This window comes from Amborella trichopoda, chromosome 4 (genome assembly GCF_054954075.1).
Source record: "Amborella trichopoda isolate Santa Cruz 75 chromosome 4, AtrichopodaSantaCruz75HAP2 v2.0, whole genome shotgun sequence".
Classification (NCBI taxonomy): domain Eukaryota; kingdom Viridiplantae; phylum Streptophyta; class Magnoliopsida; order Amborellales; family Amborellaceae; genus Amborella; species Amborella trichopoda.
Genome location: NC_142339.1, coordinates 28,102,290 through 28,174,378, shown reverse-complemented (window position 1 = coordinate 28,174,378; position 72,089 = coordinate 28,102,290). Strand labels below are relative to the sequence as shown.

Below are 72,089 nucleotides of genomic sequence, written 5' to 3'. Positions count from 1 at the left end.
CATTGAGAGAGAGTGAGAGACCAATGTGGAAAGAGAGAGAGGTCATAAAATAAGGAGTTTGCATGCAAATCCAATGGGGGAGAGAGAGATAATGTTAAGGGAGAGACAGAGAGAGGCTACAGTTACCAAAAAAGAGAGAAAGACTACAATTTTAAATGTGGAGAAAGACAAAGAGAGGTTATAAAAAGAAGAGCTTGCATGCTTATCTAATGAATGATCAATTTCAAATATGAGACTGTGTTAAGAGAGTGAGAGGATATGGCGACCAAAAAAGAGAGAAATGCTACAACTTTAAATGTGAAGAGAGAGAAAGAGAAGCCATAAAAAGAGGAATTTGCATGCATATCTAATGAATGATCAATTACAAAATATCTGCATGCGTAATATGTTTAAAATATGGAGAGAGTGGGAGAGGCCATGAAAAGAGAAGTTTGCATGCACATCTAATAAACAATAAAAAAAAAAGATAATAGAAACTAGAGAGAGAGATGTGGGAGAGAGAAAAATAAGTAAATAAAGATAATTAAAATAGAGAGAGAAAGAGAGAGCAATAAAGGATAAAATAGAAGTTAATTAAATTGGAGAGAAAAGTGAAAAGGGGAAGAAGAAAGAGAAGGATAGTAAATTAAGAGAAGGGTGCAGTTGGCATACAGATGCATCCGTAGTTGTAGAGGTAAAGTGCACCTTCAAATTTTATCATGGTATATAATTTTGATGTAAAATGTTCTTAGGATTATCTCAAAATCTATTTTTATATCTAATTATAAAATTTAAAATTTTAAAAATGGTTAAAATCAAGTAGATCTATAAACATATGAAAATCTGGAGCGTAGGAATGAAATAAGTACTACTCCGATTACGCGTATTGCATGTAAGAATGAAATTAGCAATCACATAAATAATCATATATATAATCATCAGTTTAAGGAGAGAGATCTTATTGGAAATTGGGATTCAAGAAGCTCCAAGATTTTACATCTTAAAATCATAGATGTGTAAAATCAACATTTATTCTTTACAAATAGTTTAACAAAAATTTCAATTAAATTGCTAGTTTTCAAATATCCTAAATGATATCGATTTTTCACTTTTCATTTTTTTTAATTCCAACTTTTCAATTATTTTTTAGACTAAATTATGATTGATTCAAGAGATTTGAAAATGTTATGAAAGCTTAGTATTGTACACTTGCCCATTTATGCTTTATTTTGATGGGTGATATAAAATTCTCTCTTTATGAATTATTGTTTCTTGGTGATTTATCCCAATATGAAATAAAGCAACAATAATATGAATCATTGTGAACTCTCTCTATATCTAGATAAATAATATTTTTAAATAAAATTAAAAAATATTTTTTCTTTTTATTTACAATTTGTCGAATGCTATTTTTATGGCCTTTTAATATGTATATAATTTTTAATTTTTTTTTTATGTTTCTTCATATCAATTTCTTACTATTGTAGATATTCTTATTTTCATAGTTAGCATGTAAAAGACCTTTTTAAATATTTTATTGAATTTTATTATTTTGTTTGCTCCTATTTCTTTCAAGATTTTTTAAAATCAATATTTGGATAAAAATTTAAAAGAGAATTAATAAGAGATGGACGGGACTTTTTGGCAACTTTATGCAAAGAGATTGCATGAATGGGTTTTTAGATAAAAAAACAGTGTTAGAAATTTTCATAAACATTCAAAAGAAAATGAACAAGTTTAAAAATTTTAAGAGCCACATTCTTACTTATTTTCATTTATATTGGAATTTATACTTGCAAGTATAGTGCATGGCAACTCATAACGCATATTCTCTTTAAGAAAAGAAAGTAAAAACAACATATAGGCTCTAAGAAATGAATAGGAGATAGCATAAAGGGGCTAGCTCTTTTAAGAAGCTCCTCACATACACTCCACAACAAAAGGATTGATAGAGAGATCACTGAGTGCAGGCAGAAAGCCACACTGTAGACAAAGAGAGGGGGGTGGATGCCTTAGAGGATCCAATCCCACCAAGACCTTCCCTATCAGCTTAGCATATGTTGATCATATTTTACTGATCAAGACCTGCAGTTGGCACTAAAGCACATAACTAGACATCTTATATGACTAAAAACCTCAAAGGCCATTGAATCACTAAAGTCATGGTGGACTGCAGCTTGGACATTAATTTATTACCGGTCCATGTGCTCAAAAAACTTGAACTCATGGTCCACGACCTTAAACCAACTAGTTTGGTTATACGAGGCTTCAATTAGGATGGTGAAAATGCCTTGTGTACCATCCACCTATCATTTGTTGTGGATGACCTGAGGATGCAGCCAGTGTTTTACATCATAGATGTGGATGCCTCCTACAACTTGTTACTAGGAGACCCTGGTTGCATGACAACGAGGTTGTTCCCTCAACTCTACACGAATATAACACTAGGAATATGCAATAGAAGAATGTTTGTGGAAACAAAATGTCCTTGCTCGCATGAAAGCATATGCTGCAGATGCAAAGTACTATCTGCATGAGAGACTGGTTACTTAAAATGTGAGCCTCTAGTTGTCATCCATGAAGAAATTCCACCTTGCCTTTATGTTCAAAGTGAACTCCACAGTGATGAATTTGTCTTCCCATTGGATACAACTTCACAGTGCTGAATTTGTCGTCCCCTAGGATACAACGTAATCTCTCTAACCCAGAACCTTCACATCCCACAGAAATAGGATGTAGTTTTTTATATAATAGGACAACATAAAAGATCACATAACTTCCCTAATAATTAGGAACTCCTATAAACTATGGAATATGGTTTCATTGTCAATATTCTCCCACTTGAAGACATGTTTGCATTATGACTAGTCTGCTAGAAGAAATTGCTGCCCACTAGTTACTATTCATCAAGTAACCCCAAGCCCCAAGGAAGTTATGCACCAAGTGAACTTCCCCTTTCCAATGGACTTAATCAACATAGCTGTTGGATTGTCATCATTATGAATTTTCTGTAATAAAAATTTTCCATCTTCTACCACATCACGGATAAAGTGATACTAAACATCAATATGTTTAGTCCTTTCATGGAAGGCTGGATTCCTTGATAGAAACAAGGCACTATAATTATCACAATGAAGTGGAATACCTTCTTGCAGTCAGAATTCACCAAGTAACCTGTTTAGCCAAATTGCTTCTTTAGATGTATGAGTAAGTGACATATACTCAGCCTATGTAGAAGACAACGCTATCACAGACTGCAACCTTGTAAATCAACTAATTGCACTACCTACCAAAGAAAAAACATATCCAATAGTAGACGTTTTTTTATCCAAGTCACCTGAAAAGTCGGCATCGACATAACAAGTGACTTTCAAATTCATTCCACTATTAACAAATACCGGCATCTCAAGTTCCCTTCAAATACTGAAGGATATATTTCATAGCGGTCCAATAATCATGGATAGGATTTGCCATATATCTGCTCAAAAGTCCCACTGCTTATGGTATGTCAGGTATGGTGTTAACCATAGCAAACATGAGGCTCCCTATTGCAGATGAATATAGTACTTGAGACATCTATGTCTTCCCGGCTTCAGTGCTAAGACATTATTTCGAAGATAACTTCATATGCATAGGAAATGGGGTACTAACTGGCTTGGCATTTTGCATATTGAAACGCCGCAAAACCCTCTCTACATAACTCTTCTGAGTTAACCAAAATTTCCTATTCTTCCTGTCTCTAAGTACACTCATCCTAAGAATTCGGTTAACAACTCCCAATTCTTTCATCTCAAATTCCCTATTCAACTGAGCTTTAAGTGTTGCAATATTATCCTTGTTTGGTCTTGGAACGATCATGTCATCGACATATAATAACAAGATAATAAAACTTCCATCACCATAGCTACGAAAATAAGCACAATGGTCAGGTTCGCATCTATGAAAATCCAAGCTTCCTCAATAAAAGCCTCAGGTCGAGTCGGATAAATTTCTTCTTTTAAGTCACTATGCAAAAATATAGTTTTCACATCTAATTGTTTCAACTCTAAATCAAGAACAATAGTCATAGCCAAAACAACTTTAATAGTGGGCATGCACACAACAGGAGAAAAAATCTCATCAAAATCAATGCTTGATTTCTAAGCATACCCTTTCACAACCAATCGAGCTTTGTACCTTTCAATAGTTTCATCAAGACTTTTATTCTTTTTGAAGACCCACCTGCAACCAATTGCCTTTCGCTTCTCTAATAGTTCGACAATGTCCCATATTTTATTTTTTCGTAGGGCCTCCATCTCTTCTTCCATAGATGCTCTCCATTGACTGGCTTCATCGACCTCATATGCATCACAAAAAGAAACTGGTTCACCCTTTTCTGTTAGGCAAGCATATGATAAGACATAGTCATTAAGCCTCACAAAAGCCTTTTTAGGTCTATCTGATCTTCTTAATTCAAGATCACTTAAATATTCTTCAAGCTCTTGGACAATTTTAGATTATTGGTCCTGACCGCCATCTCGTTGGTTCTCATGTGTGCATTCCACCTCAACAGGTTTGGCATCTGACTCATCTTTTTTTTTCTGCATAGAATTTTCATTGAAAATAACATCCCAGCTTACTATAACCTTGTGGTCAATAGGACCCCATAATCTATTCCCCTTTGTACTATTGGCATAGCCAAGAAAAACATACTTCTTGGATTTTTTATGCAACTTAGTTATTTTTTCCTTTAGAATAAAAGAATATGCATCACAACTAAAAACAACAAAGAAAGAATAATCAACAAGTTTATCTATCAAAACATCTTTAGGTGTCTTGTAGTCAATACCATAAGTGGGAGACCTATTGATAAGGACACAAGTTGTACGAATAACTTCTGCCCAGAAACACTACTCTAACCTGACATGTTTCATAATGGTACAATTCATCCTCTCAGCAACACCATTTTGCTAAGGGATTATAGAAACTGTCAACTGCCTAGCAATTCCATGCTCACTACAAAAATTATTCAATTCATATCACGACCACGCCCCCTTAGCCCTACTGTACTTGTCGGAGGGCAACAGAGTGTGGGACCACGACTAGAGGTAGCGAATGCCACTCAGGTGTGAGTGCGTTCAACGCTTTTAGAAAGACGAAATCACAGCAAACCACGAAAGAAAATAAAAAAACCATATTCAAAGGTACAAAGAACTGGGGAAAAAAAAAAAACAATTTGTATATATATTCAAGCTCCAAAATTTTATACAATCATGTCTAAGGCACTACAGGCCAAACGACAAAAATACAGGGCTTCAAGCAAATCAACTACATGGGCACCACCATCAGACACTTACTATTTGGGTAAGGCCTTTCTCAACAAGCTCAGATTCTTCAACCGCCAGCCACGATTTACCCAGTCGCCCACTCTAAAAGACTGCAGGCTATCGCTCTACATAGAGATAAATTAGAGAAATAAGCTATAAAGCCCACTAAGCAGATCAAACATCATGTATTCTTGCCTATACAATGTTATTCATAAACATCCCCAAGATTGATGTAGGTGTCATAACATGGAGTCATGTATCACAATTCTTTAATAGTGGTGGAAGAAGTGTAAAGCAAATATCAGAAAATCATACCCTACATGAACTAACATTTACCCCATTTTTTCATTGAAATAACTGACTAGAAATTTAGGTGAAACACGTAGTGCATACAGGCAGACATGTAGTCCTGCAGGAAGACATGTAGTGCATACAAGCAAACATGTAGTGCATACAGGCAATTCTAGTGCACCTACTCTTGAAATAGAAGTCTCATCGATCGGACCAAACCAAACATGTTATTTGGGACTTTCTACGCTGACTCAGGAGAGAAGACAATGACAAATGGATAACTCATTTCGTAATGTTTTAATGCACACACACACAATCCCCAGCGCACATTGGGGCCTTCGATAGGTTGTGGCCTTACAAGACTCACCCCTCTCCTTATGTCATTCTAGCGAGAGAGCGTTACACTACCATTGGATAACCCAATATGTAGTGCCCTTATAGATTTGGGGGGCACGATCCTCTAAAATATTCCATTCACATCCCAACTCCCTTCCTATCATCGGGAGACTGGGAAAGATCACAGTATCTCATATCACACTACCAATGGATGTCTCATTACATAGTGCTCCATATTACATTCCTATTATAACATATCCCACCACCAATGGATGTCTCATTGCGCAGTGTTTCATATCACAATCTTATTATAACAGATTCAACCACCAATAGATGTCCCATTACGTAGTGTTCATATCACAGTCTTATCATAGGCATATCTTATTATAATCATACATATGCATGTCTCATAAACATCCATTCATGCCCAAGCATCACTTATCACAAATATTCAAGAGTTCAAAAGCATTCACTATATCATAAGCATGCCTCATTTCAACTATGCATATGCCATAATTCATTCAGAGCAGAGTTTTCAATATAATAACCTCTTAGAGAATTTGGCCTAACTTCCAATCCATAAAGAGTTTTGTCATGATCCCAAAACGTATTTGAAAATAGATTCACCCACCTTTTACTTAGAAGTGTTTTAGCCTTAATCAGAGATATAGTATTCAGTGAACAATCTCTCTTGAAACATATAACAATTATGTAAATTCACTAAAACTCACAACAGTGATATAGTCATTTAAAACCATCTTTTAGACACACCCATGGTTTTTTTAGAAACATATATCATTTAAAAACATCTTTTAAAAACATATGTCATCATTTAAAACCATCTGTAATTTTCAAACCATCAAGAATTTCAACATAGTTTTGAACCAAATTTGAAGTAGACACACCCATCTTTCATTTAAAAATGGTTTGAGTTCATTTAGACACCGTTTGGTCAGTAAACAGTTCAGTACAATACATACAAAGTTCTTGGAATCTCAGTTTCACAGCTGAGCATACCCCAGAAAATGATAAGTAATTTCTAAACTAAAATAGACATTAACACAAGGTCATTTCTATCTTAAAATAGATTCATATAGATGGTTTCCCACTAATTTTCATATCCAACAGAAATGTTTTCTATGCTCAATCTAACATGCAATTAAGAGTCACAGTCCTGAAAATACATGGCAGATTCTAGCATAAATTCAATAGCATGCAGCAACATCTCATTCCAAATCATACGCATAACCATGCTTAATTTCATGTTTCAACAAAACTATGGAGACATGGATGTTAGATCTATTTACATGCACCTAAAAGTGTCCCAAACTCCCCACACATGCCAAGTTTTTCAAGCTCCCAAAATAGCTTCAAGAGGTAGAGATTTTTAAATTGATTGAAAAGGGGCCTCGTGAGTGAGAGAGAGCAAAGTCCTATGAGGGGTGAGAGGGTGGTATTTATAAATCAACAGGGAGAGGAAGCTGGCAGGTGGCAACCAAGTGGCTACAGGTGGCAAGCAGTGACATCCAAGAGGCATACAGGGCACCCAAGTGGCTTACTGTGGCGTCCAAGGGGCTGACAAGGGCATACAAGTGGCTTTCATGCACCACATGGTACTCATGACAGAACACTCACGGTGGCTGATCCATTACATGGGCGGAGACTATCTTCTTCACGGACAGCGGTAAAACTTACACGCACGACGGCCTTTCTCTCTCTTCATCGTGCATGTCGGCTATCTTCTCTCCTCATCGCACACGATGGCCTCTCTCCCTTCATCGCGCATGGCGGCTATCTTCTCTCCTCATGGCACACGGAGGCTATCTTCTCTCCTCGTCGCACATGGTGGCTATCTTCTCTCCTCGTCACGCACAGCTTCTCTCTCTCTTCGTCACTCTCTTGCTGCCACCCGTGTTCACTGCCATACACACTCACTTTTTCTGCCTGAAAAATCTCGGTCCTTACAATTCACCAAAACAAAATTCTCCCCCATTATCAGTTATTAGACACTTGATGCTCTTGCCTTTCTGATTTCTACTAAGGCCTTAAACTCTTGGAAACAACTGAAGGCATCTAATTTCTTTTTCAGTATATAAACCCACACTTTTCTCAAAAAATCATCAATAAAAAGTCATGAAATATGCAACACCCTCCATAGAAACAACAGGTGATTCCCATGTATCCGAATGAATTAATTCCAAAAAATCTGTACATCTAGAGGTGGATAAAGCAAATCGCAATTTGTTCTGCTTTCCAAATAAGCATGACTCACAAAAATCTAAATTACAAGTTTTTAAACCAAGGAGAAAGTTTTTATCAAGAAGTACATTGAGTCCGCGCTCACTCATATGACACAAACGTGCGTGCCATATCATGATAGAGTCCACCTCTACAATATCGGCTTCTCTCAAAGCTGTTTCATCAACAAGTCTGTACAAATTGCCTACTAACTCTTCTTTCACAACCACTAGTGCTCCTTTTGAAATTTTCAGAAATCTTTTTTCATATGTAAACTTGAAACCTTGTTCATCAAGTTTTTCCAAGGATAAGAGACTTCTTCTAAGACACGAAACATGTATGACACCCGTGATGATGCATATACCTCCGTTTAACATCTTGATTCTTACATCTCCAACTCCCTATTTTACATGAGTCATTATTTCCCATATAGACAATACATCCATCACATGGTTGGTATCTATAGAACCAATCCCTATGTGGAGTTATGTGAAAAGATGCACCTAAATCAAGCAGCCAATACTACAAAACTTCCTCTCTATCCACAGACAACTTCTCCATCTTCAGAAAAGTCAACATCTTGTACTAGATTTCCTTGAAAACTACTTGAACTAGGCTTTTCATTAGAACTAGATTTGGGGGCTTCTTGGTTTCCTTTCTATACCTAATTTTCCATAGCTCCAATACTTTACTTTTTTATGCCTTCTTGAGTTGGATCTTGACTGACCTCTACCCATAATTCTCTTCATTGATCTTCCTCATACTATAAACACATTCCCAGAGGAATCATGACCAGACTTTCGTCTAGACTCCTTTGTCATAAGTGCTGAAATAATGGAATCAAATTAAAGAGATTTTGCATTATTGAGATTCATAATTAATCCATCCTAAGATTTTGGCATGGAACAAAGTAAAATAGCTATTTTATCTTCTTCATCAATCTTTACATCCAGTGATATCAACTTGCTAATCAAGGCATTAAACTCATTTGAATGCCTTGTAAATATGCACCATCACTCATCTTGAGGTTGTAAAGTTTCCGACGAAAAAAAAATTTATGTAATAAGGGAAAGAAAAATCAAGGCATTAAACTCATTTAAATGCTTCGGATACCATAAACACCAAGATTTGACAAAAATAAGGGAAAGAAAAATAGTGCAGAAAAAAAAAAGAACAGAAACACAAAGATTTACGTGGTTCGAAAAGTTATCTACAGCCATCGGGCAACAAAGTTCTCCTCTACTAATCAGAAAAACACCATACAATAATGGAGAATACAAGGGATTACACGCTCTCTCTGAAGCCCTAAAACATGGTCTTTATCTCTCAAAAATACCTACCCAAAATTACTTCAAAAAACTAATCATTCTCTCTTGCATAATTCTTCCATCTATTATTTTCTCTCTACAAAGCTCTATTTAATAACCCACGAGAGTCATGTGAGTCTCTCTCTTCAATTCTTAATTGGACTAGATTTCTTGCGAGATTGACTTTCCTACACAATGGGATTGGTTTTCCTACACAATAGGATTTTATTTGGGGAATCTACAAGATAGAATTTATCTTCCATGCAAGGTAATCTCTCCAAACCAAAAGCTTCACACCCCCATAGAAATAGGACGCAGTTTCCTAATAATTAGAAACTCTTATAAACTATGGAATATGTCTTTATCATCAACATTAGTATCATCGATCAGGTAAGATATCTAACCCCTCACTTTTACTACCCAAGTTGTTGACGTAGATCCATGACCATCTCCTAAGCCTCCTAAAGATGAAGATTCTTCACCTGAGTGGTATCGATACAGTGATGCTGCTCGAAATATAATAAAAAAGGATGGCCCATGACCTCTCGCCCAACTAGGGCTTAGCAGATGGTCCGAGCCTTATTGCTTTGTTTCAAGCCATAAAACAAAATACTATGAGATCAGGTCCAAGGTTGTGCTCGGTTTGTCCCAGACGACCTAGGGTAGTGGCAAAATATGTTATCCCTGCATTAGAATAATAAATAAAACCAGTGGTTTAAAAAACAGATCAAGGCCCTGAATTGGGCACCTCAAAAACCCATCTAGATTGGTGAATCGGCGATCCGGATAGAGAATCGACTGAATCGGTTGAATTAAGCCTTAAAAAAAAAATCCAAAAAAACTATTAAAATTTATTATAAATGTTGTTTTTTAGGAATCCTATAAAAAATGAGGGTACTACATTATTAACTTTCATTTTTTTCATCAATTTACGAATATTGAGATATTTTTTCCCTGTATGAACTTATGTTAACCATTAAATTTACATCATACAAAAGAAAAATCACATAATTATCAAGGATGAAGTATATAATCATACATGGACAATAAAAATATGATACTTGTTGTATTACCTTATTTTATTTTTTTGATAAGAAATACTTATTGTATTACTTTTTATTTTTTTGACGAGAAAAATAAGAAAATAACAAGAAATACTTGTTGTATTAAGAAATACCTTTTACTTTATTTTTTGACAAGAAATACTTGTCGTAGTGCTTTAATTTTTTTTGACGAGAAAAATAAGAAAATAACCAGAAATACTTGTTGTATTAAGAAACACCTTTTAATTTTTTTGACAAGAAATACTTGTTGTATTACTTTCTATTTATTTTTTGACAAGAAAAATAAGAAGATATTGTATTATATTTTTTTTTGCTTGTTGTATTACCTTCTTTTTTTTTTGACAAGAAAAATAAGAAAATGATGGATTTTTGAGGTGACCGATCCGGGACACCGATCCATTTTTTAACTGCATTATAATATAGTATTATAACTATTAATTATTATATAATATTATAATATTACATCAAAATAATTTAAAAATATTAAAAAAAGCTTCCATATAATTTAAAAATAATTTTGATGCATATAAAAATAATTATCTTGACATAAATTTAACATAATTATATTTAAGTTATTAACATAAACAAACAACAATTTCATATAATTATGTTAATTTTTGTAAATTATTATTCTTGTAAACATCGACTACACGTAAAAGTAAACAGAATTGAAGAATGATCACTTTAGTTGAGTAAAGATCACCCTCACGGACCACGAATTTTATTAGATTGAAGTCACAATCACGTAAAACAACCCTATTAACTATGGCGACCCAATGTATGTGTAAGATAACAACATATTTGTAAAGGCGTGTGGTTTGTACTTTAATGATTTCGCATGCACGCCAATGGGAATTATCCCACATCAAAGCCTTAAGGAAGAACTCCATGGTATAAAGCAGCGTTTAAAAAATCGCCGAGTCGAACCGGACTCGCCCGGTTCGACTCGGAATTCACGAAAAAGGTACCGGATCGGTTCAAAACCGGGAATCGTCCGGTTCTAGAGAGAACCGGACGATTCCGCACAGTGACTCGCCGATTCACTGTGCGGAATCGGCGAGTCCGTGAAGAACACGGGTTGCACAGTGTTCTTCACGGATTTTTTCAAATTTGTCATTTTTTTATCATTTTTTTTGTTTTTTTCGGCATGTGATCTGTTTTGCAGGCTGTAAACAGCTTTATTCAGATTTTTCAAGGATTAAATGGTGGAAAAATTGGTTGTTTTTGGATCAAGAAAAATTCGGGGTTTAGGGTTTCCGCCATTTCTGAAATTTCATGCCAAATAGGGCATGAATCTTTCAAAATTTGTAGGCATATTGATCTTAAAGCTGTGAATCAAAAGCTTTTGTTACTAATTTGTGATAATCGTTGAGAAAAACAGAGTTTTTTGGAGATTGAAGGCTTCGGTTCACAAAAACAGGTAAGAACTTTGGGTTTTTTTTTTTTTCCACCATTTGATTTATTTCACGGCATATTTTGAACAAAATGAGTTCAATAATTAGGGTTTTTAATCTTTATTGTGTCTAGTATGATTTAAAATTTTCAATTTTACGTAATCTGATCAATTACAGCAAGAAATTTGATATGAACAGTGAGATGCCTGCGGAACCAAATTCCGCTGTTTTTTTTTTTTTTTTCCGCTTTTTGATTTTGTTTTCATGATATATTTGAAATAATGTGTTAAAAATTTAGGTTTTTGATTCCTTATATTGTTGTTTATCAGAAAATATAGTCAATTGGATGTAATTTATTCACTTGGAGGTGAATTTTTGAGTTAAAATCGCTTATGTAAAACGACTCTGTGAAGAACATTTTTTTTTTTTTTTTTTTTTTTTTTTTTTTTTTTTTTTGTGTAGCCCATGATAGAATTTTTTGTAATCTATGATCGAATTTTTTGTAATCCATGATCAAAATGTTTGTTTTTTTTTCTTGTAATCCATGATCGAATTTTATTTTTTATTTTTTATTTTTGTAACCCATGATAGAATTTTTTGTAATCCATGATCGAATGTTTTGTAATCCATGATCGAAATGTTTGTTTTTTTTTGTAATCCATGATCGAATTTTTTGTTTTTTGTTTTTTATGTAACCCATGATAGAGTTTTTTGTAATCAATGATTGAATTTTTTGTTATCCATGATGTAATTGTTTTTTTCTTTTTTTGTAATCCACGATTGAATTTTTTGTTTTTTTTTTTTGTAATGCATGATCGAATTTTATGTAATCCATGAACGAATTTTTTGTAATCCATGATAGAATTTTCTGTAATCCATGATCGACTTTTTTGTAATCCATGATCGAATTTTATGTAATCCATGATCGAATTTTTTGTAATCCATGATAGAATTTTCTGTAATCCATGATCGACTTTTTTGTAATCCATGATCGAAATGTTTGTTTTTTTTACTTGTAATCCATGATCGAATTTTTTGTGTTTTTTTTTTTTTTGTAACCCATGATTGAATTTTTTGTAATCCATGATCGAATTGTTTTTTTCTGTTCTTGTAATCCACGATCGAATTTTTTGTTTTTTTATGTTTTTTTTTTTTTTTGTAATCCATGATCGAATTTTATGTAATCCATGATCGAATTTTATGTAATCCATGAGCGAATTTTTTGTAATCCATGATCGAATTTTTTGTAATCCATGATCAAATTTTTAGAAAATTTATGATTTTTTTTTTTTAATCCATGATCGAACTTTTTGAAAATTTGTTAATTTTTTTTTTTAATCTATGATCGAATTTTTTGAAAATTTGCTGTACTTTTTTTTTTAATTTCTTTTTATCCATGATCGATTTTTTTGAAAAATGATGATTTTTCGAAAAGATGTGAAAATCGTGATAAAGTTTTGATTATCATGATGTATTAAACATTTAAACCCAATTTTAAATTTTTATTGTTTGAGTTTGCTGTAAATTTTTTTTTTTTTTTTTCCATGATCGAATTTTTTGAAAAATGATGATTTTCCGAAAAGATGTGAAAATCGTGACAAGGTTTTAATTATCATGAGGTATTAAACCATATTTTAAATTTTTATTGTTAAAGTTTTTGTTGAAAAAATTGTATGTTGATGGATTATTTATGCAAAAAAATGCGTGTTATTATATTTTCAATACAAAACTGTATTTTTTTTATCTGTTGTTCATGGATTTTTTAGTTGGAATGACTGATGTTAGCCGGCTCTTTGAAGAATTGTTTTTATTATTAATTTTTTAATGCAAAAAATGTATGTTCTTGATAATTGAGCTGTAGCCATGTTTGGAGCTTGCATTTTGTATTATTCTAAATGTTTGTAATTGATATGTACGAAAATATTATTGTCCTTTTGCAATAACAAATAACAACGAATATGACTACATGAACTAATAACAACGAATATGACTACATGAACTACCGCAACATATTATCATTACATATGGTGATTATTTTTCTTTTTGAACTGTCAGGTTAATTTAAACTTTTTACATCTTAATTTAGATCGTATGTTACTAATTTTATGCTTTATTGTAGTCCATGTATGTTGATATACTTATTCCATGATAATTCTATGTTTATCCTTTTGTGTGATGTAAATTAAATATTGAATGGCGGTTCATGCAGGGGAAGAACATATCAATATTCGCATATTCATTCAAAAACATGAAAATTCTTAATGGAGTACCCTCATTTTTTATTGAATTCCTAAAAAACAATATTTATAATGAATTTTAATAATTTTTTCGAATTTTTTTGAAGCTTTATTCTGACCGATTCACTCGATTCCGATTCGGATCGCCGATTCTCCGATCCGGATCGCCGATTCGCCGATCTGGATCGGTTTTTGAAAAGCCCGATCCGGATCACTGATCCGGTTTTTAAACCATTGGTATAAAGTGTTTGTGGTAGGTGCAGGTCAATGTGAGTGCAGGTACAGTCTTTTGACGTGTACCTTATGTTATCGCGTTGTGAGTGTTGTTGTTATGTTTTCGCCTTATGACGTGTCCTTATGAGCGTTGTTCTTATGTTATCGCCCAACGAGTGACGTGTCCTTGTTGTTATGTTTTCGTCATCCTTATGAGTGTTGTTGTTATGTTATCGCCGAAGTGTTGTTGTTATGTTATCGCCCTACGAGTATGTGTCCTTGTTGTTATGTTATCGCCGTATGAGTGACGTGTCCTTGTTGTTATGTTATCGCCCCACGAGTGACGTGTCCTTGTTGTTATGTTTATCGCCCTACGAGTGACGTCTCCTATTTATGACGATGGATGCACACAACAAATAAGCCCCCCAACTTTTAAAAAAATTTCAAAGCTTACCAACGCACACAAATATGCCCCCCAACTCACCGAATCACTTTAGCGAATCGGAGTTATCGCTACGAATGGCACATGATGACCAATTTCCGGCGATTTTTAAACCACTGAATAAAACCCAAAGACAGGATCCATGTAGATAGGCCATTAGTAGACGTCCTTGCCATAGACAGGATCCATAGGCCATTAGTAAACGTCCTCGCCCATAGACAGGATCAATAGGCCATTAGTAAACGTCCTCGCCCATAGACGGGATCCATGTAGATAGGCCATTAGTAAACGTCCTCGCCATTTTGAACAAGACATGGTCCATGAAGCTAGCGGGTCGGGTAAACTCCGTTGGTGAGCAAGAGCCACCTTCCCCAAAATCTCGTTAAAGGGTCTTGTATGTGTGGGAGGGGACGATGCTACCAGCCCATGAGGGGTCATCAGGTGTAGGGGACCTTAATCTTTTATTGGAATGTCCAAACTTTATATCAATACGACATTATCCAAACTAATTTTGTATTTTAAAATGTGTTACTTAACATACTAACTATTATAAAAAAAGAAAAATTCAGATAACTATTTAAGTTTTAAAATTTACGGAGATGTACCCTTAGGTCCATCTATTTCTTCTTTTCCAAAATGCCATTAGTTTGGTACTCTCAGGCCAAATTGTGCTAAAGTTGGTTATTAAAAAAAAATAATATTAAGTACTAAGAGTAGAGAACATATTCATGCTTTTAACAAAGTTCAATACTCACAATACCAAATAAATATAAAAATATAGGGAAAATGATCAAAATACCTATATGAGAAAAAACTATTTAACGTTGTACCCATATTGTTTGATTTAATTTCAAAATACCCATAAAAGGCAGAGTTGAAACAGAATCAAAAGTATAAAATGCTAAATACTACATCTTTCATGGGTATTTGAATAAATTTTCCAAAATTATAAAATGATAGCTTTTAGTACTCAATACACGAAAATAAGAGAAAGACACTAGTTCAATACTGAGAGTACTGAACATAACACAACAAAATAAATTTGTTTGGTACTCTTAGTGCCGAACTTAATTACAGGCACACATATATGTTCATTATTCTCAGTACCAAACAATACTTTCACAAAAACCAACTCTAGTATAACTTGAAACTGAGAGTACAGACCAATGGGCAGTTTGGAAAAAAGATGGGAAGAAAGGGACAAAGAAACTTAGGATTTTTTAAAATATCCTTAAAAAGTCTACTTGTTTCAAGCAGCTTCAAATCTTCGATTATGTTCATGGTTGAATGACATGGCATTCATTTTTGCAAATTGCTTGGCTGGTCCCAAGCCTTTCATACATGCATTACCCTTTGCAACTTACAAACAAATATCCGAGCACGCATCAGCCGAAAGCTTGGTAGGGAGGGATTAATAAATTAATGAACATAAAATAAGCCTTTACCAAACTCAAGAGTTATTAACAAATAATGGTATACTATTATTTTGCAATTTGTCTTTTTGGGAAATTGAGATAAATGTATCTTATTTTTAGGGACATAAAAAAAGCCTCGAAACTTTTGAACTTTGCAAAGATTTTACAACTTAATTTTTTCCAATATGCCCCTAAGTTCTGTACTCATGAGTATTCAACAAAGGTTGTAGCTTTTTTTTTTGTAGCCTTATAATTACAAAAATTAAAAATAATTTTAGGTATTGCGAGTACTAAACTTATATATGCTTAGCTATAATACTAAATATTGTCTTGGCATAATCTCTCAATACGAAATACAATCCGTTTCCTTTTAAACACAAACTAGTTTGGTATGATCACTATGGAATATATTCTTGTTTTCTTGATGAGAAAAATACAAGAATATATTTGGTATTGACAATACTAAACTCTTTTCTGTTTAAAGAAAAAAACTGATTTCATATTAACAATTCCAACATTACATTAATTTAAGATAATGTTTGGTACTCCAGGAATGCCGAACATTTTTTTTTTGTAAGGGTGCGGTTTGTATAGAGCCTAGGCTCTAAATAATCAAATTAGAGCCTACCTTCAAATGGTGTCGAGAAATGTGGTTTCGATATTAGAAATCTTTGTGATACCCTTAAAATATATTTTTATAATTATTTATAAAGTTTAAAACTTTAAAAATAGTGCAGATCGACAGATCTATGAAAACTTGAAAATCTTAAAAATTGACGGTCAAAAAATATGTTATAAAATATACTATTTCTTAAACTTGAAATCCATTTTTTTCTCATTTCTATGCATCATGGTGTCGAGATGATCAATTTGAAGATATTTGGGCATCAAAACAACCTGTTCTAGTAAAATTTTTGATGTAGGCACAAATTTGATCGTTTAGAGCCTCCTATAAATTAAGTTTTTTCTTTTTGTAATTACAAGGCTACATCCATTATCCGGTACTCCAAGTACGAAAAGACGTCCCCAAAAAAAATAATGAGCTGGAGAAAAAGACATTTGTAAAATTCAAAATTTTGAAAAGCGTATTAAACATCCCTTAAAATAAGAGATATATCGGTGTTTGTTTTTTCCCGTTGGCGCTGAATGCGGGGACAAAACCTTTTATTTATGTGGTGTTCAGTGAATGAAACAAATTCCATGTGCTCGACGGAAAGGTTTGGGTCCCAATGCCTCCATCTGCCCTTGGTGGCACCTTCACATATTCTCTCTCCTACTGGTTCCAAGGAAAATTGTTTCATGAGTTGGGGGATGCATTTCTACGTTGCGTCTCAATAGCATAAAACATTCACTTTACAGATTCACTTTAAAGATGGATGCAAATGGGTAGTCCATTTAAAACCAGATGAAACTAACAGTTCAATTTTTTTTAATAAAATTATTATTTTTTATTTTAAAAATTATTTATTTTTTCATATTCATAATCTCCGTGTTAGAGATTGTATGTCTTTAACAATTGGTTCGAAAGCCTAATTTTCCAACTAAATGAGGGCCAAGGCATATCCATCTCTCTCCTAATAGTTCTTTCTCTCTCTAGAAATGTATTAAACTAATTTTCCATCCATCTCTTATAAGAATAACAAAGTATAAATTACTTTCTCGACCCCTTCATGGTAAGGATAAACTATTTTTCCTTCTCAGTTTGCCCCATAACCTCCCAATCCCAAGTCCCATTGATGGATGGCAAGCAAGCAAATGTGACTTTGTATTCTCAGATACATATTATGTTATTTTATTTTCTCAAGTAGGCGCCGTGCCCATATTTGTTTTAGCGTCTATGCTATGCTCCCATGGGAGCGTACACTGTACATTTCCTCCCTTGAGCGGAAAACTAGCTCCCAATTTCTTTTTTTGACTTATATTTTGGGAACCACTTAGAAGTCACTAGATAACGATATTTATAAGAAGTTGAATTTTAAGTTTTATAATACTTTTCATCCTTAAAAAATTTAGACAATTTTTATTAGATTTTGAGGTAATTAATTTTTAAGTGATAATGCAATTTAAGAAGGGTTTATCTTATGGTACACTTAATTACAAAAATATACTTAACATTTTCATATACTAATTACTCTTGTTTTATAGAACAAAATTTTTTCTCTTGTTTTATAGTACAAATTTTTTTGAGCAAGGGTATTTTTTTTTATTAGGAGGGGTAGGAAAGATATGTTCATAAAAATTTAGTGACTTTTATATGGAAGATGTCATTCTCCACTATAATTAATGAATACTTATCTTTCATCTTTCTATTATGGATTTCTACCTTGTAATTGAATAATTACTTAAAATACCCCAACATAAAAAATTATTACAGTAAGAGTATTATCAAAACATATTGAATATATTTAGTAAATTCTCATATATGTGTGCGGTAACATGACCTTTTTAAAAAGATGTTAAATCCCAAAAGGGTTGTTGAAAATACCACTAGATCAGATTTTTCCTGAGGAAATAAATCGACAGCATGCTCCCTCAAAGTATGAAATCTTATATTCTACCCGTAATAAGGCAGACGATGGTTGATAAAGCGCTTCTCTCTCCTTCAACTTTCAGAAACATATTGAGATCCATTTGAGAGTGAGGGAGAGAGAGGTGCACGTCGGGCGAAAGGGCCAATCAAACGGATTTGCAGTTGAGTCGGCCCACCTGCCAGAGTGCGACCACACAAACCATTTCATTATATTATATTGTTTTCTTTGAGGCATTGACAGGTAGAAATTTGAGAGGAGGGGAATCACTATTGGTAGCTACAAGAGCACGCCATCACCTTTCCTGGCCTGCCTTCCGCTGTGAGTCTCTCTCTTCTACTTCATTGTATATGGTTCTCCATTTTTTCAATTGAATGAGGCAGATAATTTCACATATATTAACTTTATTACAACCTCATCAGATAGATCGATTGGAGGATTCTTGTTTGTTACTTCTTTCTTGTAGGAATTGGGGTTCCCTTTTCATAAACAGAGATTTCTCTTCTGATTTGGTTCCACTGATTTTCGTGGAACTTTGTAGTCTAGTGGATGTGGATGAGTTAGACATGGTAATCTAGTTGGTGGAGGTGGACTTTTGTGAAACTTTTTTTATTTCTGAATTTGATTTTGCAAATTGTTCCTTGAGAGGGTATTGCATCTCTAAGAAAGCTTGAGATTTTACTGGTATTCTCTCTCTCTCTCTCTTTGTTTTTTATGTAAAGGTGCTCCCTTGCCACTCCTTGCGAAATAATGTATTTTTTGACTGTCATTATGGTACTGCATGCTGCTCATGATTATCGCAACAATAGATCACACTACGTCACAATGCTTATTCCATGAATTGCTTTCTGTGATATGTGGGCACCTACTTTGGCATAGGCTTGTCACTCTTGAAGCTCTTCGTGGTTGCTCCTCCATATGGACGAAAATGATGTCGCTTTTAGCATGGTTCTAATCGCAAATGAGATTCTAATTTAGCTCTACTTGAACATCTTGATGCTGTAGACTAGTTTCAAGTACTCAAATGTCATGGAGGTAGATGTCTTGAAGCTGTCAATTTGGTTCATTGTTTTTGTGACCTGCATGTTTTTTTTCATGAAAAGTTCCTAATATCCATTAACCATGGAATTTGGATCCTATGGACAGTTGGGTGTTTCAGTTTGGATCAATATAGACTCTCTACAACATCAACCCTAATTACATAGATCCAAAGATACATAATTGGAAGAAAGAACTAAAAGGGAGTAATATCTGTTGAAACAAAGTGGAGTTCTCTGCATGTCAATAGGATTGCCTAGAGTTGTCTACCACGACTCTGGTAGAGATATTGGGGAGCTTCTATGGCATCCCTGTCTTGGACTCTGGTAGAGATATTGTGAAGCTTCTAGGGCATCCCTGTCTTGGAGGATTGAGGATACCAGAGCATTGGATGTATGCCATATGATGAAATCTGCACTTTTCATGTAAAAGGTCAAGAACCTTTACATGGAGAATCTCCTTTAATTGCACACCTTTGGTAACTTCTGCAAATTCCCTGCACTTACATGACACTATTTGCTTCATTATAATACTTCAGTACATTTTGCTGGTGCATAATTCTGTTGGTGAGAATATTCCATTGATCCAATTGTTGTAAGACCTAAGTATGACGTTACAATATCAAGCCTCTAGGACTTTCTGTGGTAGTCTAACATGGAGTTTTTCTTGGCCAAAATTTTGAGGATAACCAGTCTGCTGTAGATTTGGCATGGGAGCCAGTCCAAGAACCCTTCCATTGATTTTGGATATGCTATTTGGTGTGGTATGTGGTAAAGTAGTGTCTGAGCCTCTGAGGGAAATAATATGCCCCAGTAGATTTTGCAAGGCAATTATACCAGTGATAGTTAAGTCTAGCTGATGGGAAAAGGAAGGGTTTATGGAGGGTTTATCTAATAATGAGCACCATGGACTCATTGATGGCCCAAACAGGGCATGGATTGTTGGGATGACTGTAGTGGATTATAAGGTGTCCAAAGGGGACACTACTATTTATTGTTGCCTGAAAAGTTCTTCGTAGGAACTAGATTTGTAAAAGAGCAGTCATGATGAATTATAATTTACACTTTGTTCTCGCTCTCTCTGACATGATGTTATAAACTTCTAGAAGGAATAAATAAATGGTAGGAGGTGTTTTTGGCATCTTTTCATGAAAACACTCGATGAGCTTTGAGGATCTAATAGATAGATTTAGCTTTCTCGAAGAGGATTGAATGCACCAATGTACCATTGGCTATATATGTTACCTTACATTCTCTCAAGTTGGAGAGCTTTTTATCTTCCTGGCTTGCATTTGAAGACCTGAAGTTTCTCGCAACACAAAGCTTCAACCGAAACATTACTAGGTTGATATTTAGACTCGATTTTAAGTCTTAATGGTTTTTTATGGCATTCTCGAACATAGTGGTAGTTGTTCCCCCTTTGATACTTGGTGCACTCATGAAATAATGAATACAGTGCCATCAAATACAGTACCACCAAAATAACATTTTTTCTGTCACAAGTCATTCTCTATCATGTTTCGCTAAATGCTAATTCAATCATGTGTTACCCATTTGAATTAACTTTGTTTCCTCTTCGATGGTTGATCCGCTATTTAATTTATCAAGTTTGAAGTCCGAGTTCTTGCTTTTCGAGTTGACGAATTTTTTTGCTCATATAAATACAATAGCAAGATTCTGAACTCTGGTCAATTTGACATCCTGCCAAGTCAACATTGGCGTGGGCTGAGATGTCCATCCTTGCTCAATTAGCTAATCATCAAAGAGTTCTTGTACTTCCGTTGATATGCCTCAATATTCTAGACCTAACATGGATATGGTTTCTTTCAGTTATGTTTGAACTGGCTAATGCAGCCATATTTTCCCACTCTCCACCTCCTATCTTGTGGACACCTGGTTTAATTTATGACTAGAAACTGACCTCTGTCCACATTGCATTGTGTTGGAGATCCACCTCTTGAGAAAAATGGCTTCAATCTGAATTGGGAAGAAGGGTATGCGAAGTAAATTTACTGGTTTACTCTGAAAATGTTACTTAAAAAGAAATTAACATCTTTCAAGCTCATAAGTTGAAGCTTGCACATATACGTTTGGAAGGATGACCTGCAAACATATAAGACGATGTTGTCATGCACAATATAAGGAATGTCATAAAGTACAAAGATCCAAATACCTGCTGACAAACACAGAAATGTATGGACTTTAAACAAACCTTTGAATTAGAAATTTATAACCAGGAATTGGAGTGACTGAACAATTGATCCAGTACACTGCTGTTAACAGAAGCCTCACCCCAAGAACTTGTCAAAACACTCAAATGGAAAAAGGAGGGCGTACGTAGCTTAAGAAAATGCTTTATTATGAGAACAGGAGCTTAAGAAAACTTGAAAGTTCACTGCATCAACTTGATCGTTGCATGAGACTGGGGATCCTATGATCTACATATTGTTGCAGGCTTGCAGCTGGTCAAGATAACAAAAAGGCTGAAGGCCCTTTAATTTCTGCATGCTATGACTACTCATCTGAAACTTAGTATAAATAAACATCTAAATAGACATTTTAGTGCTTATTACGCATGCAGTATCATTTACAAAAACATCACAACTTGCTAAAGCCCCAGGACCCCACAGAGTACGAGAAAACAATCATATCACAATAATTCTCTCTTAAAAGGCTTTTGCCCACTCTTGTACAGTGCCCTTTTCCTTACGAAAATTTTGTAAAACTTCTTTTCAGCTTTTCTTGACCTTCTATGCCTTCTGGACTATGGCATGCATTTAATTGATATCTGTCCAACCTTTGTAATTCAGTCAACTATTTCTTGTCTTCTTAGTAACTCATACACCTGTTAATTTCTTTATTTTTTCCATGCCCTTGCAGAGTAGTTTGAAAGCCAATATATCTTTCACGCAATTTGCTTTTGTTATGGTTTAGTTATTGTGGGATATATGCTAATTTTCTGCTAAATGTGGGATATGTGCTAACTGTGGGTTTACATTCTTTTGAAATAAGCTTTCATGGTGAGGGTTGGGGTCATGCATAATCATGCTATGGAATTGTGTTTTCTTTTATTGAACTTCGATTAATGTGCTGTTTCGGGTTGGTAGATGATGTCCAAGGCAGGGATTCAAATTTTGTGCTGTTACAAGTTACTGATGACAGAGCTATTATGCAAGTTGATCTCATTTTAACATATCGTGCTCCCTGCTTGAATATTTCTTGTGTAAATGCAGGTGCTCTCTTAGAATATTGGGAACCTAGTGCAAGGAAGTGTTCCATTTCATTGCATTTAATTTCATGAATAAAGGTATCAAACATGGATCTGATGTGATGGCATAAGACATGACGGATAGCCAAAGGTGACGTTCTCATCTGCATTTACATAGGACTCATGCAACAGTTGATATAAATCAACAGCCACATTACAGACCACTTAGAGCTTATATTTTTCTTTTTGGATTTCTTGTTTCACAGTGATCTGATTGGTCTGTGATTTGTAATGTCGTGTCTCCTGTTTTGCAGGTTCAGTGAAACTGTATTCTCGAATGGAGACATTTATGAAGGGAGTTATAAAGGACAACTTCCTCATGGCACAGGAAAATATATATGGTTCGATGGATGCATATATGAAGGTGAATGGGAAGAAAGCAAAATGAGTGGAAGAGGAAAGATTTCATGGCCATCTGGAGCTTCATATAATGGAGATTTTAGTGGTGGTTATATACATGGTTCTGGCACATACATCGCAGCAGATGGTGCTTCTTACATGGGTGACTGGAGGATGAACATACAGCATGGATTAGGAAAGAAAACATACAATAATTCTGATGTTTATGAAGGATCTTGGAAGGAAGGAGTACCAGAAGGTATTGGTAGGTATCTATGGAGTAGTGGAAATACATATGTTGGGAGTTGGAAATCTGGGAAAATGTGTGGTAGAGGCATTCTAAAATGGGTGAATGGTGATCTTTTTGATGGGTTTTGGGTGGATGGTTTGGAGCAAGGATTTGGCATCTACAGGTTTGCTGATGGGGGGTATTATTTTGGAACTTGGAGCAGGGGATTAAAGGACGGAAAAGGGTCCTTCTTTCCTTCTGGTAGTAAAATTCCAAATGTAGCAAGTTGGTTAACATCTTTTAATCATGCTGATTGCAAATCTTATTTTCATGACTGTTCTGCCTCAATGGATTTGGAGGACTTCAGTGCTCAAAAGTTGAGGAAAGTCAAAAGTAGTCTCTCTGAAAAATGGTCTGTAATAGACCTATTTAAAAGTACAGGTCGTATATCACATAGGTCGACATCTCTAGATGGGGATCTGAGGCTTGGCGCCAATGTTGGAGAAATATCTAGAAAGGATGTTCTAGGTAAAGGATTGTGTGCTTTAGAGGGAGGTACAATTGGGACAGATGATGATGATGTCACTGTGTATGATAGAGAGTACATCCAAGGGATGCTAAAAAGTGAGTCTATTAGAAGTAACCAAACATCACTGAAAAATAACAGAAAACGTCATAAGCGGCAAACAAAAGAAGGGAATCGACCAGGTGAAACTGTTATCAAAGGCCACAGAAGTTATTATCTGATGCTCAGTCTGCAGCTTGGTATCAGGTATACTTGTCAATTCATTGCCAAACATTTTTATACAGTGCTTAGCCTTCTCTGCTGTCCTATTGAAACCAGGGCATTTGTTTGTTAGTTCATATATTCATCCCTTGAATTTGTTATTTCTTAATGGAGCATTTTTATTCGTTTTGGGAAATGAAATAATAAAATTTATTTATAGCAAAATCCACTAGAAGTCTATTCCATGTTAATGATCCTCCTGGTTTTTAATTCCTTTTGAGTTTTCAAGGCTTTAAGTGTGACCGCCTCCAATTCTAGTTGCTTAGTAAAAGAATAAAGACCCATGATTATTTCTTCAATCAAGATAAATTTTTCCTCCTTAATTTGGATATCTACTCCCCCCAAAAGACACAACTCTTTAAAATATAAAGGACTTGTCCAAAGTGAATTTGTTCTTCCAAATGGGAGTGGTCTTAATCCATTCTAGAATTTCTCTCTCTAAATATATCAAACCCTACTCTAGTCAAATTAGTGTTATAACCCTTATGTTCCTTTCCCTACAAATTAATTCATCATTATTATATTTTCCATATTTCTCAAAAACAATATATTCTATTTTCCAGACCTAATTCACAAATTTCTCTCTTCAAGTGCCACTGCCCATGCATGGCATGGGCTGTTCTTTTTCCTAGTGACTAGCATTCTTCTAATTTTCTAAATATTATTGTTAGCCTTTGTAGGTCATGGATTGAGACAATATAAAATGTTACTGTGTCTTCCTAATCAAATTACAATTTCGGCATAACCTATATGGCTATTACCAAGTTTTCTTTCCTTATTGAAAGAACCCTAGTCTAACATCCACATGCAAGACACCCCTTGCTTCAAAGACTGAAAATAAAAAATATTAACCTATGAGCAAATTGTAGCCTGATTTGATGGTGTTGGAAAAGAAATGAGTCTTCATATGTTATATCGACTTGGTGAGATATATACAAGGCAGCACTAACTAGTGTGCAAACAACTAGTCGGGAGACGAGTGAGTTTTCAGTGTCAGGAGGTCTACATTAGAAGCTAGCTTTGAGCCCATACGTCTTTGTCTTAGTTATGGACGACTTAACTAGGCACCTACAAGATGAGGTGCCGCGGATGACATAGTTTTGATTTATGAGACTCAAAGTGGCGTCCACATAAAGTTAGAACTTTGGAGGGATGCTCTAGAATCTGAAGGTTTTAAAATTAGCCGGACTAAGACAAAAGTCTATGGATTGCAAGTTTAGTAATAATAGGAGTAGGGACGAGGAAGTAGTTAAGATTGACGGCTAACATATACCAAAAAGAGTGAACTTTCAATAACTTTTGTCGATAACACAAGAAAATGGAGAGATTGAGGAAGATGTCGTAAATAGAATTAGAGCTGGGTGGGTAAAGTAGAGGTGTGCAACCGGAGTTTTATGTGATTTCTTCATACCAATGAAATTGAAAGGGAAGTTTTATGGGATAGTTGTGAGAGCAGCTTTGCTTTATGGGGCAGAATCTTGGGCGGTCAAGGAATAACATACCCATGGGATGAGTATAGTTGAGATGATGATGTTGAGATGGATGAGTGGAAAGACAAGAAGGGATATAATTCGAAATGAAGACATTCGAGAGGACTTAGGTGTGCTGCAATAGGCAATAAGATGAGAGAAAGTAGACTTAGGTGCGTTGGCCCTCTGTAACGCATGCATAGTACACCTGTTAGGAGGTGCAAGTTGGCTCAAGTGGAATGCTAAAAAAAAGACAAGAGATAGGCTCAGAAGGACATGACTGGAAGTGGTGAGAAAAGATATGGGGACTTATAGCTTCACTGAGGGTATGACCTTTATAGAGTAGAATGACGGACCAGGATTCGTGTAGCCAACCTCAAATAGTTGAGAAAAGGCTCTAATGATGATGATGATGATGATTAACTGTAGCGAATCACAAAATCAAGGAAGATATGACATGGTATGCTAAATGAACAAAACAGAGCTTATATTTCAGATCTATCTCTTTCCTCAATCATTATTTGATAATATGATACACTTTGCAAACTTGCAAACCTGACCTTGTAGCCATTAATTATGCTATATTCCCAAGTGTAGTGAGGCACAAACTCAAGGAAGAGATGACATGGTATGCTAAATGAACATCGCAGAGCTTATGTCAGATCTATCTTTTTCCTGCATCAGTATTTTATAACATGATCATATTTACAAATCTCAGCACCAAGGTCGGGCGGTCTTTTCTCTTTTGAACATGTAAATTAACATCAGGCAAGCGAATTATTTATAGAAGATACAAATTAGACATATCAGGTTAACAAAAGAAAAGGAGCTGCTCTTTGAACATCAAGATGCATTGAGTAAAATATTCATTTCTGTTTCTTGGTAAAAGAAGGAAGAGGTAGCACATAACTTTTGGCAAGATGACTACTTGTTCATTCTATCAAAGGGATGAAGCCACAAACTCCGTGAATGAGTTGGACCACACCCGAGTTTGGTCATGGGATATCAAGTTTAGTTTGACCTAGTCTAGCCTAGTTTAGTCTAAGCAACCACCACACAAAAACGGTTTGAAAATTTTGACCTAGTTTTATAGGTAAGCTTGGTCGAGGATATGTTTCTAACCAGAAAACTTTTTAAAAATTTTTTGAACTTCAGAAATCATGGCTAGGCTTTCATAGGAACCCAAGTAAGACCTTAGATACTCCTTAAGAGTAGAGCATCGACTTACTATTGTGGGCTGCTCTTAAGGGCGACGACTCTGGAGGGCACCCACTTGAAGGCTAACGTGCATCCTAACCGTTCCACCTATCTTACGAGCCGGGTAACCCTTTGTTGGGGTGATCTTAAGTTGAAATATGAAACAAACACAAAACAAACTCAAGAGAACTTCAACGTCAAGGTATATCCATGAACAAAGCTTAATTTTTATTCTGGTGATTGAACCGTTCTAAGGCATCCATGTATTTCTTGTTAATTACATTCACTATCTCATACAATGGAGATGTGAAATACCTCTGTTTAATCAATCACAGATAAACTCATGAGGAAGAGAAGCACATAAAAGACTTGCAAGTAAGCCTTACCACTATGCCTGCTTGCATGAATTTGTTCATAGAAATATGTAACAGTGTAACACATATATCCTTGGATATAAATACCCTGTGTATTATCTCCCTGCATATGTTTTTTGGCTTCTTCCTCACACGATTAAAGAAACACATTTAGTATGTGTTAATAGGTATGCTTTCTCTATTTATCACAGGAATGTGGGTATGCTTTCAATATTTATCACAGTAATGTGCATACTTTTTCTTTTTTTGCATGATCCAAATATGAATGTCAAGATGAACAATCTTTATTTGAAGGAAAACAACGATGACTGTTTAAAGAAAAATTATTGAGATTACTCTAAAATGTTGTACCCAATCTGGGTAAAGAACTTATTGTTTATATAAAAAATTATTGTTTATTTATATTAAAAGAATTATTGTTTAGATATAAACAATAAAAAATTATTATATAAACACTGGAATACTCTCAAATGTACCAAATCTGGTTAAATCTTCCATCTTAATGTTTCGTTTGTCAAAATTGTAGATTGTTGAACTGCACTTCTCCTTTTATGTTCATTTTGGTGGTCTATTTTCTCTACTTTATGGTTATCCATATTTGTGTTTATGAAATCTATTATTTCTACAATCACTGGCACTCCTTCACACGTGAATGGGTTTCCATGTTTAATAGTCCTTATTTCTAAAATTTGATCAGTTTGCAAAAAATGTTTTGCAAATTTTTTGGCCTTTGAATTTGATTACGTGATGTCTAGGTTTGAATGTTGTCTTATTATGGTCTCTAATCAAGAGATCATTCTTTTCAGGTACACAGTTGGAAAGATCACACCTGTTCCCATGCGTGAAGTACGTTCTTCAGATTTTGGACCTAGGGCCAGGATAAGGATGTACTTCCCAAGAGAGGGATCTCAGTTTACTCCTCCACACTATTCAATTGATTTTTATTGGAAAGATTACTGCCCAATGGTCTTCAGGTAAGTATCCTTGATTTGTGTTTTGTCATTTGCAATGGCCGACATCCCATTGAACTTAATTTCTCAAATGTTTGGATTATTTAACTTATTATGTCATGTATAGGAATGTTTGCTATAATTAGGTGACTCCATACTCAGGTGTGCTCATTCTCTGTCTTTTTGCAGAGTCTAGCAAATCTTGAAATTGGATTGATTTATGATTTGTTTCGAATATATTGGAAGCAGTGGTTTAAAAACCGGCAAAAACCCATATGGATCGGTGAATCGGCGGTTCGGATCGGGAATCGGTCGAATCGGTCCGATTCAACAATAAGAAAAATGAAATAATTAAAAAACATTATTAATGTTGTTTTTAGGAATCCGATAAAAAATGGGGATACTGCATTATTAACTTTCATTTTTTTCATCAATATGCGAATATTGAGATGTTCTTTCCCTGTATGAACTTATGTTAACCATTAAATTTACATCACACAAAGATGAATCATAGAAGTATCATGGATGAAGTATCTTATAATATCATTTAATTTCAAATATATTATTGACAACTGTAAGAAAAAATAGTACACTACATCAAGGTTTTAAAAAACAGAAGGTGATTTTTTAAACACTGATCGAATTCAAAAAATAAGACATTATTTAAAACTAAGAACAAATCTACAATGTCTTATAATATCATCGAATTCAAAAAATCTTATTTACAACAATAAGAAAACATAATACATTACAAAATTTATGATACAAATAAATTAATAAATAATATATGAGATTTGATTATCAAAAATCTTATTTATAAGAATAAGAAAAAATAATACATTACAAAATTTATAATACAAATAAATTAATAAACAAAATACAAGATTTGATTATCAATATATAATTATTAATTATAACATTATAATAAAACTAAAAAAAAAACCCCCTATAAATTTTAATATTATGAAATGAAAATATTTCAAAAAATTTTTATCCTAAAAATTGGAAATTAAAGATACCAAAATTCAAAGAAAAAAAAACTACAAAAAGCCTCTTGGCAATATGCACAGCAGCTACAAAAAAACGAAAAGAAATGGTAACAAAACTTTGAGTATGCTTTAAACCTCTTTCAAACGTTCAATCTAAATATAAATGATATATTTACAAGTGTATTTTTTTAGGCAATGATGATTAAGTTTCAAAATTTTAAATTCTTCCTTGTATATATGGTTTTTCAAAATTTAGCATTAAAAATAAGTAAATGATGGAAGGTTATCACATTCTATGTAACAATAATAATTTATTAAATAACATAGCAATTAAATATATTAAATTATGTGATATTTTAATGTATTTATAACAATAAAAATTTCAATATAACAATAACAATTTTAACATAATTATAATAAATAATTATAGTTAGTTAACAATTTTGACATAATTATATTCATTCAACATAATAATATTAATGTCATTTTAATATGTTCATATTCACATAATTATATTGAGTAATTAACATAAATAAAAAAAAATTCATATAATTATATTAATTCTTGTAAATTTATTATGTGTAATTTGTTTTTTTGTATTTATGTGTAATTCAAACTTAGTTATATGTACTTTACTTTTGTAAATTATAAAAATAAAATTGAATATAATTAATTAAAAAAGAAAAATAAATTTTTTATTTTGTAGACCATTTATTTTATAAATGATAGTTTCCTTATATAAGATAGAGCTATTAATTAAAACGTCAAGGCAAAAGAAATATCCCACATCGATAGATGGTGGGAAGAAATATGCTTATATAACTTAGAAATGTACATCATTTGGTTGTCAACGTGACACGTGGGAGGTTGACCTTGCTTGTGCATTGTACGTGGCCACGTGGTTGATCTTTTGTACCATCAGTTTTCAAAACTGATGGCGTCATCGCCCTATTTCAAAAAAAGTAAAAAACTACGTGGGTTTCAAAAAAATTTGTTAGGCAGTTTTCAAAACTGATGACATCATCAGGTCAAACTGGTAATTTGTCCGCTTTATGGCGTCATCAGGGCGAACCTATGTGGTGACGTGTCCGCTTTATGACGTCATCAGGGCGATTTCTTGATAAAAACGGTCGGATCCTGTTTTATTAGCGGATCCAGAACGATGTCACCGATACCCGATCTGGATCGCCGGATTCTGGATCGGATCGATGGTTTTTTAAACACTGGTTGGAAGTAATCGAGTGTCGAGCTCCCTCTTTATATGTCAAGTTATGCATGGAAGTAGCCTTGATATCGTAAGAAAACATTTTCTTCAATGTTTGTTGAAATGAGATCCAAGGTAGGGCACGTATTGCAACAAAGTTGAATAGAAAACTGCAGAAACAGTTACCCATATAATGTTGTATGTGACCATCACATTTCCCATGTGTAAACTTCACATGTAGTTTACTCTATGTCCCAATGGCTTCATGGGCCTCAAACACTCTACCGTTGGTACCAATCTGTATGCATCCTCCTTCTCACCACAAACCAACATTCCACATCCTTAGCTTTGCAATAAATACTCTAAACTTATTGGACCTCTAAACAAAAACCTTGCATCCCAACCCATCCTCTGAAACTTTCAACAAACTCCTTCCAAGTCCCTTGAGCCTTGAACCCCCATTCATCAACCCAGCTCTACCTCTACTCTATCAGTAGTACTCCACTCTACTCAAGCCTCACAACACCCGGAACCTACCCCTTGTTAGAGATCTCACACCTAATAACTCTAAACCGAACCATATCGCAAATAATAACCCCCACACTCCCAACCTCTCTATCAACACATTAGAATCTCCTAGACCATGCCTCATCCATAGTCCAAGAACCCATCTGCAACATAGGCTAAAGATATTTTTGTAGAACTCATTAATTGCTGAACTTCAAGCCTCTATGCACGACTCTAGAAGCAATGGGAGATGGGTCACATCTATTCAGAAATCCAAGTTAATCACTTGTCACCCTCTCCAGAGAATGTTCTCACTTCTTAACCTTTCCTTCCAAAGAGCTCAAGGAAGCAATGGCACTCTTCAAAGATCTTTTTTCAGAAACTATGAATTATGCCTCAATCCATGGAGCCGGTGCATTTTAAGCAATCATCCCTGTTGTTTTTGAATCCATGTTCAAGGTATCCCATCCTATGCTTCTCATTTTTCAGTTTTTAGAGCCATAGGCGACCTCTGTGGAGGTTTCTTAGAACTCAGCTCCTAGAGATTGCAAAATCTTCTTCTTGGTTCAATCTCCTCACTGGTTTAGTTCCCTTCTTTAGAGGCTCTTCCCAAATCCATCATCCTAAACTTTGGGGAACATTCCTACTAGGCTTTCCCTAGTAGTGAAATTGGTGTACTGAGTGGCGTAAATCATGGTTCCCCACATGTAGTGGAATCAGTGTTCAAAAAAATAAATTGCTCTCAGAAACCAGCCAAGGGTTGGTTTCGAGTAACTGGTAAACCGACAGGTTCAATCGGCCTAACCGGGCAAGTCCTTGCAAATCAAAAAAGTTTTAAAAAGTTAAAAAAATACAAAAAAATCTAAAAATACGAAATGTATATTTAAAGCATGATTAAACTAAGTACATCCAAATGAAGTTGAAAATCAGTGAAAAAAATGGATTTTAAAAAATCATCTTGTGCCCAGGGGTATTTTTGAAATTTTTTAAGAAAGATGGGAAAATGTAAAAATAAGTAATAATGGCCAAAAAACTTTCCAATATTTTCCAAAATGATAAAAAACATTAAAAAATGCTTTACAAACAAATCCCTTATTTTTTGGGATTTTTATATATTTTTTTTGAATGTTTTTAAAAATACCCTGCCGGATCACCAAAATTGGTCAAAATCGGACCGGCCAATGCTCGGTTCCGATCTAATAGTCCAGTTTGGAATTGCGAACACTTATTGGAATTAAGGTTTAATGCCCTTAAAATTATATTGAAGGTTTATTCAGGTTCCAAATTGGAGAGAGTAAAAAATACTTGATTTATTAATAATGCATTTCTAAAACATAAGATATCTATTTTGGGTTCTCGGAATTTATGAATGGTGTTAAGTAGAGTTCATAGACACTCATAGAGTTTTTAATCACCAATCTTATGCTAGCTAATAATAATTTTTAATTGACAAAATGTTTCACTAGTCCACTGGGGAATTTGTGTTTATGTTTACAAAATTACAAGTACAATCTTATATATACTTGACATGAGATTTTGTTTTTGATGTATATACTTGATAATGCGTTTATATATATATATATATATATATAAAACGTCCTGTCAGCCCATGGGCTGATGGAATAGTGTCGGCCCAACAACCCAAATTGAATTTGAGCTAATCTGACGGTCACAACCTCATTTCATAATATAATTTTAATATGTTTTCTATAAATCCAAATCACATGAATTTGGGGTGTTCATTCCTTTCATCAAAGGCGCACTCCATAAAACTATCAAAAAAATAATTTGTAAAAAGCATATGGATCGAAAGACCCCTGAAACTTTTAGGGGTATTTTTTATAAATTATTTTTTTGATATTTTTATTAGATTTTCCTATTTTTAAATAATAGACACTCCAAATTTCAAGAGATTTAGATTTGCAGACAAAAAATTAAAATTCAAATACGAAATACAATTGTGATCATTGGATCTGCCCAGATTCAATTTGGGACATTGGGGATTTACTATACCCATCAACTAGTGGGCTGACCTCATATTCTTCTATATATATATATATGTACCGCCATTCGGATCTATCAAGGGCCATTCCCTCAGTGGGGCCATAAATTCCCATATCTTTTCTCACTACTTCTAGCTATATCCTTTTGGGTCTACCCATTGCTCTTTTTGAGCCTTTATACACACACACACACTTTTGAAAATGAGATTTTGTTTTTGATATATATACTTAAAAAATGAGAGTTTGTCGAATATGGATTTTGAAAATCATATCAATATTCTTACTAAGTGAAAGCGAGATTCCATGTTGGTCGAATCACGATTTTGTGCGCCTATGAACCAAAGGATTTGATGCTGTGGAATTTGAATTCCAAAATAATCAAAATTGAGATTCTATAAAGGTGGAAGCGAACTTAAGGAATTGGGTTCCATGACGATACGTCGATCGAAATGCTGAATCAAGATCTCGAAGTAGAATCGCTACCTAGGATAGAAGATTCCGGCAACTATAGTTAAAGTGTCAAATGTCGGCCACAACTATGATCTTGATTGAGAATGGAATCCTTGACAACACACCTTATCTGTATCCTAGGTTCCTACAGACCCCTCTATTATCGAAGTGGAGATGTCACCTTATCGCTATGTGGCTCCCCATGATGAGGTGCCTTTTCTCGAGGAGTCACCTTTGATACGCATCGACACCAACACCATTTCGCAAGGACGTATGTCATCCCCAGCCCACCTAGATCCTACCATAGTTGTAGGATCTTCCAACCTAGGTGGTCATCCTGCTCCAAAATCTACTCTGCCTCTATGGGAAAGGGAACTTGAAGGGATCCCGATTTTTAGATCTTCGAATCTCGATCCCCAGTGTTAGAGATCTCAATCTCCATCAAGAAAACCAAGATAACCATACATATAATTTATTTATTTATAGCCCACTAGTAATGCAACTAATATTTTGATATAGTTGCATTGGTTGTTGGCTCTAAATAAAGAGATCCATACTTTCAAGAGTATATAGGTTGGGAGCAAATCCCAAACAGTTGAAATCGATATCCCAAAAGGTCGAGGTCAAGATCCCCAAATGGATCTTGATCTCTGAGATATGCAATATATTGACGACGCTCCTAACCATGGGGATCTTCTAGCCTTTAACGATCCTCTGCTCCCCATCCTGATCATGTTCCCAAGTCCAACAATTATGGATCATACTCCATTTAAGAAAACATTTATTACTTTAGCCCCTGTGCTGACAGCTGCCACCTAGTCCCAAACCCTCTCATTTGCACTTAATGACCCTAACCGAAATATCTCTATCATATTGACAGTAAGACTATGTGACTCGAGCAAATATATATGGATAAAATGTTTTCTTTCTTTTTCTCTATTTTACTACTCGGATCACCTATAGGTGTCCAAATACAACATATGAACCAATAAAACCACAAAATATGGAGGACTCTCACTTGCTTGCCATCAAAACAAATTCTCATTTTATGCATAAATCTGAAAATTGAAAAACACTTTGAATGAATTCAAGAAAGCTTGAAATAAATCAATACCATATACCTTGCCTCAGGTTATCCCAAAGACTTCGTACACCCCACATCGGATCACTTCCACCAATGGCACACGGGATCTCTATCTAACCTCGTCTCATAACTTGAGAAGTCTTTTTTGCTAATTTGAAGATATCTTTTTCACCTTTTTTTGTTCCCAGTTTATTGTATAGATTATTATATGCCTTAAGTTCAGCCTTATTTACTATTTCTTTAGCGTTTTCTTCTAAGTTTTGATTATTTCTAGAGCACTGCCAAGTTTTATAACATGATGGTTTTTCGATAATGGCTTTCTGAACATCATTACTCCACTACCAAGTGTCTTTATCGAAATTTCCTTTCCCTCGAGATTCTCCTAAAACTTCTTTTGCTACTTTCTTAATACAGTCTGTCATCTCTTTTCACATAACATTGACCTCATGTTCAAAGTTGCATTTTCTTTCTTTAACTAATTTATCCCAAAATAAGTCTATTTTCTCAATTTTTAAATTCTACCACCTAGTTCTTGAGCACCTATTAATATCACCCCTTCTCTGCCATGTCTTTTTACAAACATCTATAACCACGAGCCTATGTTGAGTAGTCAAACTCTCTCATGGTATCTGTTGGTGGTATAAGACTAAGGAGCTAGAAACACAACTTAAAAATTTTCCATTATATTGAAAACATATAGTTTTAAATAGACAAGATTTTCATAAAAGATTATAAAGCATTGATTCTAGCCCACAAGCCAGACTTATAAACATCTTGAATACTTAAAAATTCAACTCCAATAGGTCCCTTACAAGTCCCTTATTAAAAAATACAAATAAATTCAATACGATGTCCAAATGCTTATAATGCTTGTCTCTACAACACACTACATGACATATACCCAAAATTCCTCATTCTTTTGAAAATTACATGTTCACTTCATCTTTAATCTTCATCGTATCAAATACCACAAAATTATACATTCACCATATACTTGATCATGATAGGCTAATATGATTTCAACTTGCATGAACAATAAAACATGACATTAAAGCGTATACTACAATGTTATAAGAACAATCTTATTTTTCATTTAACATACTCAATTCCTTCAATCATGAATCATTCAATAACTGTAAATACATTAAATTAGCATGCAAACAGACATGGAAGAAGCCAAGGTTGAACTCTTTGTGCCCGGTTCACAAGAGGACCTTTTGCCGACTTAATTTTGTCCCAAAGATTAGTGCAAGAGTGGTTTATAAGCACAAGGTGATCTATCCAAATGGGAAGCTTAAAATACTATTAAATGCACTTCATAAAGTCCAATTAGAGAGTGTAATATCATGGAGATAAGTTTGCAAAAGTAGAGATATCGGACTCAAATCGAGCCAAATATGAGTATATTACAGTATGTGGTCCACCGGTCCACCAATATAGTGTTTCAAAAGGCGCTAGGTGGCACCTAGGCAGTCGAGGGGGGGAGAGGGGTGGGCTCCAGGCCGCACAGCGCCTAGGCGGGCGCCTAGGACTTGAGCGGCGCAGTAGAAATTTTTTTTTTTTTTTAAGTTTTCTCTCTCTAAAATAGCCTGTAATGGGTTTTAGATTTCAAATGAACCTAAAACCCCATAATTTTTGCCTCTTTAGTATTAAACAAATGATCCAAAAATAGCCTCAAGGAGCCACATTTCCGCCCTTGGGTTGGGGGCAGGTCCTACGCGGCTGCCTAGGCGGGTTCAAGAAGGCGCCTAGGGATATCCACTTAGGCGGCCGCCTAGGCGCTGGGCGGTCCGCTTTTTGAAACTATGCACCAATACTGTTCTCAATATAAAAAGAGGAACTCTAACCCAACAAATAATCTTTTAAAATGGATAATATTTTTCTGAACTTGAAGATTAACAAAGGATGTACTCGAGAAAATTTGGATGGACAAGATCTATGAGAAACTAGACGAGATTCAAAAGCAATCAAGGTATTTAACTCATGATCAAGATGAAGGACCACACATGTGATTCTCGCATAAAGATCATGTAAAACTAATGATAAAGGGAACTTAAAACTTCTGTAAATCTGAATTTACAGCAAGCTTTGATCATGAAAAAGTGAAGCTATGAAGGATAAAATCACAAAATTATTGATGCCTTGATGGTGGCATATGATGGACTTGACATTGTAGAAGGAGGGAGCACCATTAAAGATCATCTTGCGATCAAGGGGAATTAAGAACATGAACCAAAAAGGAGCTGGATGTGGAGCTCAAGTTTTTGATCTCTTTTTCCTCTCTCTTAGCTCACAAACGTTGTTTAGTTAGGGTTGGAATTTGACTTATGACATATTTATATATGTTTAAGTTAAGGATTGATCATGGCCCTTGATGCACATCATCAATGGCACATGAGAGGCTAATTACCCTAGCCACTCCTCCCCATTTAACCACCAGGATGAAGGGATGAGAGTTAAGCACCGTATTACTCTCTGAAAACCCTAAGTTGGGCCACATTACCCTTTTGTCCTTAGTCCCATTGATTAATTCCAAACATATCCAAAAGGTGTTTACACAAAAGCCCTTAAGTTTGATAAATTTCATAAGTGTAGAGAAGGGATAAGGGCAAGGGCAAAACGGTAAAAGGTAAAAGCCCTCATGGGGAAGTTAATCATGGTTATGACACCACTAATAGAATTTGATCAATCTACATCTTTCACATGCATCGTACACCCTTCACATGGGTCACACGAATGGGACACATCCACATGTTTTGTTCACATGCAATATATCCCATGTGGATTATAATTTTAAAACTAAATCTTATTTAAAAGATGCCTTGGTTTCACACATGCCATGCATGTCACATGTGTCACAATTAAGCATGTGACAAAATTGTTAAGTTATAACAACATAACACAAAACAATATAACATGGTTTCTAATGCCAAAACAGTCCCCCAAACCATGTCATCAGTACGGTGGGACCTGGGGTGGGCATGTGGCCACCCTATGGCCACTCGCGACCATGTGGCATCCTACAAGGATTGGTGTTAAAGCGAAACAAATTTGAAAAATGTTGTTTTGCTGTTTAAAAAATTCTGAAAAAATTCTCAAAACATCCCAATTAATATTTAAAGCATATTTGAACATTTATACATCATTTCTCATAAAATTAGACTAAAAGTATGTGAGATCTTTAGGCCTTGACTTTAGGTATCGGAGTACTCCATTGGTCTAGTCCCGAATAATGTTTTGCCGTGTCTCAAGCTGACCAAAAAACCTACGCTGCACTGTCTATGACAGGGACACATAATTGGACACATCAAAATCATTGAGGTAGAGCTTCCCATTATCGGGTTTTCAATGGATAACAGGTGCACCCCTGTGGGACATATTCCTACTCAAATACAGGAGTCCTCTTAACGCACTTGTGCATTGGCTCTTCTAAGTTGGATAATACTATAGAAGAATGGCTTCCTATGCGACTGAAAGTTCACATGCCATGCAATGGTCTCATGTCAGGATACAGGCTCATGTCCCATGAGCCATGGCCAGTCCATACAGGGCTAACTCTAAATAAACACTCGGATTTTATTGTACTCGATTGGATTATCCAAGCCTTGACTAACCAACACAATTATGAGACATCCTAATCAATATAGTCCTGACTTGTAGCTGATCCTCACACCTCCTTGAGAGATTACTTTCTCATAACGCAAACTCTTAATGCCTCATAAAGTCGGGGTATGAGAATTTGGGCCCCAGTCTGCGAAGCACCCAGATTCTCTCTCTCTCTCTCACTCCCACTAAGCACAAGACTCTTGGTATTAAGGCCTTGAAAAGCCATATTGCCAATAGGATTACCTTGTTGTCTTTACATGATGGTTGATCTACCTTCTTAACTAGGAAGAAGTCTATCTGGCTTTTATGTGATCCATTTTTATAGGTTATTAAATGTTCATCTCGCTTTTTAAAATAAGTGTTTGCTATTGTTAGGTCCTAGACTAGGAAAATCTTGAATAGCCTTACCCATCCCAATTCTTTGACCAAACCCATATCCATGTACCCCTTTAGATCATCTAATATCCTTTTCTATATGACCATTTAAGTCTCCTCCTAAAATGGTCCTCTCTCCATTTGGCATTCTTGGACTATTCCATCCATGTTCTCCTACAATTTTCCCTTAATTTTATCCTCTAATCCTACTTGTAATGCATAAGTTAGGCAGCCAATGTAAAAGTTTGACAAAACTTATCAAGAACATGTCTATCATGAAAATTATGGTGCCAAGTTTTCTATCTATATGATCATGAAATTCTTTAAGTATATGCTTGTACTTCATACGTAGTATATATGCTATTGATATGTTTTTTCTGATTGTTACTACTCGTTAGATTCTTTTGCTTAATTTTCTTTTGCATCGGATTTGGAATACGGTTGTCTAAGAAATATGCTTCAAGTCTGGGAAGTGTAAAAATAAAAAAAGAACAAAAAAAAAAAAAAAAAAAAAAAAAAAGGAAAGGTGTTTGGGAAGAGAAAATTTACTTTATATCGTTGCATTTATGTTGGGGTGCTAATGCTCTTACCATTCACTCTGAATTTTGTGTAAAAGTATTTCAATTTTTCATTTGAAGGTATTTATCGGTCTTTACAGTTCCTTTGTTACGATCTAAAACTGCATTATGTTTAACTATCTTTCTAACAGGAACTTAAGAGAAATGTTCAAGATAGATGCTGCTGATTACATGATATCCATTTGTGGTGGTGATGGTTTGCGGGAGCTTTCCTCACCTGGGAAAAGTGGCAGCATTTTCTATCTTTCCCAAGATGAGAGATTTGTGATTAAAACATTGAGGAAGTCTGAAGTGAAGGTTTGACCATTTTAGAGACCTTTTTTTTTGGGTAGAAATTTGACATATTTTTTTAGTTCCTCTGCAATATGTTTCTACTGACCGCAAGTTGTCACGGGCTGGTGCCCAGACAATAGCGCCTAGGCGGCGCTTTGACCGCCTAGGCAGGTGCCCAAAAGCAAAACGCATAATGTCCCCGCCTAGACTGCGCCATGGTGTTTTGAAATTTTTTTTGCCTAGGCGGTCGGGCGGCAGAATTTTCGAACTTTGTATATTTGTAATTTTTTTGTAAGGTATGAAATATATGGCTTTAGGATTTTGAGGTTGGGTTTTTCATTCCTCACATGACTGTTTAATGGGCAATGGGCCAAATCACCCATTTTCCAAAACCAAAAGGAAGAATTAAAACAGGACACCGTCGTATATGTTCTCTCGTTCAAGGTGTGAATCTCGTTTATTAAGCTGTGGTTGCTGGGGTAATTGAGGTTAGAGAGAAGGGGTTGGGTTGATCGCAATGGGAAGAAGGAGGAGATGGACCATCTACTCCGTCTTCTCCATCTACTCCAACTTTTGATCGAGGTGAAGGGACCTTGTGATCAACTGGCTGCAGTTAGCTATGAGGTTAGCGATGATGATAAAATAATATATTTGGTTGGAGGATTAGTTGAAGAGTATGACGTGTTTGTCACATCAGTCAGTTCCAGACCTTTCAACGAGCTTCGTCCTCTCTTACTGCAGCATGAAGCCTTATTAAAGAAAGATCAGTCAAAGGTAAAGAGAGGAAGAAATAACTACGGTACGGACACGGTTGATTCTGTCCACTTAACAAGTATTAAAAATCAATGATATGTTGGTCATAACCAGGATTCATGTAGCCGACCCCAATTAATTGGGAAAAGGCTAAAATGATGATGATGATGATGATGATATGTTGGTCATAACAATCAGTCACAAGGATATAATGACAAAGGGATTTTAGCAGTGCCCTTTCAGCTTGCTAGTGCAAACCAGCCTATTATATGTTAGCTTTGTGGTGAAAGGAATATCACTGCCTCCCATTGTTCCATAATATCATCCAGTCTTTCAAATTATGCTGCTGCCCTAACATATTCAATTGCCAGCATAATGGAAGTCAAGGCATCCTCTTGGTGACCTTTTGATCTCTTGTAAAATTGAAAGCCCCATACAAATCCATTCATTCTTGGGTTGTGATAATAGATTCCAGAATGAGGAACAATTGGTACTGTTAACCATGGAAAAGTAGAGTAAACCGGTAAAATTTTCAAGTTCCTGGGAAGTCCCTACAGACATTAGGCAACAAACTGGGAGAATTATGGAAACCTTCTCCAATTGTCAAATGGAAAATCCTTTTCATAAGGGAGCAGAAATGAGGACTGCTGCCCTTGGAATACGATCAAGACTGAGTCAAGAAACTGAAAGTTGTAGTTTCGCTTCTTTATGAAGTATGCTCTACTACCACATGTTATGATCCTGGGACCATTAGAGATCCGCACACCTTCATACCTGTGTACTCTCATGTTTGAACTTAACAGTAACTGTCAAGAAGAACATGGCAAATAGGTACAATACCGAAACCAAGCTGAACCATCAAGTGATGGAAAACTGGAGGCTTATTTGTGAGTTGCAAACGAACATGATAAACTCCTAACTCTTCGGCCCTTGCAGTATATAAAATCTTTGGAAAAGAAGAAATTAGTAATTATTATTTATTGAAGTAAACTTGATGCAAGCCTATGAAGAGGGAATAATTACATATCCCTGTTCTGCAACAAAAGTGTGCAAAGATACAATCTCTAACTAATAGCAAAAGAAAATTTGGATGTTTTGTATTACATTATTCTGTATCTTGGACTTGGCTTTAGCCAGTTTTCATTTCTTTTCCATCGGTTTATTCATTGAAGATTCTATTGCAGGCTCTACTAAAGATGCTTCCTAACTATTATAATCATGTGGGGATGCATGAAAATACTCTCATAACCAAATTTTTTGGGCTTCACCGAATAACATTAAGAGGAGGTAGAAAGGTAGTCTTTAGGCATTTCTTATTTTCTCTCTATCTATATTGACCTGTTGTAGTTAGCATTGTTACACGCTTACATGCATTTTTATATTATAATTGGCTTCATAGTCCTTCGACAGGTTCGCTTTGTGGTTATGGGAAACATGTTCCGCACAGAACTAAGAATTCATCGCAGATATGACTTGAAAGGTTCATTGCAAGGAAGATTCACCAAAAAGCGTGCAATTGATGAAAATACTACTTTGAAAGATCTTGATCTCGCTTATGTGTTCCAGCTAGAACCTTCATGGCGTGAATCTCTTTTTAAGTAGGTTGCCTTTCTCAGCCCATTTTTTCAGCATTCAATATGTTTATTCACATAAAAAAAAAAGTAACTGGTTTGTACTGTAATTCATGAATAGAATGAGCTAACTGGATCACCATGAGATTTGCTTCAGTAGGTTGTCTTCTGACCCATTTATCATGTGTGCATGGTGGCTACCAGCCCTTATATTTAACAAATTATCCTTGTTATTCTTAGCACCAGTAGGGCTAGTATTTGACTGTCCAGATCACGTAAGGGTTGGAATGTCTATCTTCTTCTTGTTGTACAGGTTATTGACCATAGGATGAGAAGTTTAAGACAATGACAATTTTTGATTCTTTCCTTCCCCAGCTGGTTTTTAATCTTAATAAGACCTTCAATGCTAGTCGGAAAGATAAATAACTGGCTAAACTTCTGCAGTTCTTATACCCTGTATGGATTATAATTTTGTCAGGGTGGGTAACACTGACTTGCATCAGCTTAGTTCTCTAGTCTTTCCTCTGCTCCCCTAAAATTGAATGCAAACAGTAACTATTTTACATCACATTTACATTTTATTTTGATAGATTATTCATGTATTTGTATATCTTTCATGTATTTATATGTCTCATATAAGGTACTTAGGAAAAGTTTCAGCGTTTATCAGGTAATTACGAAGTCAGATTGGTTTTAATCCCTACATAAATGCTAAACTCCAGTGACGTTCTATAGTACATTCCCTTGGCAGTCTCAACTTTTAGCAATGCTCCATATTTCCCCTCTTTGTTGGATCATCACTCTTCATGTTCTTTAGGGTCTTCCTTCGTTGAATTCTATATTTTGTTTGGGAGGGAGTTTGTAAGGTATGACTATGTGAAACTCAAGGTATTAAATTTAAAAATTTGTCTTTTATTTTTATTTTGAATACTTGAATTCTACTTACATGGTGCACAATATGTTGCTGTAAATTAAAATAGTATCCTAGATACAGCCTAGGATCTTTTTTTTTACTGTCAAAAGAAATAGGAATTATCCAGGACCTTTAAATTAACTTCCACCATTATTTTTAACACAAAATAAGTTCCTGAAAATTTATAGAAATAGTAAATAATACTGAAAATCAATTAAAACTACTGGGAAGACTTATTGGAAGATGCCTGAAGTCAGTGATTTAAAAAGCAGATCGCCCAGCACCTAGGCGGTCCAGAAGGCCTTGGCGCATCGCCCAGGCCTAAGCGGCCAAACTGGGCGGCTGCCTAAGAGGTACGGAACCCGCCTAGGCGGGCGCCGAGCGCCCAAGGCCTGTGCCCCGCCCAAGGGCATTGATTTTGTTTTTAAGTTTTATTGGTTTTTTTTTTTTTTGTTCTTTTTTTAAAAAAATTGTATTGGTTTTTTTTTTTAATTTAATTTTAAGTTGTATTGGTTTTTAAGTTTTTTTAAATTAAATTTTAAGTTTTTTTTAATTTTTTTTAAAATTTAAATTTTAAGTTTTTTAAATTTAAATTTTAAATTTAAATTTACTTTTAAATTTATAAATTTTAAAATTTCAAATTAAATTTAAAATTTTAATGTTTTTAATTAAATTTAAATTTAATTTTAAGTTTTTTTTTTTTAAAAGTTGTATTGGTTTTTAAATTAAAAATTAAAATTTTAATTTAATTGTAAGTTAAATTGGTTTTTTTAAGTTGTATTGTGGATTTTTTATTTTATTTTAAAGTTGTATTGGTTTGTTTTGAAATATAAAGGGTTTGAAGGATGTGTTTTGCACACGAAGAAACCTCAAGAAAACTAAATTTTGTGACTTTAATTGGATCAAAGTGCTTCTCAAAGTTCTGGAAAACGGATCCAAACATCACCCAAGTAGATTTGGTTTAGTTTTGGAGATTTATAATTTTAATAGAGGGTGTTTCTTATTATTTTAGCACCAGAAAACATCTCAGAGGTGGGAGTTTGGAGTTCGACTAATCAAAGTAAGTGCAAAAATTTATTTTTTAGATTGCTTGTTTTATTTTGAGATGTCTGCTTTAGGATCTAGTCGAAGTGGAGATCCGGGTTGGAAATATGGATATAACCCGAATCCAAATTAGATGCAATTTTTGTGAAAAAGATACGAAAGGTGGAATAAATCATTTCCTGAGGCTACCGGGGAGGAAATTATACAATATTTGAGTTCAGGGAAGCATACAAAGATAGAAAAGGGTAGAGCAGCCAAGACTCTTAGGGCCTCATCTGCACATACTAGTAAGAGGGAGGTAGAAGAAGAGGAGGAAGAGGCAGATGCAGAAGAAACAGAGGAGGATGAGCGTTGTATTGAAGAGGGAGATGACTCTGATGATGATGGCCTCGATTATGATGCATATGATGAAGCTGACCCTATTCCTTCTGATGATGATGATGATGATGATGATGATTGAAGACTCTTGGTGTTGAGTGTTGACTGTTGTGTTGAGTGTTGACTATTGTATATATGTATTTTCTGAATTTCTGTATATTTTCCTTTTCTTATTTTTAGTTTCTACTTTCTACTTTCTAGTTCTATTATCTAACTTTTGTGTGTAGAGTCTACAGTATATCGGACTATCAGTGTATGCTTGTATGGTTTTGCTGCTTTAGCATTGTATGAAAAATATGGATTATGGTCTTATGGATTATCAAAATACTAGGATTATGGTCTTAGTTTTTTTGTTTTTTTTGGTTGTGAACTGGGCCGTCCAAAAATCAAAGAGGGTGACTCTCTCGAGGCTCGGGAGAGGGTGGAGTGGAGGCAAATAGGAGGAGAGAGAGGCATGAGAGAGAAAAGGGAGAGAGAATTTTGGCATGATGGAGAGCGATCTTGGGCGTGAGAGAGATCTTATCTATGGGAAAGAGAGATCTTGGCTAGTTTGAAAGAGGTTCAAACTTGGTCTTTAAATAGAGAGAAATCTATATCCTAATTTGAACAGAATTTTCCTAGTATGTCTTATCTAATTTCCAGCTAGACCTTCAAGATAATTAGGAAATCTATGGGGTGTGAGATTTATTCAGAGCCATCCATCCAAAAAATCAACCATCATGATTTTGGGTGAAAGATAGAAACGTTATCCCCTTAGATTTCGACCTAAGTCCAACTCCTATTTAAAATTGAAATACAATCAAATTGAAATACAATCAAATTGAAATATTATCTAGATCTCCCATAATTAAGGAAGATTTGAATTTTTTTGTTATGCTATTAACTGTTGTATTAAAGAAGTAAAAGATTACAGTGGTCTGGCGAGAAGGTCCACATGCGGCAAAAAATAGGCTTTCCCATAGAGAGTAGCCCTATACAAAAATGGGTGGGGCTTATAACAAATGCCCATTACAAAGAGTGTACAAAAAATAAGAGACCCAGGAGCAAGAGAGCACAAAAGTCCTTATAAGGGGAGGACTGAAAAACATAGAACGTCCAAAAAGGCCCGAGCTCTTATGAATCCACGACGCTTGAAGCCGTGCCCGTCTTTAGCCAGTTGGTCCGTCAAGGCGTTTGATTCCCTTCAAGTATGCTTCTATGAGATGACCATATCCCTGCAAATATGCATAATCTTGTCATAAACCGAAGCAAGGTACCAGGAGGGGGAGCAAGGCCAACAACCCAAGTGATTATGTTTTGGGTATCTCCTTCCACAATCAGGGATTGTCCCCATGCAAGGTTGAACATTTTAAGTCCAGAGAGGAGTGCCGCGGACTCAGCTAGCTGGGAGTCCGTGTGGCCAATGTGCTTGGTGAACGAGGCTAGGGTTTGTCGTGATGGTCTCTAAGGGCCCCACCCACTCCTGTTGGTCTAGGGTTTTCTAGGGAACACCCATCAAAATTGAGTTTTGTGATGCCTTCCGGCAGGGGAGACCAGCTGTTTGCTCTGGAGACCTATGGGCAGTGGGTGTGGAGGATGTCTTCCCAATGTTGTAGGAAGGTCGAAGCTGAGATTCCTTTGATGGCTTTGTGATTTGAAGCTCAGAAGGTAACTTGAGTGGTCACTTTGTGGAACAATGCCGAAGCATCACACTTTGCTCCTCAAAAGATCCTTGCGTTTCTCTCGGTCTAGATGGCTCGGACCAAAGCCGCAATGGAAGCTTTCCATATCAGCCTACCTACTTTTGGCCATGGAGTGTTCATCGTTACTTTGAGAAGGGCAGGTAGGGAAGCAGGGGTTACCCACGTAAGGCCAAAGAGGTGGAGCAGTCAACTCCACAGATTGAGTGCAAGATGGCAATGGATGAAGAGGTGGGGGTTGCTCTCTTCTTCACAAAGGCACATGACGCAACAGTTGGGGATGGGGACACCCCTCTGTTGGAGTTGGTCAACTGTGAGAGCTCTTTCTAAGAAATCTTTCTAATTTTAAATTGAAAGATTTCCTATCTAGTCATTAACTAGTTTGAAATTTGAACCAAAATATGGGGCATGCCCCTTTTGCCTAGAAAAATGGTGTGCCACTTTTTCCCCTAAAAATGGCGTGCCCCCCTTTTGCATTAAAATAAGTGGCATGCCCCCCTCTTACAAAAAGGATAGACACATGTGGGGGCTGGATCATTGGTCCCACGTGTTATTTTAAGTTTTGAAATTTCAGAAATACCCTTTTTATAAATATTTCAACAGAAATAATATTTAAAACATCTGAAAAAATATTTAAAAATCATAAAAACATTTCTAATACCAAAATAAAATATACTAGGAGTGGACTGGTACCAACGAGTTAAAAATAACAACAATAGGGGCACTCCACTTGCCCCAAAAAACCATGATGTACTATTGTTCTCTTATCCAACCCAACAAAGACCAATGACCCACAATCTCAAAGTAGGGCTTCATGATTGATTTGTCAAAGTTGGACAATAAACAGTGGGACTGTGATCCTGGAATATGGATTTCAGTTTCCTCTTTAAAAGCAAGTCTAGCATTTGTCACCATAGTGCAAAAGGGGGCTCTCTTTATGCAAATATATATGTATCCCTCTATAGGACTGCTTCTCAGTAATGTGCAAAAGGGGGCTCTCTCTAGCACTTTTCACCACAGTGTAAAAGGGGCTCTCTCTATGCACATGTACACGTATCCTCTATAGGACTGCTTCTCAGTAATGTGGTTGTCATGTGTATATGCCATGCAGAAGTTTGTTGAGGCTTTGCCCTTTACTCTCACAGGCCGACAACCGAATACAGGAGACCACACAGTTTTCTTGGCCTACAAACATGATACTTGGGCATCTCTCTGACCTCAACAAGGGATAACCCATTGCAAACCCTTCTCGGCAGTGCCACATGCCTAGGGCTAAGGCTTTTGGATTTGACCAGGGCCATAAATCGCCCAACCTTAGTCAATCAATATACACACTACCACTGAAGTGCATATTCCATTGTAAATATCATGTTTACAAGCTTTCTAGGCCTTTAAAGGCCACAAAAAAACCAACAAAGTTGAGGTCGTGAAGAAAAAACTGATGACATATCTCGCCTTTGGAAATAAAACTAAAACAACTATAGGTTGATAAAACCCATTTTATTTGAAAATGACCAAGTGTTGCGCCATATGCTGTTGACATTATTGGATTCCTTTTTTACTCTTCCAATATTGATATCTTTAATTGCAGGTGATCATCAGTTTTTTAAGCTTCTCAAAAGTGGCTTTAGAACTAAGTTATGGGTGGCACTGTATACAGAGGAGTCCCACTTTGGAACCTCAATTCTACAGTTCGGGAGCGGGATCTTGGGGGCAACACAACCCTCAATCACTTAAGTTTTGGCTTCCTGTACCATGAGGATTCACATCCTTATTAGCCTTGGAGTGTGACCCTTCTGTCATAGGTTCTAGATCTCATTTCATGGGTTTGAGATTCCAGGGGTCTAGGATCTTGTACTATGTGGAAACATTCCAGAACTCGATGTAGGGTGCAAGAAACCCAATTAATACACATGATATTAATTTTTGAATTTGAAACCTAGATATTTTAACTTACACATGTAAGCAATATTATATGGCTAGCTGAGGCACGTGCACTAAGGAGAGTGATTCATGGAAGGGATAGAGTTCCTAGAGATGATATTGGGAAGAAAAAAGAAAATAAAGAGAGATATAATTTGACAAAAAATTATAATATCAAGAAGGTCTTCTAGATTTATATGAGATGAGAAGAGGGAGGAAGACCTGAATTAAAATGGGAGGCAAACATGAGATGAAGTTGGAAATAAACCCATTTTTTCATTAAGGAAAACATATTTTGTAAGAGAGCGATGTGTTCTAATTAGTGCATGTGTATATGATATTAAGAAGTAAAAAATAATTTGTATAATAATTTCACGCTCCTATATATATATATATATATATGTGTGTGTGTGTGTATGCGTGTGTGTGTGTGTGTGTATTTAGTAGTAATAGGAGTAGAGTAGTTAAGATTAACGGCCAGGAAGTACAAAAAAGACTGCACTTTCGATATCTTGGGTCGATAATCTAGGAAAATAGAGAGATTGAGGAAGATGTCGCACACAGAATTAGAGCTGAGTGGGCGAAGTGGACATGTGCAATTGGAGTTTTATGTGATCGTCGCATACCAATGAAGCTGAAGGGCAAGTTTTATAGGACAATTGTGGGATCAGCTTTGTTCTATGGGGCAGAATGTTGGCCGGGCAAAAAACAATATACCCATAGAATGAGTGTAGCGGTGAAGAGGATGTTGAGATGGATGAGTGGTAAGACAAGAAGAAAAAGAATTTGAAATGAATCTATTCGGGAGAATTTAGGTGTGGCACCAATAGGTGATAAGATGAGCGAGTAGACGTAGGTGGGCTTGCCATGTGTGGCGCTAACCAAGTATAGGACCTGTTAGGAGGTGCGAGTTAATTCAAGTAGAAGGACTGAAAATGACAAGGGGTAGGCCCAAAAAGACTTGGTTGGAAGTAGTCCGAAAAGATATGGGGACTTATGGCCTCACTGAGGGTTGATCCAAATTAATTGAGAAAAGGCTATGATGATGAAGATGTATGTATGTATGTATACATGTATTCTAATGGTGATGGTGGAGAAACCGTACTCTCAAAATTTTGGCCATAAAATACCCATTTTTTGTATTGCTTTTATCTTGAATATTGGACGTATATTAACCCGTGCAAGATAGTAGGGGATAACACATGCAAGTCAATCTCATTTGTGTTATCCCCTACTATCATGTCTATTTTAGGGTATGAAAATCATGTCTATTGCCCCTCCCTCAAAATTAGGGATAACACAATTTTAGGGGTTTTTATAGTCCAAATTATGCGAATAGGGTTCTCGTAAATCACAGAGAGAGAGAGAGAGAGAGAGAGAGAGAGAGAGAGAGAGAGAGATTCATTTCGGGGAATTTCAGGTAGGGGATGATCCCCTCTCCCCCTCCTAGCAACTATACTTTAGAATCAATTCTTAGGGGTCATGAGAGAGCTCCTTATGTCTAGGTTATTATATTATTCCTTTTTTCGAAATGATTATTTGGTTTAGTATAACTATTGATTATTAAAATGAAATAGCATTCATTAATTCCATAATATCTTTTGAAATGCAAATATTTCTTGTAGATAATGCTATAATGCCAATTGGGATAATTTTCTTGTTCCTTGGAATGATGGGAACAAAGACTTTTTGTGGAAATTTCCAACTTTTTTACCATCAATGAACTTCTCCAATGACTTGTTTTACTGCTGCTGGGCTGCTACTACTGCTATTTTAACTATTGCTGCCACTGCTACTGCTACTGCTACTGCTACTGCTGCTGCTGCTACTACAACTACTGCTGTTGCTACTACTCCTATTGCTTGTAGAATTGCTTCCATTACTGCTACTGCTATCACTATTATGCTGCTAAAACTGCTAGTGTCACTAGTGCTGTTACTACTATTTCTGCTACTACTTTATTGCTGCTAGCCTACCAGTAGCACTGCTACTATTGCTGCTGCTGCTACGGTTATTGCTACTACTATGGGGATGCTATTAATAAAGTGTGAAGAATTTCAATGATTAATTTGAGAGTTCTAAGAATCCTATACATGGTTGCCATTTTGAATAGTTGGAAGGAAAATGTAAACGTTGCATAAAACTGGCATAGTCAAGATAAATAATTTTCGGCATGCTAGAGGGAATAATTATTGCAGAATGATATATTGTGACTGTTGTATAGTAATATAATAAAACACATATTAGAAGTCCATGTTAGGAGCACTTGTTTGACACTAATTTGTGAACATATACTCGATTCACTATGATAAACAATAAAAAAAACAAACTTTGAAAATTCAGCATAAAAATTGCACTTTTTTAACCTAATGAACATAAGCCGTCCATTTGATGGGATCATTAGAACTGGATCTTAGATGGATTTGTTTCTTATCCCAAATTTTGTAGATGATTTCATGATGTTATAGAGACATTAAATGAACAATTCTACAAGGCAAAGAGTTGGATTTGAGTCCTTAAAGGCCTAGATCTCAACGTCCACTAAAGAGACGGTCTAGATTCATTGTTGGAGAGTACTCATTTTGACATTTTATATGGTTCAAATTCAATTTTTTTTTATTTTTTATTTTAAGTATTGGTTGTTGGGATGAAGAGAGTGAGAGCGCAAAATTTGAGATCATAAAAAGGCCACAAATATGGTTTCTAAAAGAGTGGTTTCACTATATTATAATGTAATGGTGACATGAAATCACTCCCCATAATTGTCACATACAAATCAATGTGTTAGAAATGTTGGTTTTGCGGTTGGTGCGAGCTACGATTTATATTTAAAAAATTTATCCGCATATTTTATTGATTTCCCCTGTCACGCTCAAAACCTTACATATGCAGTCCCCTTTCTCCTCTTTAAGTACAACAAAGAGAAGAAACAAATGGAAAATAACACCCTAGGATAGCTTTGCTTGAGATATTCAAGGGCAAGTCTTGAAAGTAGACATGTGATCAACTTTTATGCATGGTCGAATTCAGCAGAAAACAGATAGGGCACCTTCCAATAAAACATTCATATCTTCCAAACTATCCATGGGATTACTCTGAGGTCTTACAGGTAGAACATAAACTCAAAAAACAAAGAAAATAGGCATACCTTGCACGAGGGACCAGGGGCTTGAATACAATGGATTTACAGTAAAAAGTAAGTAAATAACAAACAAATTTGTGACCTAAGGTCACCTTCTTGCAGACTACACCCCTTATTGTTTGCTAAGATCATTGACTCACCTAGATCGAAGCAAACGACTCCTCTCTTGAAGAAAAGCCAGCTCTCACATAGTACCCTTCCTGCAGTCTATGTACCACCATTTTTCTCTTTCCTCACCCTTACTGTATCTAGGATCTCTATTTAATGTTTCACACAACTCTCTTTTTCTGAAACTCTTTTGGGCACAAAGAAAACCCTATGGGAGAAAGGTGGTTTCCTTATATAGACATAGTTTAGGACTATTTTGAAACTAAACTTACTTGTCTTCTTCTAGAATTGGAAACCTAAGATGTGAGAGATTAAATCTTAGCAGCTTAACCCTTTGATTAGCCATCATGATCTAAGGGCTGGAATCACACCTTTATCTTTAGTACGAACCTTCCTAACAATCTACCAATTTCATTAGATATGCGCCTTCCTAAAAACCCAAGTGCTTTAGAAGTCCTAATTCCATTTAGATCTTGTTCTAACTAACCAAATCCTTTTATAAGATAATTCATAATTTCCTATAAGCTTTAGAATTCACCTCAATCTATATAGTCTTTCATTTATACTTGGTCTCCAAATCCAATTAGGAGTGACTACCAAGAAGGGGGGGCTGCATAAATTCTACCTACTTAGCCATTCATGGCTTGGGTGGTAGAGGACATGTGGCACCCACTTGAGTGGGCCCCACCTGCTCCAATGTGCCCCATTAAGTAGATGTGAGGTGCTTGGCTTGGCCGTGATGATCCTGTATTGAATCTCGCTTTGGCAGTCTTGGAGTTGGGGCCCAAGAGGAGCTTGCTCCCCCTATCAAGGGAGGTTGAACCCTATCTTATAAGGACCTCAGTTCATTGAAAAAAGGGTACTTGATTGCCTTAGAAGCCACTGAAAATTGGGCATGGTCATGGTCAGTTACCAATGCTGGTAGCGAAGGAATGCATGTACACACCATTGCAAATCTAGAATTCCGACCAATACTGGGTCGATAAACTTTAACCACCACTGGACACCATTGACCCTGGCGGGTATCTGTGTGTTGACTATTTGGGGTCTCACCGTGGTTTACAATACATCTCGGTGGATATGAACTCCCAAAACTGGGATCCAAAATCAAGGGATCTGGAAGCACGAGAGGAGCTCTCTTTATTCGAAGTGTTAAACACCCCTGTCTCGGTAAAATTCCGAGGGCAAGTACACTCCCAAGATACAGCCACATCGTAAATAAATTCTTGAGTCCCTGAGTTGCACACTCAGAAAACCCGTACAAAACCACAGTCTACAAAACTGATGTCTTTCCAATTTGTATAAGATCACTAACATCAATTGGAAATTCTCTCTTACTACAAAATAAATCATCCAATCGGTATACTACAATAAAACATTGATTAGGAACATCTTCTCTCTCTCTACAATATGTCTTCCAATCGGTAAAATAAACTTCAATTGGATATGATAAATAACAACTCTAAACAAGGTTTCTTTAGATGATATATGAAACCGTAATATCATAAAATACTAGAAATTCACTATCATTAAAAGGGCGAGCTTGTACTTGTTATACTCAGACAAACCACAAATATGTTCATACTATGCTCATAAAGTACTTGGACATGGGACCTTTTAGAGGAATGAGCATAACAATAAGTAGAGCTAGAGAGGGAGAGAGATGGTATGTTCAATTAAGAGAGTGTGTGTGTGATCTCTTCAAAAGACCAACGTACTTTCAAAGGATGGAGAAGCTAGAGAGAGAGACAAGGATGCTATAAATAGCTAAAGATTAGGAGTGTGAGGTGTCAAGAGGACAAAGAAAGTGGTCCAAACAATCCCACATGTAGAGTGATTAAACACATGAAGGACACCTCATGCTTGAGTGTGAAACGTGGTGAGTGCATGAAAAAGTTTTCCAAAACCATGGTGGTCCAACATGATCACAAAAAAGCAATAAAACAGCAGCTAAATAAGGCTGTTTTGAAACACCAAAAATTGGGAAAAAGCTAACACTGTGAACCCACTTTAGCATCGTGGGATCGAAACTCTCACCAGTCCTGTGGTGTGGATCCGACTTTACAATCTTCAGTCCTATGTGTAAAGTACAATAGTAGGTTAGGGATATACATGGAATAATTGAGTATACAAAGTTAAGTGTTGGATATATACTTACACAAGGGCATTATCTGTAATTTTGCCTCAGGTTAAGTGCGGGTTATAAACTCACACGAGGGCATTATTTGTAATTTTAACTCATCCACCACCAATAGTTTCTTGCCTCAAGATCAGTTCTAGGCTCTCTGATTTTGAAAATTTCACACATAAAAACTTGAATACTGAGTGAAGGTGTTATAACTTACCCATTGATCAATTAATGTTCTGGGAGGCCTGCGTGGGTTTTGAGTGTTCTCTTGTCTTTCAACGAGCATATATTCTTTGATATACTCTAATATCCTTGGCTGATGTATGAGGGTCTTCAATTTTATGAGTCTTCATTTGGCCTATCTTCTTGCTGCCCCTTATGCCTTCTTCTTTGATATACTATGGTATCTTTTGCTGATTATGAAGTCCCACTTTCATGAGAATCTTTTTGAATCCTGGTCCATATATTCCTTGAACTCTTCCCCAGGTCTTGGAGGAGTTTCACCAATTATGTCCCCCTCAAGGTTGTGTTGCTCACACTTCTACTTATCTCTAGCAACAAAAAATGGTGTCTCATTTACAACATGATTTATGAGTCGACTATGAATTTCATGATGCAATAGCACTTCCCGTTTACCTGAATCACCTAAACTTATAAAACATGGAGGCATATACATCCTCCTTTCATCAAAGGTCCTTTCATCAAAGGTTACATGTCTTGAGATAAGAACTCTTTTCAGTCTAGGACTGTAACACTTGTACTCATCAGCATACCCTATAAAGACACAAATTTTTGCCTTTGGGGACAACTTATATTTTTGACTCTTGTCAATATGAACATAGGTATATAACATAGAAAAGAGTGCAATGTGGAATAATGGGGGTCCTTCCCATGCAAAACTTGTTAAGGTGATTTTCCATGTGGAACATTTATAAGCAACCTATTGATGAGATAAACTTCTGTATGAAATGCTTTTGTCCATATAAATTTAAGAAGTCTACTCATAAATAATATGTGCAATGCAACTTCAATGATATGCCTATGTTTTCTCTCTGCTACTCCAGTTTTCTCATGTGTTTGTGCTCATTATATTTGTTGTTTTGCCCATTATTCTCCTGATAGGTTCTAAAGTTATGGGATGAAAAATCTCTCCCTTAATCACTACAAATGTAGACTATAGATTTTTGGAAGTACTTTTACAAAGATTTCAAATTTCGTAAATATGTGAAACATATTGGGTCTCTTCTTAAGAAAGAATATATTGGAGAAACAAGATAAATCATCCGCAAATGTAACATGATATAAAGAAACAAATGAACAAGATTGTAGAGCAGGATCCCAAACAGCAGAATATATTGATTGAAGGGGAGCATAAGCTCTTTTATTATGAATCATACATAGAAGTTTCACATGTTTATCCAATTGATATCCATGACACAAACAAAGATTGAATATTGAGATTAGAGGGAATTAAGACATCTTTGTATAATTTACTCAATGATGCCAAACACTGGGATCTTTATTGACACTAAGAAAAGAAAATAAGAAAATAACAATGGCATCTTCCTCTTGACATGATCTTCGATAATATAAAGCTGTCCCTGACGAGACCCTTAAGTGCACGTCGTCCCCAATTGTTGTTCCTTCAGAAAAGTAAAATCGGGCATAAATACACCTGAAATAGAATTTTCTTGTGCTAACTAAGAAACTGAAATATGATTGTGACACATCTTAAGCACAAAGGAAACATTAGAGAAATAGATAGGACCACATGAGAAGTGAATTGTGACACTTCCTACATGAGTGGTATTGAAGAAGGTTCCATCACCAATCACTATAGAGCCATTACCAGAGTAAGCAATTAGGAACATACCTCTATCATTTGAATATGATTTGCAATACCACCATCCACGACCCAACCTGCCTTTGTGAGTGAGGTGATAGCTAAGTTTTCTAGAGAATGTTTTGGAGTAGCAACATAATGATCAAAGTACTTAATGGCTATATGAATCTTCGTTCCACATATATGGCAAACAACAACATCATCTGAAGAGACAAATGATCCTGTTGAAGGGGTAGGTAGCAAACCACGACTCTGATAAGGAGTAAAATTAGTTCGTCCACCTCGACCTCCACGTCTTCTACCTCTGTATCCTCTAACTCTCCATGATTTCAATTCCAGCATATTATTTGAATTACTATTTTGAAAATAAAACAGGATGAGAATTGGTAGTAGAAGACTTTTCCAATGAGGGTATGAGGTTGGATAATGCTTCATGTTGCAACAACAATGGTCGTAATTCTCTCATCATCATCATAGCTTTTTCCAAATTATTTGGATTCAGCTACACGAATCCTGGTCCCCCACTCTACTTTTTAAAATGTCATACCCTCAGTGAGGCCATAGGTCCCCATTTCTTTTTGGACTACTTCCAACCACATCCTTTTGGGTTTACCCCTTGTCCTTTTCAATCCTTCTACTTGGACTAGCTTGCACCTCCGAACATGAGTTGTATTGGTTCGACGCCACACATGGCCAGCCCACTGAAGTCTGCTCTTTATCATCTTATCGCTGATTGATGCCAAAACTAAATTTTCTTGAATGAATTCATTTCGAATTCTGTCCCTCTTATCTTGCCACTCATCCATCTCAACATCCTCATCTTCGCTACACTCATTATATGGGTATATGTTTTTTGTCTGCCCAACATTCTGCCCCATAGAGCAAAGCTGGTCTCACAGCTGTTCTATAGAACTTGCCTTTTAGCTTTGTTGGTATGCAGTTATCACATAAAATTCCAGTTGCACATCTCCACTTCACCCTTCATCATCATAGACGAAACAAACACTTTATATAATCATCCCCTAAACCTCTCAAAACATAATGGACCTTGACCTCTTAGGATCATCCACTATAGCAAGCTCATCACATAGGGCTTTTATCTTGTTACAAAATTCCAAGGTTGACGTATTATTTCTTTTACAAATATGAAGTTCCCTTCGAAGATGCATAATTAGGTTCTGTGTCTTGGGAAAATAAGTAATGAAGGGACTCCCATACTGCTGCCGCAGTTGGTAAATTAATTACTTGAACAATAAGTTCCTCTGAAAAGGTGGAATAAATCCAATCGATGAGGTTCTGGTCCTTAGATATTCAATTATCGTAAGCGGGATTGGATTTAACAAATTTCTTAGTTGTTCCATCTTCACTAATCTCTTCTTCTGTAAGAAACTTAATTGGAGGCTTAAGGCTTTGATGAACCATCAATGTGCCCCAATAACCATTGGCATCTTATATAAGTTAGAAGTAAGCCTTTCCAAGTAAAATAGTTTGAGCCATTGAGTTTTAATAGGTTTGTTTGAAGACTAGGAAGACCAATAGAACTAGAAGAAGACGACAAAGCTAGAATAAGAAGGAGCAAAAGAGCAAGAGATTTCAAGGGAATAGAAAGAAGGTAAAGAAACCAGCAGTTTACTTTTGATGGGCAAGAGAGAGGAGAGAAGTTAGGGTTTTGGACTAGATTTCAAGAACCAAAAAGGTGAACAGCAGTTGAGAATTTTTTTCTTCAAAGAAATAAATACATTATGAAGAGCAGATCTGGGGTTTTATATTGAATGAAGAGATATGAGTATTTGAAAGAGAGAACAGTCGTATGAACAGTAAGCATGAACAATAATATGAACAATACGTGCCCCTAATATGGAGGAAATGAGAGAGAAACATTGGGTTCTAGGAAAGAGGGTAAAGAGGAAGAAAAAAAGATTAGGGGTTAAAAGAGAAAGACATGATGAATCTTCATGAAGAAGGAAATATGTGTAACCTTGATTAAAGTTGATCACATTGAGGGCATATTCAAACCTCGCTATGATACCGTAAAAAACTTCGAGGAGAGAAAAGAGGCACACACCAGGGCATAATTCTTGTATTATAGTATATATAATGTTAATCTTGAGTGCGGACAGATTTTGCCTTATACGTTACAGCAAATGACTTTACAATGTAAACCACTTAAATTCACATAAATTACCAAATTGCCCTTCGTTGCATTCTAACAAGCATACCCATTTATGGGGAAGCGATGAATGACATTCCCTAATTATAGGGGTGCCTAAGAGGAAGACAACAATCCATTTGAGACAACTTGTTTGGATAGAGGGGCTTGGCAAGATGATGGGCAAAATTAGTAGGCCACATGCCATGAATGTATGCTTGAATTTCCATGGGTTGAAGGAGGTAGGCTGTCTTTGAGGGCTGGTGGAAGAGTTAGAGGGGTTACTCAATAAAGACCACACTAACTATCATAGACTTGGGCTTCAACCCTTGTGTGTGTGTGACAAGTAGTTTGGTTAACTTAGTGACAAGTAAAAGACTGAATAGGACAACGTCTTAAACCCTTAACATGGTTAATGCACCTCTGTTTAGAGTTGTGCATTAGGGCTATTGGCCTGTGATGAGAGGATATATGGTCAGCATCATTGTGGCTCATAGTCCTTAAAGAGTAATTTTGGAATTGAGGTATGGTCCTGGGTGTGTTGTTTGTGTACTTGCACATGTATAGGTTTTAAAAGGCGATGAAGCTTGTGAAGTCCAATCGAAGTAGGCATCAAATCTAAATGCATCCTGAGAACAAACCACATAAACTGCTGTGGGCATGTTTGTCATCAGTTAAAATGTTTTAAAGGGGATGACACATTTGTCATAAGTTGAAATGTTTCAAAAGGAAGGATGTACCTGGCATTTCTTAAAATGTTTGAACTAAGATGGACTTTTGTCGCAACAAATTCAACTTTCTTGGTATGTGTGGGCCATGTGGGTTTTTCTTATACCCTAGAAATCTCACATACCACTCCTTATTGGGCATAGCAAGGTGCATTTGGCTTTTGTTGCTGATGCCAGAGTGCATCACTTGTGATCTATTGGTTTTGTTGATTTGTTCGGCCAAGTTTCTTCTTCTATATCACCTTTGTTGCCATTCTTCCTTATTTTTGATAGATTTTGCTTTGTGCGTTGATTTTTGTTCTTTTCCTATCTTATTTCCATTTTTATTTATCACTTGTGCTTAGGTCTTTTGTTTCCACGGCTGCTTTAATCCCTAGAGAGTACTCCATACTTTTCAATCCTTTCACCTCTCCAGCTTGGTGTAGGGGTGGAGTGGCGCCCCATTCCTTTCCCTTGAAGGATAAGGTGTGGAGCCACATGACCATGTGAGGGCATACATTACCCCTTTAGGATAATTTCTTAACTTTTGAGTCACTAGACTTGTATATAATGTGTACACTTTTGGTTAACTTAATAAAATTCTCCTCCCTCTGTCCCTAATTTAGGCACAAAGAAAATCTGATACATCAACATGTGCAAATTGGTGCATAATATGATAGTGTTTCTTATAAAGTTACTGCTGATGTTTCATCAAATTTTGCATGTTATTCTATGGTTTGTTCGTCAATTTTGCTGTGTTATTTCTCTGGTTTTTAAGTAAAAATATCAGTTATGTCTCTTTTGATATGTTTGTTTTGCTTGATGGATTTTAGTTTGTAGAAGACATGTATATGTTCTTCAGTTTGTTAAAGGTATGTGGACTGTTGAATGCTGATAATCCTGAAGTTCACTTATTTTCTTAGTATGTATCACACACAAGATTTGTTCTATGGTTTTTTCACTTAGATTAAGGTGATGTTTATGTGGTAATCATTATATAATGAATCTTGTGAGGGCAAAAATCATTGGACTGCAAAAATTATGGTGATGTTTATATGGTGATCATTATATAATGAATCTTGTGCAGACAAATCTCATTGGACTGCAAGTTCTTAGAATCACAGTGCATAATTGATTATAGCCTGCTGCTGGGACTTCATTTCAGAGCACCAGAACATCTGATTGTCTTAGAACCTCAAGACACAATACCTTATCATGTCACAGCACCACCAGATGATGGTACATGTTTATTTCAAAAGTTAGCTTCTACTGTATATCTATCCCTTGATAAGTTACTTTTAACATGCAGGTGTCTTTTTTATTGGATTGTGAAAATAGTTCTTAGTTCAGTAAATAATAGGTGTCTGTACCATAAATTTTCTTCATGAGATGTTAGGAAATCTAGTTGTTTCCATTGGAAATGTGTTGCCTATTTCTGCCTAGATATGTCTTCTGTTACACAGATGGAATTACAGGTAACTCAGCCGAGTTGATTTAGACTTGGATGAGCTACTCAGACTCAGCACCTTGTCAAGTCAAGTTTCTATTTACAAACTTAAGTTTTATAAAAAAAATTATGAAAAATATTATTGGTTTTTCTAAATCGATATATAAATCTTTTATATGTAATTTTGAGTTTGAGATGATGATTGTGTATTTTTCTTATCATATGCTAATTTTTCTGAATTGTTTCAAGATATAAATCAATTTTTTTCCAAATTCTATCATGTATATATGTCTTAAACACGTCTATACGCGAATTGCTATGGTGTTTTGCCCTCACAGACATGCTATGTCCATGACGGTTTTGCTTAAAAATCGCCACAGATCTACGGGAGCCGTGACGGTCCCTACTGTATATTTTGTGTCAAATTTGCATGAAAAAAATCCTGCCATGGACATGCTATATCCGTGATGGTCTTTAATCCACGCCGTCCGAAAAAATCGGACGGTGCCAAGTCTATGTGCGAAAATACTGTTCATTTTTGCCCATAGGCATTTTGTAGTCTCTTCCGTATATATATATATATATATATATATTCCATCCTTTTTGGATTTTTAATGTTTTTTATAATTTAATTTTTCTTTTACTTTAAATAATTCTTTATTTTATTTATTTAGTTTATCCCTTTCTTTGGTTGGTAACTTAGTTACTCGGTTCGGTTAGAGCCCGAGCCGACCTATCGATCCTTGTATATATACCAAGTGAGAAGGAGAGCCCCTTTATTCCTGCTACAAGTGTCATTTCTAAAGTTGATTTTGCCTTATTGATTATAATTTATTATACTCATTTTATTGATTTTATTTTCAATTTTGTCCTCTCCATCTTGATTTTTTCGAATATACATCTTTTTGCCCATTCTATCTAATTAGACACACTTCCCTACATTTTGATTCCTACGAAGAGATCCCAACCTCTCTCTATCTTTATTCTCTCTCTCATGATGTCTTTCTTCTCTGATTTTTTATTTTCTTGTCTTCCTTTACATAAAACCTAATTTTCTATATTTTAGAGATTTATTAGGAAATTTATCCAGCTTGGGGAAGAAGACAGGATATTATAAATAAATATAACATGTGCCTTTGTCTTTTGGGCTCTCTTGGGTTGCTCTGTCTTAGGAAAGGTTATTATCTCTTCCTTTCTCTCTCTAGATCATCATCTCTCATATGTACATTTTCCCCTTTTTTTTCCTTTTCTTTAATCACTCAAAATAGGTGTGTCTTTTCTACTTTTTATTTTGAACTCCTTTTTTTTATTCATGCTTGTGATATGTTGATGGGTTGTTTTTTTTTTTGAGATTGGTACTCTCATTTTACATCATCACATAAATATTCTACATTAGGTTAAAGTTTGAGTTTACTATTTTGGATTTCCTAATTTTTTTGACGCCGACTATAATTGCAAATTTGGAAGCAAATCAAATGTATTGCAAATACATAATATAATAATTGTGAATATAATAAAATTAAAAATATAATGCATTGAATATGTTTGTGATATGTTATTTAAACTAAAATTATATTCAAGACCAAAAAGTAATATTAAAATTTATAGTCATTTCATATATAAATACTATATAATAGTATTAGTTTCTAATGTGATATAATTATGATTATGGTAATGAATATTTTTTATTAATTAATATTATTGTAGTTATTTATAATTAGTTTAATATCACTCTAATACATGTAAATAGTTTAAAAATATTTTTATTATCATAGTAATAATTTATTTTTTAATATATTATGCATAAAATTATAGCTATATAATCTAAAGTATCAGATAAAAATTCACTGTTAGTCCAAATTATGATTTAGTAGTTATTTGGAAGCAAATCAAATATGTTATAATAATATAATTATACTGAAGTAATTATATCCTAACTACAACAAAATTAATAATAGGATTCTATGAATATTTAAGTGCAAGAATTTTGATGTATTATTCCATGCTCATCCAAATTGGAATGGAACTCTCCATTATAATACTCCCCACCTTGATCTCATTGAAGTACCTTAATTTTAGAGTCAAACAGAGTGCGAATCATCTTATGAAAAACCTGAAACAACATGTAACAGGAGAAGGCCCCCAAACAATCAGAATGAACAATCACAAAAGGAACCTTGCTTTTATTAATGCTTGTTGTGTATAATTCTATAATATTTTGACAGCTCATAGATATCACATTGAAACTTCTACATAGTAGCAAAATAATCAACTTAGGAAACAAAAATTTTAAGGAGTGAAAAGATAAATGGCAAAGTTAGAGATGCCACTAACAAACCGATCTTTATTAAACTGGAATTGGATTTTAACGCATGAGAGCTAGTTCTTTTTGAGTCTAGAATGTAGAGCACAAGCTTTATGATCATTGTCAATTGTCCTCCTTGTATCCAGATCCTGAAAAACATAATGTCACACTGCAATTTAGACTCTTGGTAATGTTGCTGATATACTTTAGGTTTGGAGCAAAGATGGGAACATGAAGAACGGGTGGCAATGAAATTTGAGGAGGAACAAGCAATAGAGGAAAAAGACCTATCAACAATCTTAGCTTTTCCTCTACCAGAATAAAGAGAATATGAAGAAAACAAGGATGACATATTGTTCATGTGATCTAATGCTCCTGTCAATAATCTAAACTATTTTAGATAGAGCAAGGGAGACATGATTAGCGGAAGCATGAGTATTTGAGTGTGCAAAGGATGAAGTAAAGGTTGTGGATGGGCCATCTGATAGTGTAAACAACCAGCGAAGACTTTCAATCTCCTCTTTAGTACTGGTATGAATTCCTTTGGAGTAGAAACTGAAGATTGGAATGCATGTTGTACTGGCTGATCTATACTAGCAGCAGCTGAACTCCTAGTAGATGAAGCCTTGTAACTTGGATAGTTAAATATAACAGGCCGACCAACCAGGTCCCATCAATTTTCCTTAGTACAACCATTTCTACCACAATGGTCACACTTGAACTTACTTTTATCTCCTTGAGTCTCCTCCCCTTTTCCAAATTCCTGAGTTTTAGCCCCCTTCTTGTTTTTAGGGCGTAATGAGGCTTAAATAAGGGCAAATCGATTAAGTACTTGATAAGCAACATGACACTTTTTCGACTTTCATCATCACTCTGGACAAAGGCATACACCTGGTTAAGCAATGGAAGAGTATTCCTACCGAGTATTTGGACCCTAGCTAATTCAAACTCTGGGTTCAATCCTGCTAAGAATTAAAAAATTTTGTTCCACCAACTCTTTGTATTTCTATGCATCAGCCTTACATGTCAGTTTAAACATCCGATAGTGGTCCAAATCCTCCTACATGTTATCAAGTAAAGAATATGTTGCAAGAGACCTCTCCCCCTATCAAAGATTGGAAGTTTCTTGACTAAGTTGGTAGAAGTGAGCCACATTCTTGCTTTGAGAGTAATAGAGTTCCAAATCTCACAGTTTTAGGGAACATAAAACCTTGCTAATTGATGGTTGCATGGAGTGTAATAGCTAAAGACATTACAGTCAAATGTTCAGTTTCCTACTTCTCATGTGAGCAATCTATTTTTTGGGCTTCAATAATCTTACCATTTATATACCCAATTCCCCTCATCTACCAATGAACATATTTTTACAGACTGACCACGCCAAATAATTTGTCCCATCAAGTTTGGTAGCAGTCATTTGCAGTCCGCAGCTACCTCCATGGATACATAGGGATTACACCTGGATTATTAGGGGAGGTATAAGTGTCCAAAATCACTCATACTCAACATATTGACCAAAATACAGCAAAAAGACCACCAAGGAGACCTGCTGATCAACATAGAAGGTCACTCACAAACACCTCAAACAGGGAGATCATCAATACAAGAGATTCAGAAGAATATTGAGTTTCACAAATCGCAAACAAGGATTTGATCCATTTAAGGGGTCAAACATTGACTTCAACACCATCGAACCACACCAATCAGATTTACGGTTTTTGAACCCCCATCAATAACTCAATGAAGTAATGGAAAAAGCTACGGTTTTTTTATATTCCATACCTTTTCCAGATCTAGAGTTTCTGACCATGTGGCTTTTGGTGACCTTGACATGGCTAGATCACGTCTTTAGAATTTCAAAAGAAACCTGTTGAAGTAACCTTGTCTTCGGTAACAAGTTAAGATTACCGCAGCGACCCAGGAGTAAGTGGGAGGAGAGAATCAAATGAGAGATTGAAGGCTTGATTAGAAAGAAAGAGAGGAAGGAGAGATACTTTGAGAGAAGGGAAGAGAGAGGGTCACTGAGGTCTAACCTAACCCCACGCACATCTCCAAGGGTGTGTTTGACTGGCGGAAATTTTGGACCTATGCTATTGGTATGCTAAATAGATTTACTAGCAAGCCGAAAGCATTTGAATGCTTATACCTCAAGGGGACTACAAATTTAGGCAATATTATGTAGACGAACTTGCTGTGCTAGAGGGGAAAATGATGCAAATTGGATATTGGATTCTGATGAATCCAAATCTGCTAGTTGTTGAATCTTCACCTTTGGTTGGTTGCAGTTGCTTGGGGATACAAGAAGCAAACATCTACCTCTAGATCCACAATGCAATCAAAGCTAATTTCCTTGTAAGTCATTAGTAGAGTAGCTGAGTGACTAAGGAACTTGTTGGTAAACGTTCACTTATTCAAGATGTGATAATCTATTATGTAGTGAAGAATAAGATCTATAATGGAAAATTGAGACATCAGCTGGAGGCACATTTAGTTGAGACAACTACTAAAATGTGGAGCAATTATTACGAACCTTGTAAGTCTAACCAAAACTTGATGGATCCATTAACCAAGGGCCTTGCAAGGAGAGAGTTTGACTATGGGATGGGATTGAAGGCCACTCAAGGCGAGTCACAAATTGATGGTAACCCTACCTGGTAGATGAGGAGATTCCAAGTCCTAGGTTCTAGGGGAAAACAAGTTATTTGTGTAGCAAGCATGATTCACTACAATTCCTCTTATATGAAAATATTATATTTTTTCCCCTTCTTTGGCTATATGGTGCCATAAACTACAACATGTATGAGTCCATTTGTCTAGATGATGAAATGCCTAGGCAATGGTGTCGAGTTACAGGGCATCATCCATGGATTTCCTATATGAATGTGGAAGTTAGGTTGCTTCTTATGGGAATTGGAGCACTAGTGAAAGGATTTTGAGCCTGTAAGTGTCGACACAAGAGATTTTCAAGGAGAACTCATTTTCTTGGGAGCAAATGTGAGGTATACAGGAGGCGTGTGGATATATAGCATAGTTCAAGGTTCGTCCACCCATTGTCTTTATAAGCATTTTGCATAACACTATATGAAGCTTCAAGTCTCTAGGATATCTTCCCCTATTTATTATCTTTCCTGGTTCTTAGAATGGTTGTTTTGAAAGAGGTTGGGGATCATTAGTTTTGGAGAAGGGTATTTCAAAACATATAGATTTTTGGAATTTTTTTGGGCATTTATTAGACTTAAGGTAAAGAGTAAGTAAATGTTGTACTCCTACATTGCCTAGAGACAAGCTTTTCTAAGGGTTTTATAAGTGGGAGATTTCCTAAGCCTTATAGGGGCCTTGAAGAAGAGACATTCAGAGCTTTCTGGGTGCTTTTCATATTGTGTGCATGCTTAAAACACTCACGTGGTTGGCGAGCCCAGTGGTGGCTGAGGTTTTGGTTGAGGTCCGTGGTTAAGACAATGTGTAGTTGCATTTCTTACTGCGGTTAAGTCCATGAGCCTGCTTAGAGCTTTTCTCAGAAAGATCTAACTGTTTACTACAGTTAATAAAGTTTTGCGACTTTTGTTTGTGGCTGATAGTGTCCCCTGATCAGTGGCCTCAGGTAATGGTGCTCGACGACCTTTTGTCATGGTAACTATGGTTAACGACCTTTTGCTGCAGTTACTCTCTGACTCTTCACCGACCATGAGCTTTACTGGGTTTTCTGAATTTGTTACTCCCTCATGATACATGTTGACGCATAATGTCCTCCGTTTTAATGACCACTAGTTTTTTGTCATGATTATCCAACTTTGTCTATGTATACCCCATCCAGTATCAGTTTTCAAGTTCTTTTCTGTTTCATTTTCAGCTCGTTTGATACACTGTGACTATTTGCAGCAGTTAACCAGAAAACCTTTATAACTTGAAATTTACTGTGGCTTTTTATCAAACTTGGACCAAATTAAGGCTGGTCTCAGGCTGGATCTTTTCAAGAGAAAATCAACAAGAGATTGTGTTCTTCATCGGCTTTCTCGAGCATACAACTCATAGAGCCTACATGGTGCTTCACTGAGCTTGGTTGTATCATGGGGTTCTTCTCGTCACGACTGGATCGCATCTTGGATTTTCTACACCCGTTAAGTACCTCTAAAATAGCAAAAGCATCTTGTGCTTCCAGGTCTAATTGTTGAAGCGAAAGGCCTTTCAAATCTCGGCTTAATATGAGTCGCCCTTTTGGAGCTCAATGTAATACAGATCACAGATCACAGAGGGCTAACTTTTGGGACTAGATGTATATGTGATTTTTCTTAGTAGGATATCAAGTATTTATATATTTGAGTTTCAATAATAAATCAAGTATTTATGGAATTTTAGCTTGTTTATTGGGAGAAATATGTTATTTTCTTCAAGTTTGATCCTCTGGACATGATGTTTCTGACTAGATAATGAAGGCTGATTTTACAATACCCTTGATGTCCAAAAAAGAAAAACCAAGTCACATATTTATAATGTACTCAATATGAATGATCACTATGTGTTGGAGTTGGCCATGTTTACCTGACCTTTATTAGGATATTTGTTATTAATTTATTGTTACACACACTTTCTACTTCCATTAAATTAGTAATCATGTCAGTTTGGTTGTAACATATACCCTATCACATTTTTATTTGATTTTCAGTGAATGTATGTCATGAAGGCGAGCTCCCAATCCCACCAAGAGGTTTATTATTAGTTGCCCATGAGCCAAATGCAGTTAGCACTACACCTGGCTCCCACATTCGAGGAAGCACATTGAGAGCACCGGCTGTGGGTGATGAGGAAGTTGATCTTTTACTGCCTGGCATGGGAAGGTTTGATTCATATCTTTGCAGTATCAATACGGTTTGTGAATGATTTTGTGAATGGCATGCTGATGCTGTAATATCCCAGCTTCGATACGCTAGTCTCTTTCAAATTGGATAATTCATAAATTACTAAAAACAGCACCTTATTGCAAATCAATTCCTGAAATTGTCAATCGGGGCCCTTTTGTTCTCGCAGCATGTCTTCCAGGTTCACATGGCTTTAGCTTTTCTCCTGTTGCACTCAGGTTTGAATTTCCACGTGGATCAGAGCTTTACCATATCCAATAGAAAGTTTCTTGGTAGGGAAAGTGAAAAACACAAACCTAGTGTATGGTATGTAATGCTTATATGTGGCATCTTACTGAATCTTCTGATGGAACTACAATTCATCTTCACAGTCCATCTTGAGAAGGAATGGTGGATGCATCTTCACAGTCCACCTTATATTGTAAAAGTTACACAGGATATATGGTTTACACTCTTGAGAAAGTCTCTTGGATTCCCCTCCTTGTATGCTATACCATATGCATGATTGTGTATGGTAAATACTTTCCCTTGTTCTAGCTTCAAAACATATAAATTTGCCCCACTTCATGCTTCGGAATTATAATATACCTTCTTCCAGCTCCAAAATGTATAAATTTGCCCCGCTTCACATTTCGGAATTATAATATACCTTCTTCCTTTTATCTCTAGTCATCGAATCATTTGTGCATCTAGTCCCTTGTACTGGCCTTGTGCATGTGTAAATATATATGCATATTCATGCACACAAGATCTCTCTGCTTCTTGTTTGATTTCAGAAACAAAGACAATATCTCTAGGGCGAGTGAATAATTTTTTGCTACCTTTAACTTACATTCGGTAGGGCATGTGAATCCTGTTAGATAACTTTCTTAACTATTTGATTTTGTTTTTGTTATAATGATCCGTAGCTTGCTTGTGTAGGCTGCGGGTTCAGCTAGGAGTAAACATGCCAGCACGAGCCAACCGGAAGCTTCAGCATGATGCGGAAGGCTCGTTGGAGATGGATCTCTTTGAGGTCTATGATGTGGTCCTCTATCTGGGTATTATCGATATACTACAGGAATATAATTTAAAGAAGAAACTCGAGCATGCTTACAAATCGTTGCAGTTTGATCCTTTGTCTATATCTGCAGTAGAGCCAAAGTTGTACTCAGAACGTTTTCTCAACTTCCTCAAGAAAGTGTTTCCTGAGCAAACGTGAGGTATATGGTTTTGGCCTGATGAGGTTAAAGCAAGCATTAGGCAAGCAGGCTATCATTGATTAGAGATCATTATATTTGCTGGGTTTCTATTTGCCCTTGATTATTGAATTTCTTGTATCTAAATGACCCGGGTCCCTCTCCCTCCCCTCTAATCAGGGTGTTAAATGGCAATTTTCTCAGCAGACAGAGAGATATATATATGATGTTTACTCATGTGGAATGCAAGAGAGAGAAAGAAAGAGAGAGATGATGTCTACTCGTTGAGTACAGCAGCCCCTCCCTGGCTTCTAATGAGATGGTTCTGAATGAACATTGCATTTATATGCCGGGAGTGGACTAATATTAGCTGAAACCCATCGGTCACTCTCCCCTCCCTAGTTCACTTGCCTCCAACAGACAACAGTAAACATCCGGAAGTAAATGGAGTCTTCAGCATAGATCCAACACTGTCCCCACGTATGCCAGGAGGAATAGAATCTGACAGCTTTTCAGGCAGTGATTGTGCAATCGACTTTTGGAGCCTACTGTAGTTTGGCTGGGGTTGGAAGCCCTTGATTACTTTGGGTGTGTGTGTGTGTTTTTTTTTTATAAATTTGAGAAATATGTATTTATCTATCTACGTATCTATCCATGTAGGCACGTGCACACACACACATAGGAAAAAGCTAATAATAAGTCTGGACCGAAAATAAGTAGCAGTTTAGGACATACTTTCGGCTGTCTGATTTTGATCGGATGGTTGAAAGTATATGTTACAAGTTACTACTTAAATTTTGATCTCTTAACTACAAATTGGTTTGAGGTAAAATTTTGGACGCGTTAAATAATAGGGTGCACTAGAAAAATATCAAACAAATATTTTATCCAATTTACAATGATCAAACTACCCTAAAAAAAAGGAGGCAATCTAATCATTTTCACTTTCTGGAGATTTTTATACTGTATGTGATGGTTGCGTATGCCTAAAATTCTATATTAAATTGATTTGTAGAAAAAAATTAAAATTTAAATAGTAAGATGCATTTTCAATCATCCACCAAATTAGACTGTTGGAGGAAGACTAAAATTATTAATTATTTTGGGTCTAAACCTATTATTAGCTTCATACACGCAGGAAAAGTTGTCCATGAGTCCAATGTCCATCTTAAGATGGACGTTGAGAAAAAGAAGGCACCCAAGGTGGCCAAAATAATTCTTAAAAAAATGCTTTTAAAACTTCAAATTTCATTTTGTTTTTCATATTTGGCTTATCTCATGAATTTCTAAAAAAAAATATAGATCTAAAGTCTATCTTTAAGATGAATTTTAGGGGGGCCTACACGTTTACAGGTGAGTTGATCGGCAAGGTTTTGTATAAGATGCCCGTTTTGTATAAGATGCCCCACCTTATAAGCGAAGTGTACATCTAAGTTTTGTTTGAAGATGTATTTTTGGTATAAAAAACTTTACGATGACTTAAAAATCCATATTTAGCCCTAGTTATAAAATTTTAAAATTTAAAAACAGTGCTGATCAAGTGGTTCTATAAACACTTCAAAATTTAAAAAACAAACAATTTGGATAACTTATTCTGAGATACATTATTTTTCGTATTTTAAATTTTTTTTTTCTTTATATCCATACATATCGAGATCAAGATGATCAATTGGAAGATTTTTTAATTTCAAATCAATCTTTATATAGTATCTTAGAGGCGCACCATACTTCTATAGTTTAAGGTTGCAACCTTATATAAACTTTTTCTAGGAAAAAGATATCCTATGCTCAAGCGTAGGATGGGAGTTTGCTCAACCCATGAAGATCGTCTGTTCAAAAGAAAGAGAATAAACGGTATGCAGGGAATTTTTTCCCCAAATATACATCCATTATCCATATTTTCTAAGCAATGAGTGTCACGGCTTTCTACTAAGAATCTAGTGTCATGTGTTGTATGATGTATTTGATGCACTTGTATCCTTGATGCGAATAAAATAGAAGCCAATGGCAACCTAAACCTGCAGGTATCAAAAATGCTTGTGGACTATAGAAACCCTGACCAAATAAGCCTTATTTTTTAATAGCTTTGATAATGATGTTTGATCAGCCTCAAATCAAAGCATACGAGTCTCCTAAGATGATCTAAGGATGCCCTGCCAGTTCTATTCTATTCGGACGCAAATAGGGAAAAGCGAGTAAAAATTAGTTTTCAACTAAAGTTCCTAGCTTGACTATGGTGCACCATAGCTAGAAATTTATTCTAGAGGTCTCTGGCAACTATGTGACCACCACCAGTGGATTCAAAAGGTCGAAAACAGTCCACGTCAAATTTCAGCTCAATTCGACCTTTCTAGGTCATATTTTCCATAAATGGCAAGATTTTCACTATTCACATTAACACACATGAACCAGTTACTATAAATAATAACTGTGCTATGCAAAAATGGGAAAAAATTTGAGTCATGGTTGTCACTCTTCTTGAAGCGTATCGATTCTAAATTCGAACATGTTCCTCTTATCGAGATCTACGCTTTGAAGGGTGGCACGTACCATGAGGACGCCTAGACGATAAGAAATCCTAGAGATAATTTCACTAAAAATGCCCAAAATGCAGGAAATTCCAACAGAATATGCACTCACTCTAAGACTTATATCTCGAGATCTCGAAACCCTATGACCTCGAGGCTAGATGCATTACGACCGTGACTCGAAGGGCTTCGTTTAGAATACTTGCTTATTCAAATTGGAGGGTGGGAAGGCATCCTATTAAGGCTAAAAAAATGCACATTTTCTGGTGCCAGAATCCCATATTTTGGCGACTTTCAAAATTACAAAAGTGATCAAACAGACACCAAATCGAGGGGTTTTCGTTGCAAAATGATCACAACGACTTCCCATTTCGATTTGTGATGAAGAAAGTGACGAAAAATATGGTGCAACAAGTAAGATTGAAAGATAAAAAATTCAAGATTGAGTTTTGGTAGGATTTTCGAATTAAGGTCAAAAACTCTTTTCAAGGCTAAAAGTTTATATCAAATCGATTGTTTTGAGAAGCCCGACACTTCTACGGTGTTCATTTTTTCAGAAGCTCACCAGAAAGCACAAAAAATGGTCCCAAACCATAAGGAAGGTAAGAAGCCCCATTGGATGGATGGTCTTGTCATTTCTATGGAAGTTGGGAGGGGCAAAACAATCATTTTTACCCAAAATGAAATTTTCTTTTTAATTTAAAAAAATATATTTTTTTATCAATGTGGTATTGTTTTGGTCATCCACCCTTATTTTGTGGAGATTATATATAAGCACTGTATGTCTTTTTGTAGCTCTAAGTTGGAGATATTATTGAAAGATAGTGAGATCAAGTTTATTTTTGCCTTATTGCTTTCATCTTCTAACCTAAGAGAGAGGAGAAAGAATATTTTGCCTACTTGAGAATTACCCATAGACCACCAAACCCTAGACACTAATCCATAGTCCCCACCTAGCTTCCATACTCCCTAGATCACCATAGACACTAATCCATAGTCCCCACCTAGCTTCCATACTCCCTAGACCACAAACCTTAGACATTAGATCATAGTCCCTACTTAACCCCATACTCTCTAGCTAATCTAAGCCCTTCACCCCTCAACCCAAATATTATATACTTAACCCACCTAGTCCATTGGTCCTAACCCTCTTTATCAAGTCTTAGCCACTCTCAAGGCACATTTAAGGACAAATCGGGACCAAACCTAACACAGGGGTTCGAGCCATCTACTTTCCTCTAGGTTGATCGCTTCTCTCTCTATATCTCTATCTTCTTTCTCTCTTTTCTCCCTTCTCTCATTTCTCTCTTTCCCTCATCTTCTCTTCTTCTCTCTTCTTCTCTCTCTCTATCTCTCCCTTGTTCTCCCCCTCTCTCTCTCCTGTAGGGGCGGCCCAAGCCGCTGACTTGGGCCCGCCCTATTCTCTCTTTCCCTCTCTTTCTACTTCTCTCCCTCTTCCTCTCTTCTTCTCTCTTATTTTTTCTCTCTCTCCCCCTCATTCTCCTCCTCTCTCTCTCTTCCACAGGAGCGGCCTAAGCCGCCTGTTCGAGCCCACCCACTTCTCTCTCTCTTCTGTAGGGCGGCTGGCCCAGGCCCACCCTCTTTCCCTTTTCACTCTTTCTCTCCCCTCCTTATTCTCTCTCTCTCTCTCTCTCTCTCTCATGAAAGGGTCCAGGCCACCTCTCGGACCTGAAACTCTCCCTTTCGTTCTTTTACTATTTCAATCTCTCTCTCTTTTTCTCAATCCCTATCTCAATTTCTCTCTCTTCGTCCCTTAATCTTTCTCTCTCAATCTCTCCTTCTCTTTCCCCCTTTATCTCTTAATCTCTCTCCCTTTTCTCTCTTAAATCTTTATCAAACTCTCTATTTTTCTCCCTTAATCTCTCTCTTCCTCCCTTAATCTATATCTCTTAAATCTCTCTATCTTTCTCTCAATCTCTCTCTTTTATCTTTTTCTTTTTTTTCTTT

General features: G+C 35.8%; 1 protein-coding gene across 36 annotated transcripts; it reads left to right on the top strand.

Moving 5' to 3' along the window:
• Positions 1-18,991: 18,991 nt before the first annotated feature.
• On the top strand, positions 18,992-68,232 carry LOC18425595 (phosphatidylinositol 4-phosphate 5-kinase 7). Of its 36 annotated transcripts, none has more exons than XR_016054356.1 (11): positions 18,992-19,071; positions 23,021-23,146; positions 23,310-24,395; positions 28,257-28,424; positions 39,328-39,493; positions 41,407-41,509; positions 41,633-41,820; positions 58,895-59,046; positions 66,223-66,394; positions 67,337-67,617; positions 67,801-68,232. XR_016054356.1 is itself a non-coding variant. In XM_088865079.1 (11 exons), the coding sequence occupies exons 2-10, from the start codon at positions 23,130-23,132 to the stop codon at positions 67,614-67,616; spliced, it is 2,343 nt and encodes a 780-aa protein (XP_088721205.1). In that variant the 5' UTR covers positions 18,992-19,071; positions 23,021-23,129; the 3' UTR covers position 67,617; positions 67,801-68,232. The 36 variants fall into 36 exon arrangements, 19 of the variants coding, with proteins under 19 accessions (XP_088721205.1, XP_088721204.1, XP_088721207.1 ...); XR_016054355.1 differs by having other exon boundaries at positions 67,798-68,232; XR_016054341.1 differs by having other exon boundaries at positions 41,622-41,820; positions 67,324-67,617; positions 67,798-68,232.
• Positions 68,233-72,089: the final 3,857 nt, after the last annotated feature.

What these genes read in the sequence shown, in the direction of transcription:
- LOC18425595 (XM_088865079.1), top strand. An exon ending in CCGAATAACATTAAGAGGAG is followed by an intron (nt 41,510 to 41,621) that starts GTAGAAAGGTAG and finishes TTGGCTTCATAG; the next exon opens with TCCTTCGACAGGTTCGCTTT. An exon ending in TGGCGTGAATCTCTTTTTAA is followed by an intron (nt 41,821 to 58,894) that starts GTAGGTTGCCTT and finishes AATCTTGTGCAG; the next exon opens with ACAAATCTCATTGGACTGCA.